The sequence below is a fragment of the Pleurodeles waltl genome, chromosome 8 (genome assembly GCF_031143425.1).
Source record: "Pleurodeles waltl isolate 20211129_DDA chromosome 8, aPleWal1.hap1.20221129, whole genome shotgun sequence".
Classification (NCBI taxonomy): Eukaryota; Metazoa; Chordata; class Amphibia; order Caudata; family Salamandridae; genus Pleurodeles; species Pleurodeles waltl.
Genome location: NC_090447.1, coordinates 38,061,422 through 38,133,510, shown reverse-complemented (window position 1 = coordinate 38,133,510; position 72,089 = coordinate 38,061,422). Strand labels below are relative to the sequence as shown.

The following is a 72,089-nucleotide window of genomic DNA, read 5'->3' as shown; positions in this document are numbered from 1 at the left end:
GTGTGCTCTCACCAAGAAGTGGTACCTGGCACAGTAGAGAAGAGTTCAGAGAATTGATCTAGGAGATTTATGCAATTATCTTTCTGCTCAGCAGTAAGACAATCAGCCAAAACTACACCTTCCACAAGAGCATCTTGTTCTGTGGAAGAGAAGAGATCAGGTAGAGGATCACTGTCTTCTTCCTGTCCCTCATCAGTTGCTATGAGCAGGGTGAGATCAGCCCTGTCATAGTAGGGTTTCAGGCGGTTGACATGGAGCACCCTAAGGGGACTCCTGGCAGTGCCTAAGTCAACTAAATAGGTGACTTCTCCCTTCTTTTCAACAATTGTGTGGGGACCACTCCATTTATCTTGGAGTGCTCTTGGGGCCACAGGCTCCAAGACCCACACTTTCTGCCCTGGTTGGTACTGAACCAAAACAGCCTTCTGATCATGCCATTGCTTCTGGAGCTCTTGGCTGGCCTGAAGGTTTTTACTGGCCTTTTTCATGTACTCAGCCATCCTTGATCTGAGGCCAAGTACATAATCCACAATATCCTGCTTAGAAGCTTTTAAAGGTTGTTCCCAACCCTCCTTTACAAGTGTGAGTGGACCCCTAACAGGGTGTCCAAAAAGAAGTTCAAAGGGGCTGAAGCCCACTCCTTTCTGGGGTACCTCCCTGTAGGCAAAAAGGAGGCATGGTAGAAGGATGTCCCATCTCCTGCGGAGTTTTTCAGGGAGACCCATAATCATGCCTTTGAGAGTTTTATTAAATCTCTCCACCAGTCCATTTGTTTGTGGATGATAGGGTGTTGTGAACTTGTACGTTACACCACACTCCTTCCACATGGCCTTTAAGTATGCAGACATGAAATTGCTTCCTCTGTCTGATACTACTTCCTTTGGGAAGCCCACCCTGGAAAATATTCCCAGGAGGGCCTTTGCCACTGCAGGTGCTGTAGTGGTCCTTAAAGGAATTGCTTCAGGATATCTTGTGGCATGGTCCACTACCACTAAGATAAACCTATTGCCTGAAGCAGTAGGAGGGTCAAGGGGGCCAACTATGTCAACCCCTACCCTTTCAAAGGGAACCCCAACCACAGGCAGTGGAATAAGGGGTGCCTTTGGGGTGCCACCTGTCTTGCCACTGGCTTGACAGGTTTCACAGGACTTACAAAATTCCTTTGTGTCCTCAGACATCCTAGGCCAATGAAACAGGGGAACAAGCCTGTCCCAAGTTTTCATTTGTCCTAGATGCCCAGCTAAGGGAATGTCATGTGCCAGTGTTAGGAGGAACTTTCTGTACTCCTGAGGAATCACTAATCTCCTGGCAGCTCCAGGTTTAGGATCCCTATGCTCAGTGTACAAGAGGTTGTCCTCCCAGTAAACTCTGTGAGAGTCACTGACATCCCCATTAGCCGGTTTGACAGCTTGCTGTCTGAGACCCTCTAATGTGGGACAGGTTTGCTGTGCCACACTCAGCTCCTCTCTGGCAGGCCCCCCTTCACCCAAAAGCTCAGCAGTGTCTGCTTCCAGCTCCTCTGGTGTAGGTTCTGCACAGGGAGGGAATTCTTCTTCCTCAGAAGTAGAATCCACTGTAGAGGGAGGGATAGTAGGAAGTGGTTTGCTTCTACTAGCCCTAGCTTTAGGGAGCACTTGGTCCATTCTTCCAGGATCCAAGCTTCCCTGTCCTTTTTGCTTTTTGGCCTGGGCCCTTGTCAAAGCAAAAATATGCCCTGGGATGCCCAGCATTGCTGCATGGGCCTCCAACTCCACATCTGACCAAGCTGATGTCTCCAAATCATTCCCTAATAGACAGTCTACAGGTAAATCTGAAGCTACCACAACTTTCTTTGGACCAGTAACCCCCCCCCAGTTGAGATTAACAACAGCCATGGGGTGGCTAAGTGTGTTGTTGTGAGCATCGGTTACTTGGTACTGGTGACCAAGTAGGTGTTGTTCAGGGTGGACCAGTTTCTCTATGACCATAGTCACACTGGCACCAGTGTCCCTGTAGGCCTGAACCTCAACACCATTTATTAGGGGTAGCTGCTTGTACTTATCCATATTAAGGGGACAAGCAACTAAGGTGGCTAAATCAATAGCCCCCTCAGAGACTAACACAGCCTCTGTGGCCTCCCTAACAAGGCCAACCCCAACTAAGTTACCAAAAGTGAGCCCAGCTACTCCCTTGGATTGGCTATTAGTAGGTTTACTCCCACCACCACTGCTATTAGTAGGGACACTAGGTGTAGCAGTAGGGGTTGTAGTGGTAGGAGGCTTGGTGCCTTTCTTTGGACAACTGGGATCTGCTGTCCAATGGCCTTTTATTTTACATAAATAGCACCATGGTTTCTTTTCCTTGTTCTGATTAAAAGAGGATTTGGGCCCACCACCCCCACCAGAGTGTTTTTGTGGGCCTGATGAAGATTCATTTTTAGATTTGTCCCCACCCTTGTCAGAAGACTTACCATCCTTCTTTTTGTTGCCATCTTTGTCACCCCCTGTATGAACTTTTCTGTTCACTCTTGTTCTGACCCATTTGTCTGCCTTCTTTCCCAATTCTTGGGGAGAGGTCAGATCAGAGTCCACCAAGTACTGGTGCAACAAATCAGACACACAATTATTAAGAATATGCTCTCTCAGGATCAAGTTATACAGGCTTTCAAAGTCAGTAACCTTACTGCCATGTAACCACCCCTCCAAGGCCTTCACTGAATGGTCAATGAAATCAACCCAGTCTCGTGAAGACTCCTTTTTGGTCTCTCTGAACTTTATCCTGTACTGTTCAGTGGTTAAGCCATAACCATCCAGGAGTGCATTCTTAAGAACTTGGAAATGATTAGCATCATTTTCTTTCACAGTAAGGAGCCTATCCCTACCTTTTCCACTAAATGATAGCCATAGGATAGCAGCCCACTGCCTTTGAGGGACATCCTGTACAACACAGGCCCTCTCAAGTGCAGCAAACCACTTGTTAATGTCATCCCCCTCCTTATAAGGGGGAACTATCTTGTGCAGATTCCTGGAATCATGCTCTTTTGCAGGATGACTATGGGGAATACTGCTGCTGCCACCATGGGTTTCTAAACCCAGTTTCTGTCTCTCCTTCTCTACTTCTAAAGTCTGTCTATCCAAATCCAGCTGTTGCTTCTTGAGCTTCAGTCTGGTTTGTTCCACTCTCAATCTATTGAGCTCCCTTTCTAACAATCTGTCATCAGGGTGGGTGGGAGGGACATGCCTTGAAACAGAAGTGTGGTGAGAATGGACAGAAGGAGACCTGTCCCTTACAGAAGCCACCCTAACAGCTTGGTTAACAGAAACATCACTACCAGTATGGTGAGAATAAATGCTTTTGCTATGATGTGAGACAACACTATTTATATGGTGTGGCTCCTCATCATTACCAACTATGCTAGACTGTCTAGTAATGGGCAGGCTAGGAAGTTTCTTTCCTGAATCTTTTCCTGGGGGAGTCCCTGGATCTGATTGAGAACCATTAGCTACTTTTTCTACAGATTGGGCACTTATGGCCTTATCCTGTACTCTAAGCATGTTAATTAACAGTTCTAAGGAAGGATTCTTCCCTACACTCAAACCTCTCTCTATGCAGAGATTCCTTGCTCCTTTCCAGCTAAGGTGATCATATGCAAGTTTGGTCAGATCAACATTTTGGCCTGTGCCAGACATTTTTTAGAGAGAGTTAAAGTGATAGTAAAAGATAAAAAGTTTGTCAGAGCTTTTAGAAAGACAGAGAAAAAAACTTTTTAAACTTTTTAGAACTTTTTAGAAAGTTAGAAGTACTTTTCAGCACTTAGAAAAGAGTGAAAAGAGGAAATGCAAAACTTTTTGGCTATGTGTATATACACTGACCTTGTTTTGTATATTTTTCTCTTATGAAAAGTACAATGACAAGAGTGGTAAGTAGTCTCAAAGCACTTATCCCACCGCTGCACAACCAATGTAGGAGGCTGGACTGGCTTGTAGTGAGTACCAAGGGGTACTTGCACCTTGCACCAGGCCCAGTTATCCCTTATTAGTGTATAGGGTGTCTAGCAGCTTAGGCTGATAGATAATGGTAGTTTAGCAGAGCAGCTTAGGCTGAACTAGGAGACGTGTGAAGCTACTACAGTACCACTTAGTGTCATATGCACAATATCATAAGAAAACACAATACACAGTTATACTAAAAATAAAGGTACTTTATTTTTATGACAATATGCCAAAGTATCTTAGAGTGTACCCTCAGTGAGAGGATAGGAAATATACACAAGATATATATACACAATAGCAAAAATATGCAGTATAGTCTTAGAAAACAGTGCAAACAATGTATAGTTACAATAGGATGCAATGGGGAAACATAGGGATAGGGGCAACACAAACCATATACTCCAAAAGTGGAATGCGAACCACGAATGGACCCCAAACCTATGTGACCTTGTAGAGGGTCGCTGGGACTATTAGAAAATAGTGAGAGTTAGAAAAATAACCCTCCCCAAGACCCTGAAAAGTGAGTGCAAAGTGCACTAAAGTGCCCCTAAGGACAAAGAAGTCGTGTTAGAGGAATAATGCAGGAAAGACACAAACCAGCAATGCAACAACTGTGGATTTCCAATCTAGGGTACCTGTGGAACAAGGGGACCAAGTCCAAAAGTCACAAGCATGTCGGAGATGGGCAGATGCCCAGGAAATGCCAGCTGCGGGTGCAAAGAAGCTTCTACTGGACAGAAGAAGCTGAGGTTTCTGCAGGAACAAAAAGGGCTAGAGACTTCCCCTTTGGTGGACGGATCCCGCTTGCCGTGGAGAGTCGTGCAGAAGTGTTTTCCCGCCGAAAGAATGCCAACAAGCCTTGCTAGCTGCAAATCGTGCGGTTAGTGTTTTTGGACGCTGCTGAGGCCCAGCAGGGACCAGGAGGTCGCAAATTGGGCCAGCAGAGAGAGGGGACGTCAAGCAAGACAAGGAGCCCTCTCTGAAGCCGGTAGCACCCGGGGAAGTGCCACAAACAGGCACTACAAGGATGCGTGAAACGGTGCTCGCCGAAGTTGCACAAAGGAGTCCCACGTCGCCGGAGACCAACTTAGAAAGTCGTGCAATGCAGGTTAGAGTGCCGTGGACCCAGGCTTGGCTGTGCACAAAGGATTTCCACCGAAAGTGCACAGGGGCCGGAGTAACTGCAAAGTCGCGGTTCCCAGCAATGCAGCCCAGCGAGGTGAGGCAAGGACTTACCTCCACCAAACTTGGACTGAAGAGTCACTGGACTGTGGGGGTCACTTGGACAGAGTCGCTGGATTCGAGGGACCTCGCTAGTCGTGCTGAGAGGAGACCCAAGGGACCGGTAATGCAGCTTTTTGGTGCCTGCGGTTGCAGGGGGAAGATTCCGTCGACCCACGGGAGATTTCTTCGGAGCTTCTGGTGCAGAGTGGAGGCAGGCTACCCCCACAGCATGCACAAGCAGGAAAACAGTTGAGAAGGCGGCAGGATCAGCGTTACAGAGTTGCAGTAGTCGTCTTTGCTACTATGTTGCAGGTTTGCAGGCTTCCAGCGCGGTCAGCAGTCGATTCCTTATCAGAAGGTGAAGAGAGAGATGCAGAGGAACTCGGATGAGCTCTTGCATTCGTTATCTAAAGTTTCCCCAGAGACAGAGACCCTAAATAGCCAGAAAAGAGGGTTTGGCTACCTAGGAGAGATGATAGGCTAGCAACACCTGAAGGAGCCTATCACAAGGAGTCTCTGACGTCACCTGGTGGCACTGGCCACTCAGAGCAGTCCAGTGTGCCAGCAGCACCTCTGTTTCCAAGATGGCAGAGGTCTGGAGCACACTGGAGGAGCTCTGGACACCTCCCAGGGGAGGTGCAGGTCAGGGGAGTGGTCACTCCCCTTTCCTTTGTCCAGTTTCGCGCCAGAGCAGGGGCTAAGGGGTCCCTGAACCGGTGTAGACTGGCTTATGCAGAATTGGGCACATCTGTGCCCAACAAAGCATTTCCAGAGGCTGGGGGAGGCTACTCCTCCCCTGCCTTCACACCATTTTCCAAAGGGAGAGGGTGTAACACCCTCTCTCAGAGGAAGTTCTTTGTTCTGCCATCCTGGGCCAGGCCTGGCTGGACCCCAGGAGGGCAGATGCCTGTCTGAGGGGTTGGCAGCAGCAGCAGCTGCAGTGAAACCCCAGGAAGGGCAGTTTGGCAGTACCAGGGTCTGTGCTACAGACCACTGGGATCATGGAATTGTACCAACAATGCCAGGATGGCATAGAGGGGGCAATTCCATGATCATAGACATGTTACATGGCCATATTCGGAGTTACCATTGTGAAGCTACATATAGGTAGTGACCTATATGTAGTGCACGCGTGTAATGGTGTCCCCGCACTCACAAAGTTCAGGGAATTGGCTCTGAACAATGTGGGGGCACCTTGGCTAGTGCCCGGGTGCCCTCACACTAAGTAACTTTGCACCTAACCTTTACCAGGTAAAGGTTAGACATATAGGTGACTTATAAGTTACTTAAGTGCAGTGTAAAATGGCTGTGAAATAACGTGGACGTTATTTCACTCAGGCTGCAGTGGCAGGCCTGTGTAAGAATTGTCAGAGCTCCCTATGGGTGGCAAAAGAAATGCTGTAGCCCATAGGGATCTCCTGGAACCCCAATACCCTGGGTACCTCAGTACCATATACTAGGGAATTATAAGGGTGTTCCAGTAAGCCAATGTAAATTGGTAAAAATGGTCACTAGCCTGTTAGTGACAATTTGGAAAGAAATGAGAGAGCATAACCACTGAGGTTCTGATTAGCAGAGCCTCAGTGAGACAGTTAGTCACTACACAGGTAACACATTCAGGCACACTTATGAGCACTGGGGCCCTGGGTTACCAGGGTCCCAGTGACACATACCACTAAAACAACATATATACAGTGAAAAATGGGGGTAACATGCCAGGCAAGATGGTACTTTCCTACAGAGAGGAGGCCAGAACCTGAATCGATCTCTGTTGGGCCGCCAATCCACTGTGGATGCCCTCCAGGAATTTACTGCATTGCTGCATCTGGGATGCCAGCCCCTGGATGGCATTCACAATGTTTGCTTGCCCTACAGAGATGGATCTCAGGAGGTCAACAGCCTCCTCACTCAGGGCAGAAGGGCTCACTCCTGCAGGGCCTGAGGTGCCTGGGGCGAAGGAGATGCCCTCCCTCCTGGGTGAGTGGGCACGGGCAACTCAGTGTGGGGCAACTGGGAGGGTGGTGCTGGTACGGGGGTGGCGGCTGTACCTGCAGCTGGGGTGGTCCCAGAGGTGTCCGCCACCACCAGGGAGCTCCTATCGGAGGAGGTATCTGAGTCTGTGTTTTCACCTCCTGTCTCTTCCGTGGTGCTCCCCTCGCCCTCCGTCCCACTGGTTCCCTCGGTGTCGGTGGACTCTGCCTCCAGGGTCCTGTGGAATGCAGCTCCCTTTGTCGCAGGTGCCCCTGCTCCTCCGCCAGATGATGCTAATGCACACCTGGGCAGGATGACAGAACAAAAAAGGGGGGGAGAGAGAAAAAGGAAACACTGGCACCAACACCACAGTTGGCATACACAGCACCGTCACACACAGGGATCAGGCTGAAGCACTACGCATTGCACTGCCAGTGATTTGGCTAAATGCTAAGGCAAGATGAGGGCCACACACTACCAACTGCACCTCTCATGGTACCCACAAAGCCCTGCCTGAAATGGAATGCTAACAAGCTAGGTTACCTGCATTTGCCATATACCCATTGCCCCATAGTTGACCCACGCTGCAATGTCTGGTCTGGCCTTTGGGGCACCCACTAACCTGCCTGCCATAGACCCCCGGGGTCCGCACAAACTTGTAATGTGCACCATAATCCTGTCTTTTGATGGGCGCTGACCTGCAGAGGCAATACAGATAGGAGAACACCGTTAAGCAAACAGTCCAGCCTGTCACACATATGGCTCACCATTCCCGTTTCCATCTCCATTGGTGCACACCTCTGAAGTGAAGGCAGGAGCCCTTTTCCCAGTCACGCGGGCCATGGTGGGTTCCAGACAAAGGTCACAGCAGTACACCCAGTGTAGGTGTTCTCCAGTTGAAGGTCAGAAAACAAGTGAGGAATCAGATAGAAAATAGAGGTCACGTCCACGGCAGTGTATACCGTCACCGCTGGCGCAGATCCCCATTGGCCACTGTACTCCATGGAGCCCCATACTGTCCAATGAGCAATTGAATGGTGGTGCAAGACCGCCTTCCGCCACGAAGCCCAACGTCGGCAGAATTACCTCACTGTCACCTGTCCCTACATACACGACAGGCGGTCGCCATTTCAGGGGAGGACAATGGTTATATTGACATTGACTGTGTCACAGCCTAGATTAGCACATACCTCGCCATTCCCACTGTCCTATAACATAAATGCACCATGTACATTGAAGTTGTGGTTCCATTGTTCAAATTGTGACAGCCTGCTCACTCTTGTGTCCCTTAGATATGGATGAATAGAAGGTGGAGACATACCCCCGTGTACAGACCCCTTGTGGACTTGGCTACACTGAAGGAGAGGCACATTATCCTCACCTATAGACAGGACAGGGCCACAATCAAAGAGCTGTGTGCCCAACTGGATCCTGACTTAACATCTGCTATCCGTCATCCAACTGGGATCCCCCCTCTTGTGCAAGTGCTATCAGTGCTCCATTTTTTGGCAACTGGTTCTTTCCAAGTGACAGTTGGTTTGGTAGCAGGAATGTCACAGCCAATGTTCTCAATCGAGTCTTGCCCTGGTAAAACACATGTGCAGCTGCATTTCATTCCCCCATGTAGAAGATTTGGCCGCTGGGAAGGCCGGATTCTATGCAATGGGACATATCCCCAATATTATTGGGGCGATTGATGGGACACATATTGCATTTGTCTCCTGCTCGCCAGAATGAACAGGTGTTCAGGAATCATAAGAGTTTCCAATAACTAAATGTGCAAATGTAAGTCTGGTGGACCAGTACATCTCCCATGTCAATGCTAAGTATCCTGGGTCGGTGCATGATGCCTTTGTTCTGAGGAATAGCAGCATCCCAAATGTGATGGCCCAACTACAGAGGCACAGGGTGTGGCTAATAGGTGAGCCTTGGTTCCCACCCACGGTATGCTAGTATATGCCTTCAGGTGTCATCCCCAAATCATTGTGTGAGGTTAAATGTGGTCCTTCAATACTTGCAGGTGACTCTGGCTACCCAAACCTATTGTGGCTGCTGACCCCTGTGAGGAATGCAGGACAGGGGCAGAGTAACGGTATAATGAGGCACATGGGTGAACCAGATGGATCATCGAGAGGACCTTCAGGCTGCTGAAGGCCAGGTTCAGGTGCCTCCATCTGACAGGTGGATCCCTGTGCTACTCACCGAGAAGGTCTGCCAGATAGTAGTGGCATGCTCTATGTTGCACAGCCTGGCCCTCCAACTGCATTTACCCTTTCTGCAGGAGGAGGAGACTAGAGATGCCCCTGTGGCAGCAGTAGACTCTGAGGACAGTGAGGATGAAGAGGTTGAGGATGAGGATGAGGACAACAGAACGTCAGTTATCCTTAAAATACCTCCAATGACACACAGGTGAGACAGAGCAACTGACCATTCATATGACTATTTGTGTATTCTGTGTGGATGTAGCATGATGGCATTAACGTCCTTTGCATCTCAACTCACTGTCACTTATGGTTTGTCATTTTACAGATGTTAGTGATATAACAACTGTGTACTGATGTGCTGACTACAGACAGCTACAGGTCCTTATTTCTGTGCTCTCATTGTGTTCAGATCATTTGCAATAGATGTGACTGTTTCTATAAACGCACATTTTCAAAACATAAATCACTAGTAGTCAAGTTGTGTTCAAGGGTGTTTATTGTAGTGCTATGAAATTGAGGGGAAAGTGCAATGGAATGAGGTGATGATGGAGGAAAGTCCAGGGTATTGTTCCAGTCTGTTTGTAGCACAGGTCCTGTGTCCAAGTGGCCATAGGAAAGGGAGCAAAGGTAGTTCAAAGATGACAAGGTGACTGTATGGGACACAAGGGGGACAGTCAGGAGAGTCTTATTTTCTGGCGGTGGTCTTAGCAAGTGTCTCTGGCTTCTGTCTGGGTCACAGGGGTGGGGCTGGTTCACCTTCTGCAGGGGGAGGGGTGCTGGTGGCTTATGGGTCCTGTGGCGGGCCTCCTGCCCACTAGCTGCAGCGGACGTGGATGGCTGGTCAATGGACTAGCTAGTGGTAGGGGCCTGCTGTTGTGCTGTTGCCTCCCTCATGATTTTGGCCATGTCTGCCAGCACCCCTGCTATGTAGATCAGGGTGGTGTTAATGGCCTGTAAGTGCTCCCTGATCCCCTGATACTGTCCTTCCTGCAGCTGCCTGTTCTTCTCCACGTTATCAACGATCTGGCCCATCGTGTCCTGGGAATGTTGGTAGGCTCCCAGGATCTCGGAGAGTGCCTCCTGGAGAGTCAGTTCCCTGGTCCAGTCCTCCCCCTGGCGCACAGCAGTTCTCCCAGTGTCCCTATAGCCTGTGCCTCTGTCCCCTGAACGGCGTGCCCACTGCCACTGATCCCAGGTCCCTGATTGTCTTGGGTATGAGGTGTGACCTGGAGTCCCTGTACCGTTGGGAACACTGCTGATTGAGGTGTCCTGGGGACAGAGGTGTGGGTGCGCTGGGTGGGTGCTGTGGTGTTGAATACTGATGGGGAGGCTCAGTGATGGACTGTGAGTGGTCTTGGGTGAACGGCTGTCACGTGGCGAGCTGGTGCCTTTTCTGTTATGGAATGTACCTTCCCCATAGGTCGTCCATCTCTGCCTGATGTTGTCCCTTGTTCTTGGGTGCTGTCCCACGGCGTTCTCCCTGTCCATGATTCTCTGGCATAGCGCCATCTTCCTTGCAATGGATATTGTGCTATACCTGTGCTTCAAACGGCTGTGGCTCTACCCTCAGTATTTCCTCCAAAATGACCCTTAACTCCTCAGCAGTGAAACAGGGGTGCCTTTGTGGGGATATGGGTGTTGTGTGGTGTGTGTTGGTGAGAGTGTGTTGAGTAATGTAGTGGGGTGTGTGTTGTGGGGTGTGTGAGGGATGTATGGGTGTAAGTGGTGTGTGTGTCTAGTTGTCGCAGTGATCTTGGTCTCAGTCTGGTGGCAATAATTTGTATTTGTAAAGGGTTGTGGGTAATGTGGGTGTGTGTTTTATAGTGCTGTGGGTGTGGTGTGTGTATGAGTTGTTTTTTATGTGGGTGTCCATTGTGAGCGTGGCGGTATCTACCGCCAATGGTTTACCGTCGTTGAATGTCCGCTGTGGTGATTCGTGGGTCATAATGTGATGGGTGTTGTTTTGTTGGCGTAACAGTATGGGTGTTGGGACTGCCACTTTAGCACTGACCTTGGGGCTGGCAGATTTGTGTATGTGGCTGTATTCTGTTGGATTGGTGTGTGTGTTTTTTTATGGCGAACGGATATTCGCCACTGCGGCGGTATGTTGGCGGCCGTCACCATGGCAGTAAGCGGGATTTACCGCCAATGTCATAATGAGGGCCTATGTTCCTTCCCCCTACTACTGGAAGAGTATTTCTGAGGAAGCTAACATTTTCTTCAATCAATTTATCACAGCCGCATAGCATTGTATATGTTTCTTTAGAGTGGAGTTGAAGATGTTAACAAGGGTGTTGACATCAGTTAAGGGCTGGAACTGTCTTATTTAGTTCTCCTTGGATGCCTTGGATTCACAATGGATGCCTTTGTAAGAGCAAAGGCAGCATTCTCCTTTGTCTGCTTCCCATCATGAGGGGAAGTGACATGCGTGATAAAAAGGCAATGAAAGATGATCTGTCCAGTCCAGGAATATGGGGTCAGGCAGTTGATGATGAGGATGGGGATGGGGAGAGGATGAGGTTCATTGTGATGGACATCAAGGGTTTCATTCGTAGTTTTAGTACTAGACTTGCAGGGAAGATTAAAGTCTTGAAGGAAGGAAGTGTGAAAGTGTTGGATGTAGATCTAAGTAATGAGGAGTCCCAATGAAGCACTTGTGGGTTGGAAAAGAGTGCATCACTATGTATTTGGATAGTATTTTGCAATGCCTTCCTCATCACTTGATTTAATTTGTGGCCACATTTTTTTTTCTCCTTCTAGGACCAGTCTGAGTTTCTCACAGCTACTTAAGTCTTCATTATCAATTGTTTCTCCAGATGCAGCTCTACCTAGTTTCTGGATAGTATAATATCTAGAGAATCTTCAGATCTGTCTTCTTTGTGACTCTAACTTTGGTGATTTTTGTTATGCCTTTGAGGCTTTTCTTCCACTTCCATTTGTGACTCAATCTTTCACACATGAGTTCACCAATGTGCTATTAGCATGTGTAGGAAGGTCTATTGTTTCAAGAGAGAGCCTCTCTTTACTCAGTCAATCTAGATTAGAGAAGAAGAAGAAGGAACTTGTACAACCAATTACTGACATAAACTATCTTGCCACTGGAATGTGTATGGATAATGTGTTTTCGTAGGTTTTGTGTAGTTGGGTACCTACACATACTCAATAACTCACTCTTTCAACATGTATCCACTCACACTACATGTTTGCCCAAAAACCTTACCTCTGCACTCGCACCAGCTGTCACATGACCCTTACTCTTGCTTTCTCATCATTAAGCTCAATCATTCTCTGTTTCACAGTGCACCCACTCACACTGACACTCCTGAAACTCACTGACAATTATCTGCTTTTGCTCCAACTTGCATTTTCTTGTATGTGGACTCTTTCAGTGTCTCATCAAGCACACTCAGAACTGCGCATAAAAGACTTTCACTCATGCAATAATTCACAGCAGGGCACATGCAATCTGCCTTTTTCCAACTCTAAAAAAATTAATGAAAGCCATTACAACAGACCATATGAATATCAAGTGAAAAAGCAAAGCTTTATCATGACGGATAAAGATAAGGTGGAGCAGCAAATATATGTACATGGATTAATACATTGCAAGAATGTATGTTTTCAATTTCATTTATTAACTTTGTTCTTTGTAGAGACTTGCATTTTTTACTGAGACTGATTTATTTCAAGCTGTTGGATTTATAGACTGCAGTGGTTATAGTAAAGCTTAAGAGAGATACACTCTCGTAGAGATTTTAAAAAAATGAATGCCTAGCTGACAGATGTTTCGTTCAATTTGGCATTTGTTCAAGTTTTCATGTGAAAGGTAGTAGTAAAGCTGAGGACTGACAAGGTTTAGTGAAAAACAAGATCTTGTTTAACCTGGTCAAGTGACTTCTCCATGATATCTTGTTCAGTTATTAGTTAATTTACTATCCCAAATATGTATGTTTGGTATGGTACCTTATTTTTATCTATTATGTGCACACGATTGAGGAGCTCATTTTTCATACTGCACCCTGCTCCTATAAACCTATAGAATTCCAAGGTGAGAGGAGTTTCTAGGATAGTACTCTCAGTACTTAAGCTATTAATGTCTTGTAATTTACTTAATGGAATGTGGAAAGAGTTATGCATGAGGTTAGATACAATATTGCCAAACACTTCTGTAATTCATGTATTTCTAATAGGGGACATGGCATATCTGACATTAATGCATTGCACTATTTTGGTACAGGATTGCTCAGTTAAAATCTTGGGGCATGTAATTTTGGGCAAACTGGAAGAATGCACTGAGGCTAACTCCGATTTTCTGGAAGTCCAATATGGGTTTTGTCCCGGTCTGAGCACTGTTGAACAGGCAAGGCCAAGAGAGGTGCCATACATATGGCTTTCCTGGACCTCTCCTGACTTAGTTGATAGGGGGAAAATATGGGAGTTGATTGAAGGAGTTAATATTGAACCTCCCTTACTTGACCTCCTGAGGCTCCTTCATGGGGGCACAACTATGAAGGTGCTTTATAGAATTCCAAGGTGAGAGGAGTTTCTAGGTTAGTACCCTGAGTACTTAAACTGTTAATTTCTTGTCATTTACTGGATGGAATATGGAAAGAGTTATGCACGAGGTTAGATGCAATATTGTTAGACACTTAAGTTAGATGCAATATTGTCATACACTTCTGTAATTCATGTCTTTTTATAGGGGACATGGCACATATGACAATAATGCATTGCACTATTTTGGTACAGGATTCCTCAGTTAAAATCTTGGTGTCATTGCCCTAGTCTGTGGCGTCCAAGTGATAGTCAACCTCATCCAGATGAGGACTGATCATCACCATGTCCTGTTGGATAGATTTTACCTCCGAGGTGAGATCAATCATTTTTGCATTCATCACCATTATACTGGACCCAATGGACAGTATCTCCTTAAGGAGCATGTTGGAAATGGCACTTGGGGTCACCAGCAAACGTTTTGTCTTTTATCCTCTACTTTTTGCAATATCTTTTTGTTTGGCCTTACTACTCTGAGCACTTCACCACTGCTTAACAGTGTATGTGCCTCTCTTCCAAACATGGTAACAGCGGCGTATAAAAAATTTGGTATATTTAATTTACATTTTAGTCCCTTGTAAAGTGGAATACTATGTACCTAGGACTTGTCAATTAACTGCTAATAGTGGGCATGCAGCACTGAATGTGCCACCCAGTTCAGTGTAAAAGCAAAGGGCAGGAACTGTACTTTTCAGTTTTACATGTCCTGGTAGTGAAAAACTCCTAATGTAAATTTTCACTACTGTGAGGCCTACTCGTCTTATAGGCCAGCATTGGGAATTCCTTAATATATGCTTAAGATGTGACTCCTAATGATAAAGGAGTAGCTACACCATGTATCATATCATTGGAATGGTAAAGATAAAGCCCCTTTACTGGTAAAGTAGGATTTAACATTACTATTTTAGAAATGGCACTATTAAAAAGTGGGCATTTCTCTGCTCTTACTGCTCTATGTGCCTTACAACCTGCCTCCAATACACGTTGGAGCACAACAACAGTTACATTTGTGCATTCCTCTAGACAGCCACAACACAGGAAGGGCAGGGTGTGACATGGGTTACACCTGCATTCACCTGCATACTTATAGACTTCCTCGGCAGGAAGAAGGAGAGGCAGACAGGACTGGGTTGAAAGGGATCCTTGTGCACTTCAGAGAACTCTTTTGAAATCACTCTCTACATAAAAAGCACTTTTGGCTATAAGTACTAGTGCTCTAGCCCTACTAAATCAGTACACTACTTGGACCTGGGATGAACCCTCTTGGAGAAAAGACTGCTGTGTTGTCGGGATTCCACTTTGCCATGACTGACTGTTCCAAGGAATGCTTCTTGCAGTTATAGTGCCCTGTTGCTTACTGATCTCTGCCCAACCAAAGGGAAGAAATGTACCCAACCCATCTGAACTCAGAAAGACTCCAAGGGCTTGTTGGTTTATAACCTGTTAAGTCTCAGGACTACAAAAGACTGCAACCTGAACTGAGTCTGGTAGTTGAAATTGAGAAGAATCAGTGCTTGCTCTGCCGATGAGATTAGGCACTTTTGATTTACTCAAAAACAGTGTGTGTTGCAGGAGATGAACACTCCATTCTAGGAAGAGCCTCCACGTTACATTCCGTGTGAGAGCTGACAACCACCCCCCCCCAGCCTGACATGTTGTCCGAGCAGCATCGACTGCATCGATGTCAGCTCTGCCCCAGCTTCTCCCAGCCTGATCAACGTAACTCCCCATTGCGACAGCTCAACATCAGCCCTGCTGTCTCACCCCTCAAAGGCACTGTAAATGATGGGATCCCTGTGGGCCCTGGAACTACACTCTCTTTCGCAGGCAGTTGGATCAACTGCCGTGCACGGTCTTGAGGGTCCGGTGGAGGACTCCCTCATTAGTGAATGTGGGGAACAGGGTCTCTCCTATGTGGTAATCGGAAACTTCCCCATTAAGACCCTGTTGGAGTCCAAGTGCTCCACTCCAACTGTGAGTTTTACCATTTTCCAATCCCCAACTGGAATCGTGGTAGTCACACTGAGATTACCTTAACATTTCTAGTAGAGGTGCATATACTTTTACTTGTATTTAAAAAACATTCATAACTTTAGAACCATATGTTGGATTTTTGTTGATTTGGTCTTGTTTTACTCAGATAAATATCCTTTATTTTTTAAAACCTGTATGGAGTATTTGTTCTGTTTTCATTGTTCTACTGTGTGTGTTGCTCAAATACTGTACACATTGCCTCCTGATTTAAGCCTGCCTGCTCTGTGCCAAGCTACCAGAGGGCGAGAACCGGTTCACTTAACGTGTGTATCTGACTTACCCTGACTAGAGTTGGTGGTCCCTACTTGGATAGGGTGCATACCTCTGCCAACCAGAGCCCCACTTTTAAGACAGCACCTCCATATCAAAGCCAGCTGGCTTATAAGGACCCAAGCAAGTTGTCTTCAGAGTTTACTGGGAGTGCCTCACAGCTGCGGAGAAGAGTAGGTGGTGAGCTGGTGATCAATGAGTCGACATGGGGATGGGAAGGAGTAGAGGCCTGATGTGTGAGCACAGGGTCCCGCTCACTAAGGGCCATATGTGAAAGGGACAAGCCACAACCAGGCACAGTGTTGTGGTCTCCAGTCAATGTTACTCAGGTCAGACAATGATCTCCTCTGAGATGCTTAATCCAAATGATGTGATAGCTGTCTCACTACAAGCCCTGCGCTTGGGAGGGCCAGGGAATATTTCACAACATGTCAGCAGGCAAGTGTCCTAGGAGGACAGGCCTAGCAGTTCCATCTGTCACAGGATTGCCCTCAGCTGTGGTGGGGGGAGGGTGTGGGAGCCCAGATAATGCAGGAGGGGAAACCTCCCTAACACAATCCAGTGCCATGACCCAGCAGAAGGTAAGGATAGGGTGACCTTTGTCCCAACATCCTCTGAAAAGAGACAGCAATCTAGCAGGCACACATCTTAGCATGGAGGGACCAGAGGCAAAGAAGACATAAGGAGGAGCAGCAGACAGTAGAGAAGCATTCTTCCCAGGCACAAGGCCAGGTATTGTAACAATGGGGCCTGAACAGCAGAGATAAGGACAGAGGGGAAGCCGTGGTTGTGACTCCTGTGGCGGGCTAGGGGTCCGTGATCTCTTCACAATGCTGCCAGTCCAGAAAGGAGGCAGCTCAACAGGGGTAAAGATGCAGGGATGATCGGGCGTCAGCCATGGCTCCAGTGGTGGGGATGAATTCCCGATCCTCTCACTCACTCATGGCAGCTGAGCAAGAGAGGTATGAGCAGGAGGTGTGGCAGTGATGGAGACCTGACGGAGACTGATGAGCAGTGGGCCGGTGGGTCACAGAGGGGTCCTAAGGTAGGAAGAGGTTGCCCTTGAAGAAGACAAGTGTAGGAAAGTACCCTCTTTTTGGCATGTTACCTCCAATTTCTGCCTGTTTGTCAGTGTTTTTGACTGTGTCACTGGGATCCTGCTAACCAGGAACCCAGTGCTTCTTCTCTTTATCCTCAAAATGTTGTCACTGCATACTGATGACCCAGTATTTCAGACAAAATTGGCACACTAGTCACCCTTATAAGTCCCTAGTATATTGTACCTAGATACCCAGGGCATTGGAGTTCCAGGGAATCCCTATGGGCTGCAGCATGTCTTTTGTTACCCATAGGGAGCTCATGCAAAGGCTTCTATAAGACTGCCATTGCAGCCTGTGTGAAATGGTGCATGCACCCTTTCACTGCCATTTATACTGCACCAGGTCACTTATAAGTCACCTATATGTCAGACCTTCAGCCCTAAATGGCTAGGTTCAAAGTACCTGTGTGTGAGGGCACCCCTGCACTATCAGAGGTGCCCCCATGTCATCCAGGACCATTTACCTGGACTGCATGAGTTCAGGGACTGTAGGAGGCTGGACTAGTTTGTAGTCGGTACCACAGGTACTTACACCTTATACCAGGTCAGTCTCTGAAGGGTCTCACACATCCAATCCTAGATAGGGAACTCAGAAAGCTGAGATTGGAAGAGGCTAGACTGAGGCTGAAACAGCAGCAGTTGGCCTTAGATAGGGAAACTTTAGCTGTAGAAAGGGAAAGACAGGGGTTAGTTCCCCATGGTGGCTGCAGTGTTGAAAGTTTCAGACGTTATGAGGTCAGGTAGGACAACATTAACTTCATAAACTTACATCAGATTGTTCCCCCATACAAGGTGGGGGATGATATCCAAAAGTGGTTTGCTGCACTTGCGAGGGCCTTTAAGGTTTAAAAGGTCTCTCAAAAGCAGTGGGCTGCTATACTTTGGTTGTCCTTCTCTAACAAAGGGAGGGGCAGTCACCTCACTGTTAGGGAGGAGGACTCAGACGATTACAACATTGTCAGAAATGCACTCATTGATGGTTTTTGGCTCACCACAGAGCAATACAGAATTAAGTTCAGGGAAATCAAGAAATAATCTTCACAAGATTGGGTTGACTTGGTGGACTGTTCTTTCAAGGCTTTAGAAGGTTGGTTACATGGCAGTAAAGTGTCTGATTACCTTTGTCTGTATAATCTGATTTTGAGAGAGCATATACTGAATAGTTGTGTGCCTGACTTGTTACACCAGTATCTTGTGGACCTCACCCCAAGAATTGGGAAATAAGGCAGGAAAATGGGTCAGAGCAAGGGTGAGCAGAAAAGCTCATACAGGGGGTGACAAAGAAAAGAGGAAAGATGGTGAAAAATCTCAGGACAATCATGGGGACAAGCATAAACATAAAGATCCTTCTTCAGGTCCACAACACTCCTCTTGGGGATACAAACATATCTTCTTCCTCTTTTGCACACACCAAAAGCCTTGGTGTTATGTGTGCAAAAATAAAGGCCATAGGCCAGAGGATAAGTCCTGTCCAGGTAAAGCCCCTGAGCATACCACCACTAATACATCCACTTCAAACTGCAATCCCCCTAGCAGTAGTAGTAATAGTGGTAGGGCTACTGGCGATAGTCAAACAAAAGGTCTAGTTGGGTTCATTTTTGGGTCCATCATAGAAACTGGGGTAGGTGTAGAAACCCCCAAGACAGTTTTTGTCACAACTGGTGGCACTGGCCTCGCCAACTTGGCCACTAAACATGGACAAGTACAAGCAGTCAATTCTAATAAATGATATTGAGGCCCAGGCCTACAGGGACACAGGTGCCAGTATCACTTTGGTGACTGAAAACCTGGTGTCACCTGCACAAAACCTTATTGGACAGAAGTACCAGGTTACTAATGTCAATAACTCTACTCAGTCTCTCCCCTTAGCTGTAGTGCAACTTAGTTGGGGTGGAGTTACTGGCCCAAAGCAGGTGGTGGTATCACCTAGTTTACCTGTAGATTGTCTCTTGTGTAATGACCTAGACGCCTCAGGTTGGGCTGAGGTAGAAGTTAGGACCCATGCATCAATGCTGGGTATCCCTAAGCAATTGCTTCCTCTCTTCTAGTGAAATGAAAAAACAAAGAAGAGAAGGAGCCCTGAAGCCTCAGGATTCTCCTCGCCCACTGGTAAAAAGGGTATCAAAGTATCCCTTCCTCACCCTGCCACTAAGGATACCATTCCTGTGGTGGAGAGACCTCTCCTTGGGTGGAACCTGTACCAAGGGAGCCCACAGCTGCCACAGCTGAACTCTCAGAGGTAAAAGTCCCTCTCTGTGGAACCACTGAAACAGATAAGCAAAACTGCACGGTTTTAGTAAATTTGGAGCAATCCTTCAGCCCTCCCAGAGAAACCTCAGTGCAGCACCTTATTTTTTAGTGGATTTTGTTGCTAGTGTATAGACTCTGAACGGTGGGGTGCTGTCGTCCAGCAACCAATGTATGTGCTGTGACCACTAGAAAGTTGTCAAATTGTTTAAAAGTCCTAATTAGCACATCTAACTTACCTATAAGTCTCTAGTATATGGTACCCAGTTTACCCAGGGCATGTAGGTAAATGTCACGAGTGGGCTACAGTACCTATTGTGCACCGTTATAAGGTAAAGCAAGTTTTCAGGCCTGTCCCTGCAGCCTGAGTAAGTGTTCTGTTTTAAAATTGTAAATTTGACCTGCCAAAATAAAAGTTTTGTCAGACCTAAACTTTTATTTCTAATACTTATAAGTAACCCCTAAGGTAGGCCGTAAATTCCCAGAGGGCAGTGCGCTTCATATTTCAAAAGTAGGACATGTATACCTGAGTTTTACATGTCCTGGCAGTGCAAAATATCCAAAGTCATTCTTTACTGCAGCAAGTCTAGCTCCCCAATAGAAAAGCACTGAAATACATTATAACACCTTATAATGTATAACTTTGCTTTGGGAACAGTTAAAACCATGATTCAAGAGTTCAAATTAATAGAAAAACTAAATCCAATCTAATGGTCAAGTCACATTTTGAAGTACTATTTTGAAAGTGACACTGTTAGGAATTTGACACTTGTTTGCCTAACGCCTCAGGTAGCCTTTTCAGAGTTAATGTCCGACTTTCCCCTGGTAGCCTGCTTGCTCTTTGCCAAAGAGTGTGAATGGCTCCTAGTAAAAGGAACAAAAGAGCTGAGGCAGGGAGGAGGTGTTAACTCTTCTTGACAGGATGGCCTGGGGGGCGTGCCCACCAAATGCATAAGCTTTTGAGGGCATCCCCCATTTCAGCCAGATGTAACCCATACACAGGCCTACCCCTACTATTGTCCAAGGGGACTGAATGGCACCAATAACACTGGGGAGAAAACATGCTTCAGCACTGGCTTCAAGGGAATTTCTCTATAAGTTATGCCTAGAGCTCTGCACAAGGGCAGAAAGTTTCTGCCTTATTGGTTTTTATAAAGAGAGAGGGACGATAAAGTTGTTTACAGTAAAATACAGAGGTGGTCTTGCAAAAGGTTATACAGGCACACTTGAGAATTGTACCCTATTGAGTAGGAAGTTGCCAGGAGTCTCCCCAACCCACTCTTCAGAACACCTCTCGACCTGTGAGAGACAAAAGAAAGATTGCACCTGCTGCTGAACCTGTAGAGAAATTACAAGGGCTATACCTCTCCCATCTTGTACCCAGGACAGAAAAGTAGACCTTAAGGGCCAGATGCATAGCCTCCTGTTCAGCTTCATGAACACAAAAGCTGTAAGAAGTCAAAATCTCTGCTGAGCCCATCTGACCAATTCCAACTGAACTTGCCCTGGACATTGCTGATGGCTTCTAGGAAATTGAGTCCTGCCTGCCCCCCACCACACAAGTGTTGCACAAAAGGTCCTGAATCCTTGACTGATGGTAGAGTGTATTCTTCCCCCCTTCACAGTTGCAAGACTGGACACTTACCTTCATGTTTCTGAACTTTTTGTAAAAAGAACCAGACTGCCTCTGGACCGTTACTGAGCAACAGCCCCAAGAGTCTGCTTGGATGCTTATGCCCATCAACATTGAGATCCAACTTCCCCCTGGAGCCAAGGCTCCCAACAAGGTCCTGCAGGCCATCGTCAATGATTCCCTTTTCAGACTGAGTCTAAACCCTATCCCACTGATGAGGATCTTTCTCATAAAAATGTTGGAAGGTAAATTTTCCACCAGGATGAGCCTGGTCCCTGTAGCTAACCTGTGCTGCATCATGGTTAGCCTTAACTTTTGACATTTACTCATTCTACTGTGATAACATACTCAGGGTTGGCATTTTGTGCTTCTTAGTGCTTGTAACATCCTAAACTTGGAAACAAAAACTGCTATTGTTGCTATAGTGTCTATTTGCTCAATTAAATTGTCTTTCATTTTATTAATTCAAATGGGATTTTTATTAGGTTGTGTTTTGTACATTTTAAATGTTTTGGTACTGATAAATGTTTCAAATATTTATCCTAAGTTAAGCCTGTCTGTACCGTGCTTCAGCTACCAAGGGTTGAACTCAGGTTGAAATTATTGAGGCTCAACTGGATCTAGTACGGAATGATTCCATTACTACATGAAAGGCACCACCATTCACTTCAACTAGTAATCAACTTTCTCACAGTGATGTAATCCGGAAGTAAGAATAATGAGCAGGTGGATAAATATGACCATTTGATCATTCTGATGAACTTTGTAAAACCTCTGAGGTAACTTGACTTCCAAAGCAAAGACACAAAAATACAGCTAAGAAAAAGAATGCTGGCAAAACCTATAAGTATTTAGCAGTGGCTAATGTGTTAATAAAAACATTCCAGTGCCCAAAGCTCTTGTTTGAAACATGTGGGTGCTGCATTTAAATGTGCGAGCATGGAAAATTGGGGTAGCATAATTCTAAAGCCATCTCTGGCCTCTTTATTCCATTTACAGCCACTCCCTGACCTTTCAGCTCACTCCTGCAGCTTTCTGCGTTCTCCCTTTTTGACCCTTTTCAGTCTTTGTTACTCTGTCTGTCCCATATGTGTGTTTTGCTCACAGTAATAATTGCCTGGTGCATGAAAATAAGTTCCGGCCCTCACAAATAAGTGACCGTGCTGTCCACGGGCAACCACCAGCTCAAATTAAGCACTGGTATTCACATTAGTGAAGCCACTAAAACAAAAGGTGACTTGCATTCAGAAAATATGCAGCCATGGGAAATGGAGGGAAAGTGACTAATGAAGTGGATACAGTATCTGTATGAATATTTGACTGGAACACATTAAACCAGAGTATAATAATTATTATTTACCTCCACTAAGAATTAGAAATGAACATAAGGTGACATATTTAGCTGCCAAGCTAAAATAGAGTTATTAGAAAGCTGATTGTTTAATTTATGTACTTGTGGAGGGCAACAGCTATATTATAGATTACTCTTTGTATTGTGTAAACCTTGTAGATCTTTGGTAGATTGACATAAAAAACCATAAGCATTCGGCACAATCCAAACAACCTTTTTCATTTCATGTGAAAAAACATTTTAAAAACTCACATATTTGCAAAGCCCCATCTGTCCTAAATGACAGGACATACTTTACAAATGGATGCTAGCAGGATCATGTTGATGTGTAGCTAATGCACCCTAAAAGCTTATGGTGGCTGGCATCAGATAGGACTTTGGCATAGGGGCTAGAGGAGAGGCTAGCCCGTTGAGATTGTGGCATTGACAGAGTAATTAATAGTCCTTTCCTAGGGTCCATCAAATCTGTTCCCAAAGAGCAATACGTGTGTGGCTTGAGAAATCACTTGGGAAAGGGGGAACTCTTCCAAAATTGTGAAAATGAAGATGAGCCTCAGCAGAAAGGCAAACATGGTAAGGATGGAACAAGTGATCATGAAGGTGTAGTGATCATGAAGGTGTGTATTTATAATGTACATGGACAATTCTGCCCCAATGTGCATGCAACACTTTACTTAAGATAGTTTGGTGGGTATTTGGACAAACTATTGAGGACTAATATTGTGTGGACAAAATATTAGTGTCAAGAATATTGAGGACAAAAATATTCTGAAAGCAAGTTTTTTACTATACTTAACTCCGTACTGTCAGAAATCGGGTCTCTAGTTGGCAGAGGTATGCACTCTGTCAAAGTAGGGACCATAATCCTAGTCAGGAGTACTTCTGAAAGACTGAAGTTGTAGGTCCAGAAGTGTTTGATTCGGTGGGGTCAGAGATCCTGTACTCATACCCAAAGTGCCTTTGAGGTGGGGGAGATTTCAAAGTAGCTCTATGAAGTGCAAAAGTATCCCTTGGAACCCAGTCCTGTCTGCCAGGCTATCAGTGGTGGGTAAGTATCTCTTTGTGTGTGGGAACAGGTGCTCCCTATTCAGGTGTTAGTGTCAGCTCCCCCTACTCCCTGACCAGGAAGAGGTATCAGAATGCAGATGAATGCAGATGACTTTCCTGTCACACCCAAACCTTCCTGTGTTTGTGGCTGCATAGTGGTAGTGGACAAAGTGTAGATAGAGACAGACTATAAGGAACGGAGAGCAGTAAGAGCAGTGAAGTGCCCACTTTCAAAAAGTGGCATTTCTAAAATAGTAATGTTGAATACAACTTCACCATTAAAGAGGATTCAACATTACCATTTAAAAGATATGACACACAAAGAAGGTTCTCCTTTCTAATCAGAAACTACAGCTTATAAGTGTACTACGGAATTTCAATGCTAGCCTATCAGAGGAGTAGGCCTCACAGTAGTAAAAAAAAGACTTGGGGAGTTTTTCACTAACAGGACATACACAACTTAAAAGTACACAGAAACCTCCCCTATGGACTACATAGTGCCTACCTTAGGGGTAACATATGAGTAATAAAACAGGGGTTTAAGGCTTGACAAAGGGTGTTAAATGCCAAGTCAATGCTAGGCTTGAGCCATGGTTAGTGGACTACTGGAAAGGGTGGTACAATGAGTGCTGCAGTCCCACTACTAGACTTGGGCATAAGTAGTACACTTTTTACTAAGGTAAATTAAATATGACAATTGGGTTTAAGACAATGTTACCATGTTTAGGAAGGAGAGCACAAATACTTTAGCACTAGTCAAGAGTCCTAAAGCCAGCAAAAACGAGGTCAGAAAAATGGAGGATGGCAGACAAAAAGTTGAGGTAAGATCACCCTAAGGATGTCAGGTCTAACACGTACCTTGACAATCCACAAATCATCAAGGTATGTAGATATGGAGTTAAAAATAGTAAATGTATTCTTACCTATTGCTTACCTTCTTGATATTTTGGTCCTCAATATTTTTGACATGATAATCTGTACATACAATATTGTTGCAATCAGTACTCTATCAGACATCTAGTTTGGTGCCATTGTTTTAAAAGAAAAATCCCATGCCCAAAGGAACATGCCCATATGTAAGGAGGAAGTTGATCAAAACCCAAGTATCAAGCTATTAGACTGTGGGGCCACACAGCACCACAACATAGTGTGAGACTGATGACCTGGTAAGTTTGCTCCTGTGTGAATTTAGTATTTACTTTCATTTGTAAACCATGCCATGTTTCTTCATACATCTGACAGGACAGTCTACAAATATCACATCTAACATAAAACATGCATTTGTCATCTTCAGCTACATTATGTATTTCATGTTATTCTATTACATTATCATTTGTGGACTATGCCTCAAGTATTTAAATGATTGCTTCAGACACCAAATACTTTGTCCTTTCAATAGTAATCCGTGATGAAAGAGCAAACACAATAGAGGCCACAGTCACCAATTGAGATTAACTTCCTTGACATAAATCCTTAATATTAATCCATAAACATGGGTGGAAATGTGAACTGCAAAGAGAAGACAGATTTACTTCTGTCCTTTTCAAATAGTAATTCTTACAAATCTGCCAGGCCTGCCTTTTTTCATATTAAGATTAACCTTTAAAAGAATCCTTAATGATTTCAATGATGTTACTGAATTTCCTACAACTGATTGAGGGTAATGTAAGTAGTATTTCATTGTTCTCAACTAAATAACAATGGCTGTAGCTTACTGCTCTTTTAAAAGGGTACAACACAACCTCTAATGCCAGCTTTCAAAAGTCTTCACATACGACACAAGATGCATTATGAAGCATGAAACGGTACAAATTTATCATGATTTTCATTAAGCATTAAGGGGGTATCTTATGGCTAGTATAGGGGCATTCACATTCCACACACTGTACATGGGCGTTCACAAGACCCTAAGCCATACCAATTAACAATAATTATAAGATAGTACACCAAAAGTGTACACCTCCTTGCAACAGGTGTAAAATAGGAGAAATTCAAGAGACAGGGTTCCTGTGGTCCAACCCTCTCTTCCTTCGGTGCCCATTCTGAACGAAATGTGGGTTATCGAATGGGGTATGGAACAGTTTGCCCCAATTTAATGTCTAGGAAATTGAGAAAAATTACGAAATCCACAGTATATCCAATTGTAAAATTCCAGGTTTATGGCATATAGTAGTATGAGATGAAGATTTATCACGTAAATCCACAATGTAAAGTTCAGAGTAGTTTATTGATGCTCTTGAACAACAGGTCATAGATGTTTGAACTGAGAGCCAAGTAAAGTAGGAGAAATGTTTTCTTTTCTCTGAACTTTGCCAAGTTTCCATTTGTGCTCCATGCTACAGTTAGTCTAAGTATGCACTACAGTGCAAAGGTGTGTGTGTTGCACTAGACAACCAGAATGTACAATTGAGCAGCAGTGTCAAACCTTATTAAAAATGGCATTGTCCTATTCTCTTCCTTTCATGCAACACAGTGCAGCAATTTTGGTTACTGCATGGTGTTGCGTGAAAAAAATGATAATTTTGGCATGCAGTGTTTAAGCGTCAATCTGAGCTGTAGCATATTCCAACACTACTACATATAACAATGTCTTGAAGTCAAATGACACAAATGTTACTTTCTGTAATGCTATATCTTTTCCCAAATTCCTCTAGTTCTGAATATCCTCCAGGAGCCAAACTGAATCCAGAATTGTTCACCCAGCAAAAACATTCATGCCACCAAATGGAATCATGGAACACCAGCTGCATTTTCTTCTACCCAGGATGTGAAAACATTGAGGCAGCCATGGCAAATTACCAATCACTAAATGCTTAGAAAGAAAGAAAATATTTTTTATCAAATGTGCACAATGTTGACCAAGAGACAGCATGACAGATGCCAATCAAAGGAATGCCTTTAGTGAGAGCATTGGAAACAGGTGTGCCCCCTCATACAGAAGGCAGAAATGGTTGCTGACTGAGCTTTGTGGCCAAGGCATAACTGATTTTAAACAGTAGCTTAAACCAATTTAGAACTATCTGCATAGTTGCCCCCTTGTCTCTCTCTGCTTCAGTAAGCCTCACAAAGAGTGCATCACTGAATCTATCTAACATTTGCGATTTCTTTAATAGAACACTAGGGATCAATCTATGAGGATCTTCTTCCTCCTTTTAGCTAATTGAGGAGGGACGAATGAAAGAAGAATGATGGACAGACCAGTATGAAATGCAGCTACGACTTTCAGTAGAAATGAAGGGTATAAACGAAAAGCCAGTTTTTCCATGTGGAATACTGTAAAGGGTAGACTGACTGAGAGGGCGTCTAGCTCCCTAGCCCCATGGACAGAAATTAGCCACAAGGAAAACAGTTTTCAGAGCTAGAAATTGAAAATGCACAACTGTGTATCAGCTCAAAAAGGGCTGCCACAGGGAACATCCACACAATATTTAAATCCCACTGTGGAATAATGAATGGCATGGGAAAGAACCTTTTAGAATATGTGCTCCTGCAGTTGACACAAGCGCAGAGGGCTGGTCAGGGGAGGCAAACGAAGGTAGCTGGATAATCTTTTTACCATAGCCATTCCCAGGTGTGCCTAGTAGGAGGCAGTGCAACAAATAGAATGTAGGAAAGGTAGGGCTAAAAGTGGGTAAGACCATCTGACTCGCACCTCAAACTTTTAACAGTGGACAGGATAACTGGATTTTGTGGTAGGTATCCTGGCAAACATGATGAAGTCTTGCTCTACCTAACTAAGTTTATTGAAAACATTCTCAAGATGCAGAATGCATTTTTTTAATATTCGCTTATCCAAATCTCAGCACACTATTCATTCCATTTTATTAACCACTGCTATGTACTTATTTGGAATACTTTGAGTCGAACATCACAGTGAAGTTCAAGTGGAACATACAATACCCCTTCTTATTTGGGATTCAGAAACATAAATCGTCTTGTTTAATTAAAGGGGAATCAACATCCCACCTCAAGAATCAAGTATTTCAATGTGTTCAATTACTGCAACCAGGCGAGACCATATACTGAAGTCAACCCATCATTTAAATATTCATGATAATATATTCACATAAATCTAAAGTCCTATATAATATTTACTTTCAGTTTTTTTTATTGATAACATTACCTCATTGTGAGACCTGACATTCTTGGAGTGGTGTTCCCCCAAAAGGTTTGCGTTCACCACTCCTGTTTGCTGAATTTATTTTTGTTGGCTTTAGGACTCGGTGCACTTTATCACCACTAACCAGTGCTAAAGTGCAGTGCTCTCTCCCTCAAGCATGGTACAGTGGGCCTACATCTAAATGGCATATTTAATTTACTAGTATACCCTTAGGAAATGGCAATGCCTGTACCAGGGCCTGTAAATTAAATGCTATTATTGAGCTGCAGGACTCTGAGTGCCACCCCCTAAATTGGCTTTTAAAACAGGTCTCAGGCCTGCCACTCCAGACTGTAGGGAAATAAACATTCTGCCAAGCCGAAACCTTCCTTTTTAATACTTAAAAGTCTCCTCTTATGTAGGCCCTAAAGGCTCATAGGGCAGGGTGCATTTTATATAAACAGAAGAACACATGCTTAGGTTTTATATGTCCTGTCAGTGAATAACCCTAAAGTCGTGTTTCACTGTCTCTGCCATTGACTATCACCAGGTTACCTTGTTACATTTAGTAAGTGCTAACTTTAGATAGTGAGCCTTTAGAGCTGTTTATATACAAAAAGAATATAATTTAAAATTACTTTTAATGATGTAGTCTGATTTTAAGTTACATTCTGAAAATGCCAATTTTGGAGAGTTGGCATTTAATTGTCCCAATTGACAGTGCCTTCTGCAAGAGACCTGGTCCACATGAATGTGAATAGCAGCAAAGGAAGGCTGTACGATTTTGGGTAAAATTTAAGATTTCATCTCAGTGAAAGGTAGCATCAAGTTTAATTCCAGTACCCTGGTTGCTTTACATAACCAACAAAGTGGAAAGCAGAGCCATCCTCTGAATAAGGTAGTGAGAGGAAAAGTATTGACCCTGTGGCGATTTATCAAGACCAGGTTGTCAGCCTATGAGTTATCATCTTCTGTGTGACCACAATCGTTATCAGGAATGGTAAGAGAATCATAATCAGATGAAAATAGTGCCTAATTCTAGGCAGATTTCTGTGCCCTAGGGACATGTTTTTGAAGTCGTTTCTGACTTTTTTGGATAATATCAGCCAACCTCAAAGATATAATTAACACTGAGATAGATTGAGGGCTCTTACTAACTATTAAAATGATGTCTAGTGTTAATTAAAAGTAAAACATATATGTTATTAAAAATTCATCTCACATTACTTATTTAAAAAAAGTTGATTAAGTTATCGAATATTTACATTTTAAATGCTTATATCTTTATAGATTTTTAGAATTAAATTATATTCATTTATATTTTTACTTTTTCAATCATTTTACTTTACTTTAACAATATTTCTGATTAGGTTTTTATTTTATGCCTATCACCATTATGTTTAATGGGAGACTGATGCAGTAACTGGCCATATGTGGTGCTGCACTTTGTACTTTTTTTTCAATAGTAAGTTACACTCATAATTTTGGCTTCACTAGGCCAAAAACTGCTTTTGAACTGAGGGGAGACTGGCACCAATCTGCCCTCTAGCCACCCAAGGTTCATCCCACCTGACTTCATGGCTGCAATCACTACATTCTTTTCCATAGACGCAAACCCTATTCAGCGGTCCTCTGCCAAAAGGGTAACAAAGCCCAAGGAACTGTCTTCGGCTACAGTCTTCTGTCTCATACCGCTGGAGGTGTTTTGACTTCCAAAAAAGACTAAGGGATTGATTTAGATCTCAGCGGATGGAATACTCCATCACAAAAGTGACTAGTATCCCGTTCGCTGTAATATACTTTCCATAGCTTATAATGGGATCATAATAAGGCACAAAGGACAGCCGTCATATCTGCAATGAAGCATGCCCCTCGACTAAGACCTAAATCTGAATGTAGAAATCTTCAATGCGGCTTGACCCAAAGCTCCTTAATGAAAATGCTCCCTCCTTGGACACAGTCTGCAGCCATGCCCCACTGAACTTTACCTCAGATTTTCTATTAAGTCTGAATATAAGCGACGACTGAGCCCAATCGACTTTTTGTATCCAACCCACTATGCTTTGTGATTGGCCATATTGTTTGCCTTTAACCCGATTTGTTCAACTAGATGTCCACGGTTGGTGCTTTAATGTTTGGGAGCTAGTTTTTACTTAACATTTGCAAACATTATAAAGTTTTATATCATATATAATTTGGTGTCAAATAATGTATTAAAATGCACTCTATTTCCCTAAAGTGCTGTGGGATTTTTCTTTTGTTGTTGTGTTTTCACTTTATTACTGTTTCTGTGCTGCATAAATACTTTGCACAATGAATCTAAGTTAAGCCTGATACATTTTTTAGCACAGCTACTCGGAGTTAAGTACAGGTTAATTTAGTGACTTTTTTAGGTTCATTCTGCAATGGATTGTGCCTGTTGCTTGAGCAGAGCTCACACCCCAGTCAACCAACATCCAATTTCCAAGTATTAAACAACAAAATGTTCTTTCTAGCTTTTATACCCAAAGTAGTCTCATAAAACTCTTTCTACAACTTATCTGCATTTTTGAGTACCTAAATAGCTAAAGAAAAATAGCTTCAAGATATCACATTGAAAGACAACAACAGTATTCATATTTCCTTCATGAATTGCCATTTATTACAAAGCAAGTATGAATGTGTCATCACCAGTTAACTTTCCTCTGAGCACCTTGGTGTAATTCCTGTGGGTATTTCTGCCCATTTTGACATGAAATCTCTGATGACATTGTCCTCGCTCGCTTGCTAATTATCCCTCCTCTAGATGCGATAAAAGAACAGCAAAATGTTCCATCCCTGCCAGAACCTGGCCTTTTTTTTGCTGATGAACCACAAGAAGGAATTTCTGAAGCTTCCTACTTCTGATAGAGTACGGTAAGTTGCCTGAGACTTCAGAAAGGTTGGAATGAGCATCCCATGCATCAAGTGTTTACTCCCTCTCTTCCCTCATCTCAGATATTTCTTTAGCGCTCGCTTTAATCACTCTGCTGTCTTTAAAAAAAATAAAAATTAAGCCAATGGGCAGAAGTAGAATATTATTCGATGCTATAATATGTTCCCTTCAGATTGCTGTGTGCTTTCTTCAGCAGCTGCTAATGATTTGTATCTGTAACTCTTTGATTCATATATATATATATATATATATATATATATATATATATATATATATATATGCATGAATATATATATATGTGTATACATGTATATATGTATAAATATATATGTATATATATATATATATATATATATATATATATATATATACACATACACACACATCTATTGATATTTATATTGCATATGAATGAACATATAGGTATACGTTCAGTTTTCTTCATGTGATTGTTGGGTGTTCTGTTTAATGTATATCATATGATTATAATTTTAAAGCCAATAGGTAGGCATAGTAAAATAAATGGGATTCTATAATCCCTGTGTAAACTGCAGTCTCTGACTTTTTTATAATTGGTGTCTTGTGACCACCCGGTCGCAGATTATGAATAATAGAGGTCAGAAGTCGACTAAGTTATTTCAGTTGAGTTCTGATGTCACAATGCCTGCTGCCAAAGGCGGAGTCACAGAGCATAAACGAAGAAGCTGTGTAAAGCAGTGAAAAGGACCATTGCTTTTCTTTCTTCTGCCCTGTTTTTTAGCTTACAATAATAAGCAGAGAGAAAATGCTTGTTGTTTGCACTCATTATAAAGTTAGAGAAAAGCTAGAATTTTTCTGCATATTTCTTCACATTTGGAGTTAGTGCAACTTTTGAAAAAAAATTACTTTTATTGAACTGTTTCCAATATCTGCTTGCAACAATCTGGTTTTTGGTGTATTTTATTTTGCACTGTATGTTTTTTTTTTACTCCTCATCTTTGCAACCCTGCTTGCTCTTTCATATGAAAGACCTATGAACCAAGGTTTAAAATGGTTTGTGGGAAAGGTGATGTGTGACCATGTATTATGTGGGATAAAGTATTCCCTGGCGTACACAATAAGGACATTGCAAATCACCTCCAATGTCCATAACCTTATGAACTTGGCCTTCATCCTCGTTCCTCCATATGGTTATGAAATTGCTCTGTGACTTGGAATGTCCTCATAATGTACAGCAGTGAACTTTATCCCTTATGTATTGTGCTAAAATATTTTTTACTTGCATAGTGTAAACATGAACATATAGGTAAACACTATAGATTTTGATTACATCTCTGAACATCTAAACTGAATAGAGAATTTTCAAAGACCCAAAAAGCTCAAGATGTACGTTTCAATTTACATAAAAGGAGAGGTACCAGATATCCTTATTTATTGAGCAAAAATAAGCAAATATTTTATGTTTTGGTCATCCATTAGAGGTTGTTTGTATGTGACATATGAATGTGAAAATCCATGTTGAAAGTTAATTTGTTAATTTAAAATAGAATATGTTGAGGTAGATAATCAAAACCATGAGTGTGCACCTTGAATAAAGACCCCAGAATATCGATGAGGCACAATATCGAATACAAAATATAAAAAAATACAGATAGGTAAGTGTCTATATTTTCTATACCTAACTACACCTATATGCATGTATATGGTACATGTATCTTCGAAGTATATCAATGTAGAGTTAGGAATAGTAAATCCATACTTCCTCATATGCACTAACTTTTCAAAATGTTGCCCCTCAATATTCTGTACCTCGATATTCTTGTGCGATGATATACTTGGAGGTCAATATTATGCAGTACAATCAAAATGTGATGGGTATGCAGTACTTGCTGCTTATTACACTCACACATGGGTTCGTGTCTTGCTGCTCCACGTGGTGTGCCTCAACAGTGAATGTGATGAGGCATGCCTTCTAACCTATAACTTCTGCTTCCAGCAGGAAGCTGATACCACTGCTGCCTATCTATACAACTCCTTCCCATGATGCAATAGTGGGACAGTAGGTTTTATGATATGGGAGGTATGCAGGGTTTGATATAGTATAAGGTGCAATGGAAGTGCTAGGAAAAAAGAACTGAAGGTACATGTTGCACAAACACAACAGTTAGATCACAGCCGCTTTCTCTCAAGCATGTAGTTAACAGGTATAATAAAAGCATTGTGGGCAGGATCATGATGGGCTGCGCTGGCTCAGTGCAGAGCCCAGCACTAATTTTCATGTACCTGGAGTGTTTAAAGTGAGTTAGTTTAGCCTACTACCCCAAGTTAGTGCATTATTCTACACAGCAAAACTCAGAAAGAGAAAGAGACAAACCCTACTCACTCTTTCTAAATAGCAAATGCTAACTCTGGTAATTGTTGGGTTAAATTTGTTAGGGCATCCTATGGAACCTCTGACGAACCTGGCAATCAGTGCTTAACTTGAGCTGATGCTTTTTGGTGCTCACCACCAGCATTTAATTTGTAACACCAGCACCTATAATAATCTGCCACATAGTTGGTGATGCTAATTTACAGATGAGCACAACAACCGTTGCTTATTAATTCCATATACATTATAAAATACAAATAAATGCCACCCGAGCCATTCTTATAGCTTTGGAGGCTTAGAACATTCTGAATTGTCTACCTTGTATGAGTGTGATGGTTTGTAGATGTGTTGCTACTGTCGTTTCCAGCAATGGCACAGGCATAGGGAGGGGTTAGGTGTAGTGGCTCCCGATGCAGGCCCTGCCACTTATTTTTTTTCATAAATTAAGTAGTGTTGGCAACCCTGTGTGCACTGGTAACAGAGGTGGCTGATAGGAAGCTGGGTCACCGGAATACAGAAAGGGTCTCACTAGATAGCCAACCTGCAGATTACAACATCCAGCCTCACCTTAAGCCTCTTTTTCTGGCATGCCCTAGACAGGTGAGGTGCTGAGGACTGGTTCATATCACCATCTGTGCAATGGGGTAGTGAGAGACTTGCAGCGGGACAGTGGACAGGTAATCCTGGATCGGGTGCATTGACATGCATTGAAGATACTGATGTAATGGGAAAGAAAGTAACAAGTACTACATCAGTTTGTGAAATGGTGGTCAGTGCAGGTAAGGAGACCGGTGGCACTGATGGCTGAAAGAGACTCCCAAGCTACTCAAAGGCCACTCTGGGTAGAGTACATGGGCTCTATTGAAAATATTAAGCTGTTTCTATCCAGACTTAAAAAAGAATGTGTGTACTCTATTTTGGGCATGGCTATTTGATGTAGAATGGAAACACACTGGTGTGTTCATAATGTGTACAGGTGATTAAATATTACAAAGGATAATTACGAAAGGCATACCTTATAAATCATTGCTGTGTAATATAAAAGGGATATATAACTAGTTTGAATGAAGGATGGACAGGTAGGCAGCAGGCATGCACAAACTGGGGCTGAGATCCTGGGGAAAGCAGTGAGAAAGACAGATAGGTAGGCAGCCGGCATGTGCAAACTGTGGCTGAGATCCCAGTTAAAGCAGGGAGATGGAGGGACAGGTAGGCAGCAGGCATGCACAAAACACAGCTGAGAGCATGGGGAATGCAGTAAGAAGGAGGCACAGGCAGGCAGCAGCCACACAAGCAAACTGGGGGTAAGAGCTCAGTTAAAGCAGTGAGAAGGAGGGATGGGTAGGCAGCAGGCCTCCACAAACCTGGGCTAAGAGCCCAGAGAAAGAGGCGAGAAGAGGGTCAGGAAAGCAGCAGGCATGAAAACGACAGGGCTTAGAGCTCACAGAAAGCAATGATATTGTCTTTGCCCTGGGGAGATGACGGTTCCTAGGAACCGGGAGGGTCTGGGTGGTCCCCTAACATTTTTGTTATTAACTTCAGCCACTGGGAGAGAGGACGGGGAAAGCGGTAAGAAGGCGGGACAGGCAGAAGGGATACACACAATGGGGCTGAGAGGCCATGGAACATGGGCCCAGATTTATACTCCGTTTGAGCTGAATTAGCGTATTTTTCTTATGCTAATTCAGTGCAAACTTAACTCCATATTTATATTTTGCCGCTAGACAGGTCTAGCAAAAGAATTGTTGCTAGGCTGGTTAGAGTCATCTTTTTTTACTCTAACCAGCCTAATGTAATTTTTTGGTGCAAAACACCATTCACCCCTACCGCCACCCCCACCAGGCTAACGTAATTTTCCATGACGTTAGCACACGCTTTGCGCAGGAATGCGCCATTCAAGAAATTTGGCGCCCGGCTGGTTTCCTGGCATGGAAATGCAGTATTGCATCAAAAAGTATAAATCTGGGCCATGGTGAGAAGGAGGAACAGGTAGCAGGCATGCATGCAATGGGGTTCAGAGCCCAGGGAAAGTGATGGGAAGTAGAGACAGGCAGGCAGCAGGCATTCACACAACAGAACTGAGATCCTGGGAAAAGCAGTGTGATGGAGGGTTTAAAGGAGACCTGATGACCAAATCTTGGGAGGTCAGGGTATTCCTACCTTACCCCCTTTTCTTTTAATTTGGCTTCCAATGTGTCCTGCTTAAAGTGTTGGCAGCCAGTCAGATATCAGCACGGGTACTCTTAGATCCAAGGAGGATCTACGTCCATAGATATCTATATTTTCTATATTTCTTTTTCTTTTAATATCCCTAAGACTACTAATTGGATTTTCATAAAATAAGTAAAAGCACAATCTGAGCACCATGCATACATTTGATGTCTAAGAGGTTGTTCGATGCCCACTGTAGGAAAGTTCCCTCTTTCTTGGCATGGTTACCCCCATTTTCTGCCTGATGTCAGTGTGCTTGACTGTGTCTACTAGAATCCTAATAATCAGGACCCTAGAAGTTATGCTCTCTCCTTCTAAATTTGGTTGTTGATTACTGTTAGAGCAGTATTTCACCCAGAATTGGCATACCAGTCCCCTTTATAAGTCCCTAGTATATGGTACCTAGGTACCCAGGGCATTGGGGTTCCAGGGGATCCCTATGGGTTGCAGCATATATTTTGTCACCCATAGGGAGCCCATACAAAGGCTTCGGTAGGACTTCCATTGCAGCCTGCGTGAAAAGGTGCAAGCATCCTTTCACTGTAATTTACACTGCACCAGGTCACTTATAAGTCACCCCTATAGCAGGCCCTCCAGCCCTGAGGGCAGGGTGCAAAGTACCTGTGTGTGAGGGAACCCCTGCACTAAAAGAGGTGCCCCCAAGACCTCCAGGACCATTTTCCCAGACTTTGTGAGTGCGGGGACGCCATTGTATGCATGTACTGGACATAGGTCACTACCTATGTCTAGCTACATAATGGTAACCCTGACCATAGGCATGTTGGTATCAAACATGTTGGAATCATACCCAAGGCTTTTGCAAGCCTTTGTTGTATGATTCCATGCACTGTGGGGGCTCCTTAGAGGACCCCCAGTATTGCCATTACAGCCTTCTGAGGGTTTCCAACCAGCCCAAGCTGCTGCCATCTCCAGACAGGTTTCTGCTCTCATGTTGCTTGAACAGCTCATTGCCAGGAAGTCAAAACAAAGGATTTCCTTTTGGGAGAGGGGTGTTACACTCTCTTCCTTTGGAAATAGGTGTAACATGCTTGGGAGAGGTAGCCTCCTAAGCCACTGGAAATGCTTTGAAGGGCACATTTGGTGCCCTCCTTGTATAATCCAGTCTATACCGGTTCAGGGACCCCCAGTCCCTGCTGTGGCACAAAACTGGATAAAGGAAAGGGGAGTGACCACTCCCCTGTCCATCACCATCCCAGGGGTGGTGCTCAGAGCTCCTCCAGAGGGTCTCTGAGTTCAGCCATCTTGTTTCTAAGGTTAGCAGGAAACTATGGGAGCATCTGAGTGGCCGGTGCCAGCAGGTGATGTCAGAACCCTCCCCTGATAGGTGCTTATCTGGTTAGCTGACCAATACCCATTTCAGTGCTGTTTACGGTCTCTCCTTTGGGTGGTTCCTCAGATTCAGATTGCAAAACTCCAGCAGGAATCCTCTGCATCCCCCACTTCGACTTCTCACCAAAGAAACTGCATCTGGACTCTCCAGGAACTCTACAACCTGCAACAAAGAGGCCCGACCCCTTCTGCAACATTGTATCTCGAGCTCCTGCCAGCAAGTGAAACTGTTTCCCAGTCGTGCATCCTCTGAGGACAGCCCGTCTTCAGCCTGCATCAGAAGAGTGAAGTAATCCCCCTAGGGGTGAAGGAGTCACTCCCCTGCTTCTGCAGCCACCATCTGCCACGACTTGTGGCATGGATCTTCTCTCCTACTGAGCTGCATGGATCCTACATCACAGGTGGTGGACTGAAGTGGTCCCGACGGTCCTCTCGTCCCACTGTCCAACTTTGGTGGAGGTAAGAGCTTGCCTCCCCACTCAAGACAGTACCCCCATGCACTGTGTGTTTTGCAGTTGCCAAGACTTGTTGGCATCCTTCCACGAAGTTCCTTCATGCATCTTGTAGCTTCAGCCCCAGCACTCTATCCTGTGATGCACAGCTTCCTGAGTGGATCCCCGGGGAAGTGGGAGCCTTTGTTATAGTCCTGCGGGGGCCTCTGTGTTGACCTCCTTTGTCCCAGTGCTGTGGGACTCTTGTGCCTGCTGCCTGGTCTTTTGTGGGCTCTCTGAGTTGCTGAGAGCCCCCTTTCGACTCCTCCTACTGGGTAGGGATCACCTAGTCCTTCCTGGTCCCTGGAAGCACCATTTTCCACTAACCACGAGCTTTGCGTTTGCCAAGGCTTGTTGGCAGAGTTCAGTGACGAAACCAGACTGAAATCTTCCATCAGGCGTGGGACATCACTTGTAGCAACCAGGAAGCCAACTCCGTGTTCTTGGGTGCAATCCTGACTGTTCTTCTTTACTGGTCGTTCTTCTTTTGCACCTTCATCTGGGTTAACAGGTGGTCATGTTCTTCCTGGACTCTTCTGTGCTTCTTGGACTTAGTCCCCTTTTCCACAGGTCCTCAGCTCTAGGAATCCACTGTTGGTGTCTTGCAGTCTCTTCTGGTTCCTGCATAATCCTTCTTTTTTCTTTCTCTGTGTGTTCTAGGAAAGTTCCTGTGATTTACTCCTGCTTTCCTGGTCATTGGGGTGGGTCCTAGTACTTACCTTTGCGGTTCATTCCCAGCTCCCATTTACACACTACACTTAGCTAGGTTGGGGACCGACTTAAGGATTCCAATTTTTTAGTATATGGTTTGTGCTCCCCCTAGGCCCATTTCTAACTAATGTGATTTTCACTAATTACACTGTCTTCTAACTGTTTTCATGCCTATTTCTGAATACTAGTGTATATAATTTGTGTATTACTTACCTCCTAAGTGAGAATAGTCTCTATGGTATTTTTGGTATTTGTGTCACCAAAATAAAATACCTGTATTTCCTTTCATGTGTGTGAGTACCATGTGACTGTAGTGATATTGCATGAGTTTTGTATGTCTCCTAGTTAGGCCTTGGCTGCTCATCCACACTACCCCTAGAGAGCCTGTCTTTTAGACACTGCCTACATTTCACTAATAAGGAATAACTGAACCTAGTATAAGGTGTAAGTACCATAGGTACGCACCACAAACCAGGCCAGCATCCTACATACACATGTATTGCACTAATTGATTTAGCAAGTTGGAGCCTGTACTGAATTGGCAATTTAAGCTACGGTCACTGTGTAGTCAGTCTGTACCAATAAACCCTATTCTAACACTAGATGAGCAAAGGATTGAATCCCTTTCAGAATGTCATGAGCTTTTTTTTCATTTAGAAAACATTTCCTTTTCTAAACTCCCCCAAAGACCATTAATAGTTTGACCCTTCAAAACTGCTGCCATATGTGGTCAAGCCTACTGGACTGGGGGTAGTGAAAAAAGATACACTGGGACAAATTTACAAGCCCCATGAGCCGCCTTTGCATCCCTTTTTGTGGCTCACTGGTGGCGCATGGTGCATTCCCACATCTGCAAGGCCAAGGAAAGCCACTTTGGCCCATATTTATACTTTTTTAGTGCCGCATTTGCGCTGTTTTTTTTTTTTTACGCAAAAGCGGCGCAAACTTACAAAATACAGTTGTATTTTGTAAGTTTGCACCACAAAATGACGCAAATGTGGTGCTAAAAAAGTATAAATATGGGCCTTTGTGTGGCTTTTCATGTCTTTGTAAAACTGTTGTAAGTCAACACACCACAGTCACTGTGTTGCCTTACACTGCATCAGGTAGGCGTACAATGGGAGTTGTGGTGGGTATTTCTATTCAGTACCCATGTGTTTTGACACATTCCTATATCTACAAGAGTCTATAAACCTGGCAACACATCAAAACTGAGCACTCCCCAACACAGGCGCAATGAAAAATATATTTTTTTTCTCATTGTTGTTTCCTGTTTCATTGTTGGGATTTTTTAGAAGGGCGAGGATTCACTATCCAAACTTAAAGTAAACAAAAATGCTGCACTCACAGTTTCAGTCCAGCCCTTTTTGAGAAAGTGCTCCTATATGCATGGTCACACCTATTTTTTTATGGATGGATGCTGTTGATTTTTTAACTCTGCCCACTGGAGCACTGCTCTCCAGGCCCAGTGTATGCGCTCTTATCACTAAAATATAACAGAATTGATTGACTCCTAATTGTCATATTTAACTTTCCAGTTAGATCTTGGTACATGGTGCAGACAATTCACTTCTGACATTACTGGACATCTCAGCTGCCGTCGACACAGTTAACAATCCTGCTCTCATATGAGCCCTGGTGTCTCAAATGGGATTCACTGGCAATGTTCACTGGTTTTCCACCTACCTTTTCAACTGACACCAGTGTGTTCACATGGGCATCTCAATGACACAAAATATCCCTATAACCTGTGGAGTCTCCCAAGGTTCCATACTGTTCTCTGTCATCTTCAACCTTTGCATGGTGGCACCTGATGCTCCATTCACAGAAAACAGCAGAGAATGATCCAAAATGCCATTGATGCACAACTCTTCTTGACAGTCTCCTCGGCTTCAGACATCCAGTTCCTCAAAGACTGCTTGCACATCATTCTGGCATAGATGTCCAGAACATATCTGAAGCCCAACCTAACCAAGACAAAATTCCTATTATTTGACCAGAACAAAAAGCAAGCTAAAGTACAAACCTGGTTTAATGACATGATCCTTGATGGCTTCAAATTCCAACTTTCACCAAATATCAGGTCAATTGAGTTCATCCAGAGCAGTAACCTCACCTTCAAGAAACACATTGCCAAAAACAAACCAGATCTCCTTTTTAAAGAATGTTAACTGTTTTCTTCCAGGAAACAACTGAAGAACTACTGTTAAAGCCTTACTACTCTTACATCTGGATGGTGTTAATGCCTTTCTCCATTGCCACCCATACTCCACACTTGGGCCCCTTAGGGGCATCCTACACACTGCAGTATGTCCTATTCAGGCCCTTAAGAAACATGATCACATCTCCCTTATCCTGATGGAACTCAATTTGCTCCCTTTGATAGCCAACATTATCTACAAAGCCAGCTGCATCATTTGAAAAGCCGTCAGGACCAGCACTCATAATTATCTTGTTGACAAGCTCATCATCTATGATGATTTTAGGCACCCCTGCAATTAGGACACCAGGAGACAGCAGACTAATGGCCTTATAACAGGTTTGGCAGTCCAACCACCATCGGCTTGGCAGTCAGACCACTGTTTTACGAGACAACTGGGTCTTTGGGGCAAAGACTGCCGTAGTCCTTCCGGCACCGCCATGCAGCAGAGGTCACCATGATGACGAGGCAGGACAGAGAGGCCGGTGGAGCCTGTGTTATCTCCAGACATATAAAAGTTTGCACACGACCATTATAACCATGGCAGTCAAACCACCATGACCCACCACGTGGAAACAGAGAGTATAAAGGGAGCACCTCACCTGCAGGCAGCCTTACACATGCTGTGCTGCCATGGAGCCCATCACACATGTCCTGCCACTGCTGCTTTTCATCGATGAAGTTCAAAATATTCACCACGGTGGACGCACCTGATGGTAGGTACACACCCCTATCTGTGTCAATGGGCTCCACAAAAGAACATTGTACAGTCATCCACATGATATGGAGATCGCACTACAGGCACCAAACACATCTGTCAGTGTGTCCACAGTCAGGGGAAGTCACAGTGGAGGATCCATTCACAGCCACAAAATGCCCCCTTTGGGCTGTTCACTCACACTGCATGGCAACACAAAACAAAGACACGTTTGCACATGTTATGCAAAAGGAACAGTAAAGTGCCCACAACATTGTGTCACACAGCACCAACAACACAGCAACATCAAATACAACAATTCAAATGAGACCCCCACATTGCACACATGCCATGGACTGATGTCATATTCAACTCACATATATATGGATGTGACATTTAATACAAACACCCCTCCCATTAAACTTCCCTGTAATGGAGTCACACATCACCCACATTGCAACACAATGGAAGGACAGTGGGATGCAGCTGTGTCAGTGGGATAGTCAGAGAGACAAATACCCAAAGCTCACTTTGTAAACAATATCTGCACAATAATGAATGGGGCATCAGGGACATTCAGAGAAAGATGCTGCACTAGGACACATATCACTTTGCAAATGGCCATAAAACAACATTTGCACAGGACCTGGCTCTATATGTAGCTCGGGGACAAACAATGCTAGAGCCAAGTGACTTGACTATCCGCACAATATGGAAGTGCATGTCAAAAAATCACATACACCACAACTGCATAGGGCATACATTTAGATGAAGTAGCTGCAAGCTACACAAATCAAAATGGATTTACACACAGTCAAATGCAAAGAAAGCTAGCACAATTGAGCACAATCCATGTCTGCACAAAGAAAACACAAGTTGCCACATCTGAGACCAATATACAATCGATATCAGGGGGACAATTCAACACCATACATGCTGGCATTGTACCGCACAAGATGAAATACTTACCATGCTAAACATAACACAATGCTATGACAGCCCTGTTAGAAATAGGGTCTCTGGTTGGCAGTCAGTTTGCGCTCTGTCCAAGCAAGCACCCTCACCCTAGTCAGGGCAGTGAAAATACACACTTAAGATAATCTCATCCCCTTGGTAGCTTGTCACAAGCAGTCAGGCTTCTCTCAAAGGCAATGTGTAAACTATTTGTACCAACACACACAGTAACACAGTGAAAATATTACAAAACGGAAACCACACAGATTTAGAAATATAGGGCCTGATTACCACTTTGGAGGAGGTGTTAATCCGTCCCAAAAGTGACGGTAAAGTGACGGATATACCACCAGCCGTATTACGAGTCCATTATATCCTATGGAACTCGTAATACAGCTGGTGGTATATCCGTCACATTTGGGACGGATTAACACCTCCTCCAAAGTTGTAATCAGGCCCATAGTAAATATTAATCTAAATAAAACAAGACTAACATGACACAAATCTGACATACACAAGTAAAGATATGAATTTTGCAAAATTAAACACAAAAATAGTGCCTAGAAGCACAAATTCTGCAATTTGATGTTATCACAACATTGTGATGGAGTCGGTTACCACAATGAAACACCAGCGGCACCAGTTACAGAGTCACACGGACCCCCAGAAACAGTACCTTAAGGAAAAGTGAAGAACCAGGCTGGTGCACGGAGTCGGGGAGCAAGGCATCACTGGATTTAATGCAGCATCAGTTCCGGTACTGTAGGGCAAAGGAGCAGAGGTGGCGGTGAGAGGCGGCGGGTCCTTGCTGCGAAGCGGTGAAGGTGAGGTGGCATCGGTGCAAGGTGTCAGTCCCTTACACCCCAGATTGATTGATGTCTGGCAGGGTCAAGAAGCTGTGGAGCAACCTCACAGGGTCATGAGCATGTCACAGCGATGGGACGGAGTTAGGTGTCATAAACGTGAGTGATACGACATTCCGATCTCACAAGTCCTCTGGACGTCACTGGCTGCAGCGATGAGGGGACTGCATTGTCAGGCAGGACGTCGTGCTTCAGCGAGGTCCATGAGTTTAGGTGCAGGTGACATGGGTTTCGTGCAATGGCGTCCTTGCAAAGCTGCTCAGAGTCGTCCAAAGTCACTTTCTGGGGCCCAGGATCTGGAATGACACCACCTGGCAAGCTAGAGCCCACAGCAAGTAAACTTAGAGACTGGTTGGTAAAGTCTATGCTGCCCTAAGACTTCAAAACAGGAGGCAAACTCAGGCCAAGCCCTTGGAAATACCTCTCAAGCAGGAATACACCACAAAGTCCAGTCTTTGTCCTCTTTCAGGCAGAAGCAGCAACTGCAGGCCAACGCAGCAAAGCATAGTCAAAGGCAAAGGGGAAGTACTCCTCCTACAGCTCTTCAGCTCTTCTCCTTGGCAGAGGTTCCACTTGAATCAAGAAGTAATCTAAACGTCTGGGGCTTAGGTTCTACTACTTATACCCCTTTCTGCCTTTGAAGTTGGTACACTTCAAAGGGAAGTCTCTGTTGTTGACAGTGTGACAAGATCCTGCCTTGTGTGAGGGCAGGCACAGTCTTTTCAGGTTTAAGTGACCACTTCTCTCTCCAGCGTAGCCCAAATGGCACAAGAAGGTATACAGGTTACACCCCAGTGTCACTGTCTAGAGGAGATGCACAAATAACTCAACTGTCAGTCTGACCCAGACAACAGGCAGAGTCACAGAATGGTTTAAGTCAGAAAATGCCCACTTTCTAAAAGCGGCATTTTCAAAATGACAATTTAAAAAACAAACTTCACTAAAATATGTATTTTTATATTGTGAGTTCAGAGACCCCAAACTCCAAATCTCAATCTGCTCTCAAAGGGTAACTGTACTTAAAAGTTATTTAAAGGCAACCCCCATGTTAACCTATGAGAGATCAGGCCTTGCAACAGTGAAACCTGAATTCGGCAGTATTTCACTGTTAAGACGGAAAGAAACCCTATCACATGTCCTACCTTTAACATACACTGCACCCTGCCCATTGGGCTACCTTGGGCCTACCTTAAGGTTGCCGTAAAAGTATGAAAAGAGAATGTTTGGGCCTCGCAAGTGGGTACACTTCCCAGGTCGAATTGGCAGTTTAAAAACTGTACACAAAGATGCTGCAGTGGCAGGTCTGAGCCATGTATATAGGGCTACTCATGTGGGTGGCACAACCTGTGGGTGGCACAAGCATTATTACAGGCCCACTAGTAGCATTTGATGTACATGTCCTATGCACCTCTAGTGCACTTTTCTAGGGACATACATTTAAATCAAATAAGCCAATAAAGGAAAAGCCAATTACACATACAATGACCACAGGGAGCAGTTGCACTTTAGCACTGGTCAGCAGTGGTAAAGTGCCCAGAGTACCCAAACCAGCAAAAACAAAGTGCAGCACACAGTCACAACATAGGAAACAGAGGTAAAAAAGACAGGGGAGACCACGCTGAGGATGCCAGGCCTAACAACCCCATTAGGAATAACACACACATATCCATAAAGTCAAAATCTACCTTTGTCTAGGAGACACTAGCACTACCTCCAAAGTCAGGTATTGCAAGCAACAACAAATATATCAGCAAGCAGGGTCAAATAGACACAACTGAATGCACATAACACAAGTTACTTAGAAACTACATAAAGATTGAAAAGGGATGGCAGGATAAATGTGTGCCCAACAAAACAAATTGGGTTTAATAATGAACAATTGCTCATGAGCAACTGCCATTAGCCAGTCCATTTTGTAGGTCCATGCACATTACTTTGCCCACAGCTGACTCCTATTACTGCCAGGGAACCTCTAATAAAAGGGGCATCAAGTGGCCAGGCAGGCACCCCAGGGATTATCCTGGGTGGGGTTAGGATTTGCGAGGGGTGGGTTTTGGAAGGGGTGGACTGTTTTGTACAAAATGTGGGGTTCTTCTTTGGGGGTATGGGTGCTTGCAGGGGGGCAGGCGTGACAGGGGAGGACTTGGAGGTGGAAGGGATGGGTTGGAATGTGGTTCAGGTCCTCTTGGGGTTGGAAGGGAACGGGGGAAGGACAATGCCTCATATATTGCAATGACAGGCACACAAGAAGAATACTGGTACACAGAGACACATATTATCCTTTGAGGAGGGGAACGATGGCATTGAACAGAATCAGTTGTGCCCATAAGAATCTTACCTACTCCTGTGGGGAGTCACAGAGCTGGTCATACAGGGGTAGGACCCTTTCAAAAATCCTTTTCAGGTCCTCTGAAGATGAGCCAATGGTCCTGTCACTTCCTAGATGTGGCATGATTGCTGCCAGAGGTGGCACACAGCAGCTCAGGTAGTGGAGCTGTTGCTGGCAAACGTGTCAGGGGTCAAGTGAGTGAATGTGCACAGGCATGGCGGTCATGTCTGCCACATACCCGGTCATTACCACCGGCAGACACAGCTATCATCCGCGACTGCCACAGGCAACAATATTAGCCTATGGCTGCGTCTGTCGCGGTTGGGACACCTACCGCCCTCATAACTTCTGCTGGCGGTTGCGGGTGGTTCATAATGTCCAGTGGAGTAGGTCAGGCATCCACCTTTTTGGCAGCATTAAATACTGTTTTTGGCTTTGTAAACTGTGTCAAACCTAAAATAAATGTGTTGTGGAATTGCAAACATCCTTATTCTGTCTTGTCATAAATGTCCTTCTACACAACCACCAGTATAGTGTGTTGCAGGGCAAAGATGGCAATTAACGATGGTGCACAGTCCATTTTTGCTGACAAACTATACAGACACATTTCTAGGGCCAATTACATAGCAGATAGTTACGTTTCTTACACATCTATGATGTGGACACATGTTTTGATAACCATGTAGGTCACAAATTACTCATGTGTAGTTGCCAGCTGTGCTGTGTATTGGGTGTCATACCTATCCAGTCAGAAATGCTTTGTCCCATGACGTTATTAATATGTATAATTTATGATGTTGTGGACACACTGACTAATGTTACAAATCATGTCTTGTCACATTGCTAGGTTAGGGAAGAGGCAACAACCTCCTATCTATTGTACCCTGCCAGACCTTTAAACCATGGAGCAACATCATATATTTATGTTCTACTGACTAGATAGGCAAACAATAGTGGACTTATGTCATCAGTTGGACCCAGATATAACGCCAGTGATTAGTTATTCAACCTGCATACCACCCACTGTACATATCATGTCAGTTTTGTACTTCTTGGCCGTGGGGTCCTTTCAACATACAGTGGCCCGTACTGCTGGTATGTAACAACCTACGTTCAGTCTGGCGTTGAAGGATTTCCTCTCAGCAATGATGAAACACATTGACAGGTATATCAAGATTCCTTGACGTGAGAATTTAGCCAATGTGAAGGCTAACATTTATGGTTTTTCCCGCCTCCCACCTGTGGTGGGGCCATTGGTGGCACACACGTTGGCTTGGTGCCACCGCAGGCCACTGAACAAGTCTATCGCAACAGAAAGAACTTCTATTCCATCAACATGTAGGTTGCCTGTTTTGGCAGATCTCTACATCTCACTTGTCTGTGCCCATTATCCAGGATCAGCCCATGACTCATTTATAATAGAGAACAGCACCATTCCCCAGCTGATGTCACAACTGTGACAAGAGAGCTCCTGGCTGGTTGGTAAATCATGCCTGTCCTGATTGTGTATGTGCAATGTCAGGTATGACAACCATGAAGTGAGTGACTCATTGTCGCACTTATGTCCCATCCTTTGACAGGAGACTCTGCATATTCAAACTGTCCTTGGTCGTTGACGCCAGTGAGTAATCCGACTATGCAAGAGAAAGTCTGCTTCAGTAAGGCCCATGGAAGAACACGGCGGCCAATTGAGTGGGCATTTGGGATCCTGAAGGCCAGATTCAGGTGCCTAGACATGACTGGTGGACCCTTCCTCTACTCACCTGGGAAAGTGTGTCAGATCACTGTGGAAGGCTACATGCTCCATAACCTCACCCTGCGGAGGAACATCCCATGCATCCCAGAGGAGGAGTCTGTAGTGCCACTGAGTGACAATCATGAATTGCCAAGTGAGGATGACAGTGGTGAAGAGGAAGGAGCTGAGTTGTGAGAAGATCTCATCAACAACTACTTTTCATTAGTGTAAGTATGTCATTTAATGTTTGACTGTGAATATACAATGAAATGCAGTTGAGAGAATTTGTGGAGTTGAGCATTTTGCAAACAGCTAGAAAGCTGATACTCAGAAATATTCTGCCTAAAGCTGCTTAATGATAAAGCTTTTGAGACTTTCCCAGATTGATCCTACTGCTTTTTGTGTCAGTTTCCTTGCAAAGTACTTTATTTTTCAGTTGCTTGCTATGTGACTTGTGGCATAGGTATAGTCTCAAGTCTATGCTCATTGTTTTGTTATTTGTACAGGTACTGTTACCCTGACATCTTCTTGTGGGCATTATAGAGTTGTGACGGGTATCTGATGCCAGTCGACATACGAAGTGGACGTGGGTTGTACCAGGTAATGTAGGTCACATAGTTTGTATATATGAGACTTGTACGAAGACAGTTTGCACAGTGTTTGGGTGGAGGTATAGGTGTGGCCATTGCACTTCCTTTGTATGTTGAGATGGCCCTGATGTATCATGTGTGTCATAATGTGGTCATAAAATGTGTAGTCCTAGATTTTGACCAATTAATTTTCCCTTCACATTGGCTAAACATTTTTTTTGTATTACCTGTATGTAGCTGTAGATGTGTTTCATTAATGTAGGCCACAGTGCCTGTGCCACAACACTACTTATGTTTGTGTCATTCCACTAGATGCATGGTCATTAGATTATGATGTCCCTGTATGTATGTATGTATGTAGATATATTTATAAAGCGCATTCCGGCTCACAAAGAACATCGAAGCGCTAACATAGGTAAAAAAGTCACTACACTCATAAAGAAAACCCAACCCATAGAAAAATAAAAAGAAAGGATTAGTTAGGAAAGAGCCAAGTTTTAATCAACTTCCTAAACTGTAAATAACATGTTTCAGTCCTAATATTGAGAGAGATGGAATTCCAGCACTTGGCAGCAGCCACAGTAAAGGCTTTATCACCCCACTTCGCTCTATAAGTGCGGGGAGCATGAATATAGCAGGCTGATAATGATCTAAGGTGCCTCTTTGGTTTATACCAGCCTAATTTAGCAGAGAGATATTTAGAGTCTTAGACAAGCAAAGGGATTTAAAAATAATCTGCTGAGCCACTGCAAGCCAGTGCAGTTGTCTGAGACTACTTCTCACAGAGGTCCAACGTGAAAGATTAAGAACTGCTCTGGCAGCTGAATTCTGAATCAGCTGTAGCCTATTAAGAAGGCCTTTGTCTAAATTGAGAAACAAAGCATTGCAGTAATCCATTTTAGATATTACCATGGCTAGAGTGGCGGCAACTCTCCATTTGTGCTGAAGAAAAGGAAAGACTTTCCTTAACATTTTAATCAGCCATAGACCAATTTTAGCCATGTGATTGACCTGATTTTTGAAGGACAGTTGATTGTCAAACATAACACCCAAATTTTTGGTAACATTAGAAGGGGTAAGAAGAGAACCACAGTCTGATGGCCACCAGCGTGGATTCCAATATTTAACACCAGAGTCAAAACAGAGAATTTCAGTCTTCGAAGCATTCAATTTCAACCAGTTAGATCCCATCCAGTTGCTAACTTCCTTCATACAGAGGTTAAAATGGTCCGCCACCTCCTCCCAGATTTTATTAACAGGGATAATAAGCTGTGTATCGTCTGCATATGAAGAGGGGATAAAGCCAAAAGAACGAACCAGGTTGGCTAGCGGGGCAACATAAATATTAAACAAAGTAGGGCTTAATGAGGAGCCCTGTGGAGTCCCACAAGGAGAAGGTAAGGTGTGGAATCAAAGTTACCACATCTTACCGTAGTCCATCTGTTAGTTAGAAAAGATTCTATTAATTTCAAGACCCCATCTCTAACACCTGCTTGATAGAGACGGGCTGTCAGAATCTGGGAAGAAATAGTATCAAAGGCTGCAGATAAATCTAACAGGACTAGAATGGCACCCTGTCCCTCATCCACAAGTCTACGAATAGAATCAGTGGAGGAGATAAGGGCAGTTTCTGTACTATGAGTTTTCCTGAAGCCATGCTGCGAAGGATCTAAAACTTCCACTTCCCCCAGAAAATCCACTAGTGCCTTATTCATGATTTTCTCTAAGATCTTGGCAAAGAAAGGAAGGAGCGCAAGTGGCCATAAATTATCAAGGTCCTGCACGTCTCCAAGTGGTTTCTTCTTTACAGGGACTACTATGGCCTCCTTCCATCTAGAAGGAAAACATCCAGATTTAAGAATTTCCTGAAAAATCGGAATGAGAATCCGAGCTATATAGTCAGGGATCATATGAATCACTGAAGGAGGACATGGATCTAAAGGAGAGCCAGACTTCATATTCAAAATTAGTTTGCTAAGATCGTCATGAGACGGGCAAGGAAAGTCAGACAGAGTTACTTCACTAGCTAACGAATCGGGAGAAATACAGGTAATTTACTCCCCACTGACATCAAGAGGGGCAAAGTTAGCATAAGAGCAAAGGATCTTGTTTACAAAATGCTTTGCTACCTTGTCACAGTACTCTTGTGTATTTACTAAATCAGGTGGCTTAGAAGGGGTGGATAATTCCTTGATCACCTTAAATAGCTCTCTCGGAACATTCAAAGCCTCCTGGACCTTAACCGTATAAAAGGCAGACTTGGCCTTAAAACGGGGCGCTCTATAAATTTTACATTTTGTGATCAGGGACTGTTGCACTGCCATCTGTCCATATCCTGGATTACGTGATGTTGGATTACTTTGGTGTGGTATGTGATAAGGCTCAAGCTGATGACATCAAACACGTCAATGGTTTCATATTCCACATGACGATGTCTGACAAATCCCTTCCTTCCATGGTCTGGGGGCCTGTACCAGTAAATGTCTAGATTTACTCAGCATGAGTTACACTTTCTTGATAGTCCAGGCATATTGAAAGCCTATGTGCTGGACAATGAATTAAACTTTTTGGTTTGACCATACACTTGGACTAATGTGTTGGTGTAATGGCTGTAATCCTGAGCTGTACACTGGTTACCTGTAACCTACCCCTGCTTGCACAAGAAGCCTGTATCTTTTTTCGTATGGTTCACATGGTCTTACGTCTCTACATAGCTAAATGAGAAATCAAAGCAAGCAGACAATGAGTTTATGATGGGTGAATTTATTTTGATGCTAAAATAGAAAATATACTTTGGATTGGAAGAAACAAAAATGAAAAGTGAAGGGGTAAGTCATGGTGAATGAAATCAGAGAAGTAGATGCCACACCATTGCGAGTCCAGAGTACTCCTTCCATTGGAACAGGTAGGTGGTTCATGATCAGTCCAAAAAGTGAATGTCTGGCACAAAAAAGGAGGTCCTTAAGTTAGAGGGTTATTATTGGCAGTGGTGGGTGTCTTGCCTTCCACACCTCCTAGATTTTTGGCTGGGCGTCTCCGCTTGTGTGGGGAAGTGGATGTGTTGCTACCTAGTCAGGGATGTTTATGGCTTGCTCCTCTGGCCGGGCCTCCCTTCTAGTGGCTTGCTCCGATGAAGAAGGCCCTGCTGCACCAAAGGAATGGAATAGAGTGCTGTTGTAGACCCTGTCCACAGTGGTGTTAATGTCCCTCAATACCCCTGTTAAAGAGGCCATGTTGGTATTGTGGGCGTCCCCCTGTTTATGCATATCTCTATGCATGTCCCACGGTAGCTGCTTCATTTCGCTGAGTTAGGTGAAGACCTGGCCCATCACACCTTGGGACTCCTTATAGACCCCCAAGAAGTGGCTGATTGTGTCCTGGCTAAGGGCAGCCCCGGTGGCCTCAACTCACTGGCCCACAGCATCCCTCCCAGATACCATACCCCCACTAACCTGCGCCCTTGCCACAGGTTGCCCTCTGTAACCAGGTCCTGGACCATTGTTGTTGGAAGTTTTGCGCTGGGGGACACAAGATGGTAGACACAGTGCTAGGTACACAGGTTGGGGGGTGAATGTTTGCCTGTGATGTCAAAGCGACCGGGGTGGGAGGTGACATAGTGGGCACAGTGAGACTCACTGTTGCCGTCTGACCAGATTGTTCGAAAGTGCTTGTACCATTCTCCACGTCCAGAAGTCCAGGAGTGTCTTCTTCATTGAGGGCTTGATTCAGGGGAGTAGTGGAAGTCAGTTCTGTGGTCTCTGCGTGCCTAGCGTCATTTCCACCTGTTCATGTGAATTAAACAGTGTTACTGGTTGTATTTTGATATCTATCTCCAGTGGTTTAGCTTTACAGTAAACAGAGACTGTAGGAGGCTGGCCCAGTTTATGGTGTACACCTATAGTGTGGCACCCTATACTGTGTCTAGACAACACTTAGTCATAGTGTTTATGTGTCCAGATAACCAAATCTATCTGTGTGTAGCTGTGGAGAGCAGCTAACCTTATCAGGGAGAAGTGCAAAGCAGTTACAATTCCACAATGGTCAGTCAGTGATGCTCACATAAGAAAGAACCACACTAAGGGCCAGATGTAGCAAAATCCGATTTTGCGACTTGCAAATTGCGAGTCTCAGCGACTCGCAATTTGCAAGTCGCAAAATCGGACACAGAATGGTGTCTCAGACACCTTCTGCGACTCGCTATGAGGTCGCAAAGACCCACCTCATCAATATTCATGAGGTGGGTCGCATTTTGCGACCCCATAGCGAGTCCATGCACTCACAGGGATGGTGACCTCCATGTCTGTGACTGCTTTTTAAATAAAGCAGTTTTTTTCTTAAAGGAAAACGAGTTGCAAAATGAAAAAAATACCAAAACCATTTGGTTTCGTTTTTTTGAGAGTAGGCAGTGGTCCATAGGACCACTGCCTGCTCTGATTTTTTTTTTTTTTTCGACATTCACAAAGGGGAAAGGGTCCCATGGGGACCCCTTCCCTTTTGCGAATGAGTTACCACCAGTGTGACACTGATACCAAATATGGTATTTGGTAGGAAGTATGCAACCAAGGGGAGTGTATTAGAATCCGAGGGGCTGGGGAAGTATGAAAATACCCAAGGTAAGTATTAGAAATTCTCCAGGTGCCTGTGTGCAGAGGTGCTATACAGGACCGTCACAGTTGGAATTTTAGGATTTAGGACCCTTCACAGAGGAACCTGAGGAAACCAGTTGTCACAAAGAAGAATCAATAGTGACTCCACTTGTGGATATCCCGGAAGATGGAGTACCTATAACAGGGAGCCCACGTGCATGGGGTTGAAGTGACATTGTAAACCTCCATTGAAGTATATGGGGGACCCGGTTGTCCAGCTGCTGTCGCAAACCGGGAACCAGGTCAGTGGAACCCAAGCGAAGATTCCAGACAAGAAGAACATGTAAATGAAGGGACAGAGTCCAGACCACTCAGAGATGTCCAGACAGTACAGGTAGTCAATGCCCACCCTTCTTGAGGTCAAGTTCCTGTGGGACAGGAATAGAAGAAGGGCAGTTCTAGGTTCCAGGTGATGCAAGAAGATCTTTGGAGTCATCCACAAGCTGTCTCCTGTTAGTTTTTGGATTGCAAAGGGGTCAGTGTTCAGCAGAACTACCAAAAAGCCTTGGCAATTGCAGGAAGGCGCTGCAGGGAGGTTTGCAGGATTTTGGGGACCAGCAAGGTCCAAACCACTTGACCACTGGGAGGGAGTCGGGCTGGCCCTCAACAAGCAGGAGAACCAGGAGGAATCATTGAAGCCCCTTGAGGACCCACTGAAAGTAGGCACAGGGAGTAGCAGGGAGGCCACAGCAGCACCCTAAAGAGGGAGGCCCCTGCCACAGGAGTTGCAGGGAGGATGCTGTTCTTGAAGTTGTAGAGTGTTGAAGCCTGGGGCTTCTTGGACCTCAAAGATCTACTGGATAAGAGTCACCAAGCCTTGGCAATGACAACAGATGGAGTGTACCCTGGTTCTGTCCCAGCAGCTACAGCGAAGATCCACCATCTCCCAAGTTGCACAGAAGACAAGTCAGGCCTGGAGAAAGCTGCAGAACCACAACCTGGGTTGGAGAGCCTTTTGGTGTCCGTGGGACAGCAGCATCCACCTGCCAGTTTTTGTTCTTAGAGGTACCTGTGGGTGCAGGGGAATGACTCCCTCACTCCAAGGGAAAATCCTTCTTGCTTCCTTATTGCAGTAAGGCTCCTTGTGACCCTAAGTGATGCACAGCCACAGATGTTGCAGACTTTTTGTAGGAAGTGGAGAAACATGTTGCAGCCCTGCTATTGAAGTCTGACTTGTTTCAGTTCCTAAAGCAGATCAGCAGTGGATCCGGAGACCAGGTTGCAGAAGTGTCTTGCAGAGCATCTTCTTGACAAGTCCACTTGATGAATCCAGGGCCTTACCCCCAGGGGAGCCCTTAAGTAACCCAGAGAGGGGTTGAACACTGTCTGCAGTGACCCATCTATCAGAGGGGGTCAGGGACATCACCCATCTGTCCTAACCAGTCAGATGCTCCAAGGGGCCTTTGCCCATCTTGTACTGGTGCAAACTGGTTTATTCAAGAAGGACACCAAAGGTTCCCTTCAAAGCAGTCTGGTGGCACTCAGAGGCCACCCCACTCCAGCCCAAGTCACCCATATCAAGTGGAGAGGTGGTCATTCCTCTTACCTACCGGAAATCCTTTGTTCTACCTTCCCCTTGTCGAGTTAGGCTCATCAGCAGGAGGGCAGAATAGTGACTAGAGTCAGCAGCAGCACGGGCTGGCATGCAGACCCTGCATATCTATTACAGGCAGACTTGGAGGATCCTCTAAGGAAGCCCCAAAGTACATGGGGCCAGATGTACCAAAATGTTTTACTCATTCTATATCTATGGGAAAATGCTTTAGTACATATGGCCCATGGTATCTTGCAATTGACACTGGGATAGATTCAGAGAAACCGTTATGTAGTTGGCCATCTCGTGTTGACTAGTGTCCACTACATACCTAAAAATGGTTTCTTTGAACTTACTTAGCCCAGAGAAGTGAGTCAGGTTTGTAGGGGTACCACTGCTCATGCAGAACAACCCTCACATTTAGGGGCATATTTATACTCTGTTTGCACTGAATTAGGGTAATTTTTTTTAACTCAAATTCAGCGCAAACTTAACTTCATATTTATATTTTGTTGCTCGACCCGTCTAGTGTCAAAATATTGGAGTTAACATCATTTTTTGGATGGATGCGTGAAACCACCTTCCGTCAATGAGATGCAAGGTAGGTGTTCCAACTCAAAGCCCCTAGCGCCTTATTTATCCTCCCATGCAAAAACGACACACAGGAAGGAGGTGGACCAAAATAATGGCGCTAAGCCTGCTAAGCGCCATTACTTGACGCCTGGGTCAGACCAGGCGTTAGGGGACCTGAGGACCCATTTCCATGGTCAAACACCAATGAAAGTGCCTACAGGTGCCCACCTCAAGCCCCAGGAACACCCCCACCCACACCAGAGTGACACCACAGGATGGGGGGGACCCCTTCCCAGGTAAGTAGGGTAAGTATAGGGAAGTATTAAAAAAAATATTTCAAATTGCCATTGGGGCCCTGAAATGGGCCCCTCTACATGGCACTGGGTGCAATGGCCATGTCCAGGAGACCCTGATCCCCTGTGCTGGCCATTGAGGTGGTGGGCATGTGTTTTATAACACAGGAGTCATGTGGTATGGATGGTTTTGCATCAGGAAATGACGCTGGGCTAGTTAGAGGCATTTCTTTTGCCTCTAACCAGCCCAGCACCATTTTCTAACTCAAAACCTCCTATTCCCATAGTGCCACCCCCTCCCGGCTAACGTCACTTTTTCTGACGCTAGCCCATCCATTACTCCGGCTTGCGGGATTCCATAAATTTGGCACCAGGCTGCCCCTCAGGAATGGCACAACCCGGCACTATACTTTTTGACACAAAACTGCGTTAGTGCAATTTTGCTTCAAAAACGTATAAATATGGCCTTAGGATCATGGACTCTGCCATTAGGCTGAAGGGCCTAGCATAGGGGTGACTTACAATGTCCAAGTGCAGTGACCGCAAAATAAGGCAAGGCTTATATCTAAAGTGAAAGGTGCATGAACCTTTTCATGCAGGCTGCAATGGCAGGGCTGCTGACACAGTTTGCATGGGCTCCCGTGGGTGGCATAATACATGCTGTAGTGCATGGGAGACCACTGGTGTACCAATGCCCTGGGTTCCTAAGTACCATTTACCAGGGACTTATGGGGTACACCAGTATGCCAATTGTAGGGTAAAGACTTACCAAGTGAATTTAGGTGAGAAAACACCAACACTGGGGTCCTGGTTAGCAGGATCCCAGTGTACTACAGTCAAAACACCCTGACATCAGGTAAAAAGTGGGGTAACCATGTCAGAAAGATCCTACTTTACTACAGAGCCTGTGTACAAAGTTAAGTTGTAGTTAATCCAATTGTGTCACGTGACCACAGTATTGAGTGTTTTGACTTGACATGTGTGAAGTTTGTCATATCGTTTTGACCCAAGCAGCTGATGAGATGTGCAGATTATTTTCACTTTGGAGCATGGCCTGAAAATGACATCTTGCCACCACTACAGGCAAGACAGTGGCTAGGCAAGATTTAGATTTGCCTATTTGAGGCCTATTTGAGTGTGATGCAGGCGAACCTAGGACTTTGTTGTATATAAGTGACTGGAGTCAAGGTATGCATAGTGCTGTCTGAATATGTCTGCTGACAATAACAATGTGGTGAGGCATCTTGAGGCCTTATGAATAATTGTTATTCACACTGGCTATGGTGTCATTTCTGTCCTCAAATATTTAATCTTGGGCTTGCAATTCAAAATGGAGCTATGTTGACAGACACACTCTGATTTGTGCATAATGTGTGCTTGATCACTCCCAGGTGAATATAATTCATTTGAGCTTTAACAAGCAAGAGTATTTGGACAAGTGTCACTGTGCTGGTGGTTGGTGTTAACGCAACAGGGCCCATTGGGCTTTGAAATCTGGTCACTCCCTCTACTTTGCAAAACCTAGCAAATGGAGTCCTCCCAGGTGAGTACACTTCTCTTGAAGGTTGAGAAACAGGGGTTGTAGACAAGTGACCATTGCTCTGGCGTTTGCAGTTGGTGAGACAGAGCCTCCTGGGTGCTGTAGTCCAGTCAGTACATCTCCTCCACACAGTCTACCACTACTATCACACCAAGTGAGTTTACTTCAATTTGGAGTTGACAAACAGGGGTATCTGAACAAGTGACCACTGGTCTGGGGTTTGTAGTTGGAGAGACAGGGCCTCCTGGAAGCTGTAGTCCAATCAGTCCCTCTCCTTTACACACTTTACCAATGTTCTCCCCCAGGTGAGTAAACTTTACTTGTGAGCCTGGTCTGGCGTTTGGAGTTTCAGAAACAGGGCCTACTGGGAGCTGTAGTCAGATTAGTCCCTTTACTTCACTCAGTAGACAAATGGTATCCCCCCAGGTAAGGAAACTTCATTTGTGAGTTGACATAGAGGTGTATTTGGTCATAGGCATACGGGTCTGGTGTTTGAGGTTACAGAAACGGGGCCTATTGAGAGTTGAAGTGAGGTCACTCCCTCTACTTCACACAATAGACAAATGGTACCCCCCAGCTGAATAAACTTCATTTGTGATTTGATACACAGGTATATTTATTCTCAGGCATACTGGTCTGGTGTTTGTAGTTGGTGAGACAGGACCTCCTGGAAGCTGTGGTCAAGTCAGGCCCTCTACTCCACACAATCTACCACGTAACCCCCCCCCCCCCCGGGTGAGTTTATTTCTATTTGGAGTTGACAAACAGGGGTATCTGGACAAGGGAGGACTGGTCTGGTATTTGTAGATGGTGAGGCAGGGCCTTGTGGGAGCATTATTTGTGAGTCCCTCTCCTACTCACTCTGTAACAATGTCCCCCCGGTGAGTAAACTTCATTTGTGAGTTGATACACAGGTGTATTTGGTCACACACTGGTCAGGTGTTTGGAGTTACAGAAATAGTGCCTGATGGGAGTTGCAGTTAGGTCACTCTCTCTACTGCACACTAAATTTAAGGTTTGGGCATACATTTGCCTGTTGAGACATACCATGAGTCCTGGAATTGTTGTTGTATATTGTAAAACTTAAATTAAAGGCCCACCTTGTACCAATGACATGGGATGGACCTTAGTAGCTGTGATGTTGGGTGCAACAATACAGATTGACAGTGTGAAAACCCAGATACTCTGGATATTGAATTTTGGTGTGGTACTTCAAAAAGTTAGTGCAAAAGGTATGCTATGATCAAAGATGACATGGCATATTTGTGACATCTTTTGTGTTGTGACTCGACTTCCCCAGGGATTCAGGATGCAGGATCGCCAAGACCTTCTCCACCCAGAGAAAGAGATGTAATGGGTGTAGGAGGCCGGCCTGGTTGGAGGTGGGTACCTATGGTATTTACATCTTATACCAGGTCCAGTTATCCCTTATTAGTGAAATGATGGCAGTGTCTAGAAGCCAGGCTCTCTAGGGGTACAGTGGATGAGCAGCCAAGGCCTAACTAGGAGACATGCAAAGCTCATGCAATATCACTATAGTCACACAGTACTCACAAACATGAAAGAAAATATTCAGTGTCACAAAAATAAAGGTATTTTATACCATAGATACTTTACTCCCTTAGGAGGTAAGTAATACATAAATTCGATACACTAGTATGGAAAAATAGACATGAGAACAGTTAGAAAACAGTTAGAAAACAGTGCAATCATTAGAAATCATTAGAAATGGGCCTAGGGGGAGCACAAACCATATTCTAAAAAAGTGGAATGTGAATGTCGTCCCCTACCCAGGTAAGTGTAGTGTGTAGAGGGGAGCTGGGAGTACTAGAGAACCGCAAAGGTAAGTACTAGAACCCACCCCAGTGACCAGGAAAGCAGTAGTAAATCACAAGAACTTTCCCAGAACACACAGAGAAACAATAAGAAGGATTATGCAAGAACCAGAAGAGACTGCAAGACACCAACAGTGGATTCCTGGATCTGAGGACCTGTGGAAGAAGGTCCTGCTGGAGTCTTGCAATCTGAATCTGAGGAACCACCCAAAGGAAAGACCCTATATAGCCCTGAAAGGGGGATTGGACACCCAACCAGTTAAGCACCTATCAGGGGAGGGTTCTGACATCACCTGCTGGCACTGGCCACTCAGATGCACCCAGAGTTCCCTGCCACCCTTGGAAACAAGGTAGCAGAACCCAAGGACCCTCTGGGAGAGTTCTGAGCACCAACCCTGGGGTGGTGATGGACAGGGGAGTGGTCACTCCCCTTTCCTCTGTCCAGTTTCGTGCCAGAGCAGGGACTGGGGGTCCCTGAACCAGTGTAGACTGAATTATGCAAGGAGGGCACCATCTGTGCCCTTCATAGCATTTCCAGTGGCTTAGGGAGACTACCCCTATCGAGCCTGTAACACCTATTTCCAAAGGGAGGGGGTGTAACACAACTCTCCCAAAGGAAGTCCTTTGTTCTGCCTTCCTGGGCTCAAGCTTTTCAAGGAACAGGAGTGCAGAAACCTGTCTTGGAGGTGGCAGCAGCTTGGGCTGCCTGGAAACCCTCAGAAGGTTGTAATGGCAATACTATACTAGGGGTCCTCTAAGGAGCCCCCAGAGTGCATGGAAGCATACAACCAATGCTTGCAAAAGCCTTGGGGTATGACTCCAACATGTTTGATACCAAACATGCCTGTGTTCGGGGTTACCATTATGTAGCTAGAACAAGGCAGTGACCTATGTCTAGTACACGCATAAAATGGTGTCCCCGCACCCACAAGGTCTGGGAAAATGGTCCTCGAGGTCGTGTTGGCACCTCAACTAGAGCTGGGGTTCCCTCACACACAGGTACTTTGCACCCTACCCTCAGGGCTGGAGGGCCTGCTATATGGGTGACGTATAAGAGACCTGGTGCAGTGTAAATGGCAGTGAAAGGGTGATTGCACCCTTTCTCACTGTCAGGATACTTCAATTTGATTTCCTCAGAAGATAACTCCTCAGTCCCGACCCGAGCTACTCACAACGAATATTAATCCTTCGTGCTGGGTACCCCGGAGGGGGAAAGGGGAATGGGATGGTAAGAGACTGCCACAGAGATGATGAACGCCAGTACTCAGTCTGCCTCTTCACATCTAAGATTGGATACAGCACCTGCAAGAGTCACAGTCGCAATTACTAGGGACATACAACATCAGTTTTTCACTTTCTACTCTCAACACTTAATTCTCTTTAATTCTATTATTTCTTCACTCACCCTGAGTTCTCTGTAGCCTTGCTTCTCTCTATAAATGATAGCTCTTCTTAAAAAAATGCGTATTACTGATTCTGGAAGAACTTCTGAACCTTTGTTAGAGATTGGTTTTATGTTGCTATATATATATATATATATATAGTTGGTGATAATGCGTTCTTCAAATCAGCTGATGTTATTTAATTTCTCCTGTCTTATTGTGACTTCTGTCAATACTTGTATTTGTAAATGCTTGTTTATTAAAGTTCGTTTCTCCTTTCTTACTTTGACATTTGTTGATAACTTGTATTTGTAAATGCTTGTTTATTACAGTTCGTTTCTCCTTCCTTACTTCGACATCTGTCGATAACTTGTAGTTGTAAATGCTTGTTTATTTAAGTTTGTTTCTCTTTTAAACTCTATTTTGGTTTATTACCATTGAATTTGTAAATGCTTATTTGTTAACAGTTCGTTTCTCCTTTAAACTTGGCCTTTGTTTATAACCTTGACATTTGTAGATACTTGCTCTTTTAAAGTTATTTTTTTCTTTGACTTTAATATCTTAAACAAGAACCTTGTAAACATAAGGTTAATTCATACATTAACTCTGTAGCCTTGCCGACTTCCACGGGAACGGTCTACTATCAAACTCTTTGAATAAACCTTGACAATATTTATCCGTTTTCTGTAATATAATCTTCAAATGTAATTTTACCTCACAGGAGTTTCTGTTCTGAAGCGCGCTCTCTCTCCACACAGCTGATTCCTGTCAGACCTCAGTTGAAGTGCAAGGCTTCCAGCTGGAGAGCTCGTAACCTAGCAACCAACCGATTGCAAGACTAGAACTGTAACTAACCTTCAGGACTCACAGCGGCCATCTTGGATCTTCTCTTCTTGATTCTTCCTTTGAAATAAGCGCAAGATTACTCTGCAAACCTTCTTCCAGTTTGGGCTTTGCTGTCTCCACTGAGGATATCTCTTTGCTTTTCTCATGCACTTCTTTGATTTGACTTGGCAAGTTTGTGTGGTCATGACACTCACAGTCTGCAATGACTTTCCTGCAGAGGTCTTTGCATGGACTAGCTATGGGTGGCAAATTATATGCTGCACCCCAATGCCCTGGGTACCTAGGTACCATATACTAGGGACTTATAAGGGGGCACCAATGCCAATTGTGGGTGAAATACTGTCTTCACAGTATGTACCAACCAAATTTAAGGGAGTGAGCATAACTACTGGGGTCCTGATTAGCAAGATCCCAGTAGACACAGTGAAAGACAATGAAAAACAGTCTGAAAGTGGGGATAACCAAGCTAGAAAGAGGCTACTTTCCTACAGAACCCCCACCCAAATGAAGGACAATAAGGCTAACCTTGGCCAGTTGAGACTTCATTGTCTAAGTGGTGATAAGTGGAGAGTTACTCCCTTTATCATCCACTATGTGGTCCCTTCCCTGTGGGGAGGTGAACCACCCGTTTGGTTACTTTTAGCTAAAGAACAGTGAAACTGCGAACTTTGAGATTCCCTATGTTTGAGGTCTGGAAAAAGTTTTAAAGTGGGGTAGTATGACTGTCATTGGAATCCTTTGTTAGGACAGGGTTGCTGTCCTAAGGGTTGTAATGTCAGACAGGGATGCTGTCTTAGCAAGGCTAGATCAGGGCAAAAAGTTTGTCCCATGGCTCTAAAAGAGGACAGGGTTGCTGTCCTTCTTGGGGTAGAACAGGACATGGTTGCTGTCCCAAAGGCTCTACAGAAGGACATGTTTGCTGTCCTATGGTTTTAGAGGAAGTGCAGGGGTGCTGCACCAAAGTTTCTTTGGGAGGGCTGGAGGTTTGCTCAAAATTTTCTAAGACAGGGTGGGGGTGCTGTTTTGTCTTAGGTTTCCCACTGAGAGGTACTTTTAACTCTGGGAGTTCAGCTGTGCTATTTTTTGACTCCCTTGATTCAGGCCCCACCCTAGAGGTGGTATCTCCCCTCACAGGAATGATATCCTTAGTGGTAGGGTAGGCAGGGGATACTTTGATATCCTGCATGCCTGTGTTTTTAGGAATATCCTGGTCCATTATTGCAGGCTCTGGGGCTCCTTCCCTTCTATTCTTTTTAATCTCCCATGAGATTAAAGGAAACAGTTCTTGGGGAATACCCAGGATGGATGCATGGGTATGACACTCTACTTCAGCCCAACCTGAGGCATCTAGGTAATTTCCTAGAAGACAGTCTACATGTAAGCTAGGTGTTACTACCACCTGCTTAGGGCCAGTAACTCCTTCCCAACTAACTTGCACCACAGCTAAGGGGAGAGACTGAGTGGAGTTGTTAACATCTGTGAATTGGTACTTTTGAACAAGTAGTTGTTGTGAAAGTGACACTCAGTTTTCAGTGACTAAAGTGATACTGGCACCTGTGTCCCTGTAGGCCTGGGCCTCAACACCATTTATCTGAATGTGCTGCTTTTACTTACCCATATTAAGGGTACAAGCAGCTAAGGTGGCAAGGCCAGTGCCACCTGGTGAGACAGAAACTGTCTTGGGGTTTTCTACACCTACCCAAGGTTCTATTTTGGACCCAAATGTGAACCCAACTACACCTTTGCTTTGGCCATTGCCAGTAGTCCCACTACTACTACTACTACTACAACTACTGCTACTACTACTAAACTACTACTACTACTACTAGGGGCACTAGAAGTGGATGTGGAGTTAGTAGTGGTGGTAGGTTCAGGGGCTTTACCTGGACAGGATTTGTTCCCTGGCCTATGGCCTTTATTTCTGCACACATAGCACCAAGGCTTTTTACTGTGTGCAGAAGATGAAGAAGACGTTTTATTCCCACCCCCAGAGGAGTTTTGTGGCCCTGATGAGGAGTCTTTACTTTTGTCTTTGTCATCACCCTTGTCCTGAGGCTTGCCACCTTTTTTCTTCTTGTCCTTGTGGCCCCCTGTATCACCTTTTCTGCTCACCCGTGTTCTGACCCATTTGTCTGCCTTCTTTTCCAATTCTTGATGAGAGGTCAGTTCTGAGTGTACCAAGTATTGGTGCAACAAGTCAGACTCACAGTTATTCAAAATATGATCTCTCAGTAATAAATTATACAAGCCCTATAGTCAGACACTTTGCTGCCATGTAACCAGCCTTCTAAAGCTTTAACAGAGCAGTCCACAAAGTCTACCCAATCCTGTGAGGCCTCTTTTCTGGTCTCGCTGAACTTGATCCTATAGTATTCAGTGGTGAGACCAAAACCATCTAAGAGTGCTGTCTTAAGGATACTGTAATTGTCTGAATCCTCCTCTCTGACAGTGAGAAGCCTATACCTCCCCTTGTCAGAGAAGGACAACCAGAGAATCGCAGCCCACTGCCTTTGAGGGGCTCTCTGAACTTCACAGGCCGTCTCAAGTGCAGCAAAACACTTGTAGATATCATTCCCCACCTTGTATGGGGGAACACTTTTGTGCAGATTTCTGAAATCAATGGAGTCCTTCCTGACTCTATAATCCCTGAAACTACTGTTGCTGCTGCCACCATGGGGTGCTAACCCCTGCCTTTCCCTCTCCACTGCCAAGGCCTCCCTATCTAGGGCTAGCTGCTGCTGCTGCAGCATCAGTCTGGCCTCCTCCAGTCTCAGCTTTCTGAGTTCTCTATATATAGAGTCCTCCCCTGGGGTTGTGCAGTGTGATCCCTCAGACACTGAGGTGATATGGGAATGGGCAGTGTTGGATCTTTCCCTAGCTTTTGTGACCCTAGGGACCTGTCCTCTGAGTGTAAAGGGAGCCCTCCCTGAGTGACTACCCTTCCAACTACCAGCTACACTAGTGGGTCTGCTAGGTGCAAGATCCTAGTAAGAACCCTCCCCTGAACTTGGAAGATTGTTATCTAGTTCACTTGGTGCAGAATCTTCCTCCTCCGGGCTACCGGCATGCTCCTGGTCACCCTAAAGAAGGAGCCTCTTCGGGGATTTTGCAGCAGCCAACCAAGTCTGCAAAGAACAACTGCTGGATTATTGGACATGAAGACCTGCAAAGGAAGGGGACCAAGTCCAGAAGTCGAAAGAAGTTCCAGGAAGGACAGGAGCCCCTGCCAACCCAGAAGAGGGTGCAAAAGAAGAGTCTCTGGGTAGTCAAAGACTGCAGAAATGCACCCTAGGAAGATGCCAGTGGGTTCCTGCCTAATGCAAAAGATGTCCCACAGTGTGAAGATCGTTCCAGATGAGACTTCGTGTTGGAAGGTGCCAACAAGCCTTGGCTACGACAAAAGTGCGTTTTTCATGTAAATGGCACTGGATGGACCCAGGAGGGACCGGCGGGCCTCACCTCTGTGTACATGAAATTTGAATTTTCATGTTAGTAGATGTTTCATCCAACCAATGAGTTCAGCAGGAGTTCACCCAACGGCTATTGAGAGGACTTCACTGGATACAGCCTGAAACGTTACCTTGGTGGAATATTTTGAGTTTCCATTCAGAGATTAAGGGCCTGATATAATACTTTGTGGGAGGCCCGTTTCCCAACCAGTGAGACAGAGTAAATTACTCATTCACCTTGATGGAGTTGCTGACTGCCAAATTTAGAAATGTCAACTTGCCCAAGAGATATTTCTAGTATTGGCAGGAACCGCCGTCACAATGGTTCCTGTCAATGTATTGTAAGTTTGATGGACAACTCCATCAACATGACCAGGGGTATGGTAAACTTACAATATTTTTATGAAAAAAAATGCATTCAAGAAATCCCAAAGCCTCCCAAGGTGAGGGTGGCATTGAGTAATTTCCAATGCTTCAAACCGCCAGGTTTTCCTAGCGGTGACAGGCATTTAAAATCTGCTAACTTAGGTGGGTGGACATACAGCGAAACCTCCAATAGACCTTACTCCATCAGGACATTGAAGGGTATTGACCACGGTGAATACGGAGTAGTCTCCACCATAGGCAAACCTGTAGTTTGCCCGATTTTAAATCAGACGGGCAGGCCATAATATTGACCGAGAGGGAACACCATTGTGATGGAGTTCCCTTTCGGCCAACATTTGAATCAGGGCCTAAGTCAGGAATTAAAAGCTTTGAACACAACAACCCTCTTGGGGTATCCAGCCTTTGCTCCATTTTGGTCAGCCTGAAATCATAAATTGGTTCAGGTCAATCACAAACATTAACATTTGATTGGTGCTTCACTTTTTCTTGTCAATTTTTGCATACATTCCAGGTTCTCACTGGATGATTTTATACATTTTGATGTAATTTCTCTTATTACTTTCACTCTATTTTTAGAAAATGGTTATGAACTTTTAATTGTTTTCTGTTTTGTTAACTGCAAATACTTTACTGATTTTTCTGAAATTAAGCCTGTAAGCTCTGCTCCATGGCCACAATTGGTTGAGCCCAGTTTTATCTAGTGAACCTTTGCATTGGCACTGACACGTCCTCCTCAGCTAGCAATCCCTTTTTCTTGCACACTCCATGCATAGCAAAGCAGAGTGCAAGTCGCTGCTGTGTTATGAACTTGCACCCTTAAGAAATGTGGGCATTGTTTCAGCATTCTGTGATATCAATAGGTTTCCATCTCTACAACTGCCTGACTACTTAGGAGTACATTGCCATACTTGCATTGAACGTTATCTACATGTCAATGATTTTATTTACACTGTCCCCTCCAAGGTAGGTGTGTGAAGACATTTCTGAATACTATTGCTTCTACATTTCTTGAGCAGTGGAGTTTGGATTCTGTGATGAAGAAAGGTAGCCTTTCAATCCACAATCTTCTGCATCTTTCTGCAATTCATAATTATTGCAGGGAAATGGGGATTAACCAAGCACAGGTCCTAGTACATGGTTCTGTGCATGAGGATGCAGTCATATTAGTCCATGCCACACATACTGCCATGCCCTCAAGACGAAGTTTGTGTAAGCATGAGAAGTTTATGCAAGTCCCATTGCACAGACACATTCCATTTTTCTATGATTAGCACATGTGCAAAATTAATTTTTGCTGACTTGTACATGATCTAGAACAACATATGCATGATCTGGCCCTCGTGGTTGACAATCTGCTTTCAAATTATTTATGCATTAGGATTCTGGTTTTGTTCTGCAAATAAATATTGTTCTGTGAATAAGTGTGTGTGTATGTGTGCGCATGTGTTTGTGGGCATATATAGCCCACTCTATGAGGACCATTTCGGTCCCCATAGCGTGATTTCAGACTAACACTATCCCTGTAGTGTGTTTAGGTCCTCATAATTGTAGGTATGTCATGTTGTGCATGAGTGTGTATGTATATGGATTTGTGTACCTGTGAAGCTATGTAAGAAAATAGCTCTTCAGAATTTTGTAACCACAAATATACATTTTTACTCTCAATATGTATCTTACTAGGTAGGCAATGACTTTCCCTTGTAAAATTCTGCACTTAGAAATCGGATGCTGGTGACAGAGAGCCTCATGGGGTAAATACATCTTGATCCCTCTGTCTGAATTGTCCTTCATCATGTTGTTATGCCTGATGTTTGACATCCTTATCTATATCACAGAATATTTATCTCCATTCATGGCCAGTCCAAAATAAGTGCTTTACATACTTCATGTGCAAGAAAACATGACATAAAGGCTGGAATCCTTTTTATATTTAATAGGTCATTCTCACTTTCCAAATTTAGATAAGATAGCCAATGTATTTAAGTGTTCTAATATTTTATGTTCCTTTTTCATTCCAGGCTTGTATTACCACACTGGTGGTCAAGCATGAAGATGACCTTCAACTCCAGCTCAATGCAGGGCAAAGAGTTCATCCTGATTGGTATTCCTGGGATGCAGAGTGGGCAGCAATGGCTTTCAATTCCCCTGGTACTTCTTCTCTCTGTGGCTGTTTTGGCCAACGTTACGCTTCTGACCACAATTTACCGGGAAGACGGTCTTCATGCGCCCATGTACTACTTTCTTGCTTCTCTGTCTTTGGTTGATCTTCTCCTGAGTATGGTCACTACACCAAAGGTCATTGGAGTCCTGGGGTTTAGTGATAGAGCCATCAGTCCTACAGCATGTTTTTCCCAGATGTTCTTTGTTCATTATTTTCTTGGGCTTGAGTCTGGTATTTTCCTGGCTATGGCCTTTGATCGGTATATTGCTATCTGCTATCCTCTGAGGTATGCTTTGATTATCACTGATGGGCTTGTTGTGAAACTCACAGTACTGATATTTGTGAGATCAGCCTCCCTAACCATTCCAGTGCCAGTCTTTGCTGCTCAACTGCACTACTGCAGGAGCCATATTGTTGAACACTGTTTTTGTGCAAACCTGGCTGTAGCTAAACTGGCATGCAGCAATATTAGGCTCAATAGTATATACCAACTAGTTGTTGCTGGTGCTGGCCTGGGTATGGATCTGGTTTTGATCTCCCTGTCCTACTGCCTCATTATCTATGCAGTGGCAAAGCTTCAGTCAGAAGGGGCAGCATCAAAAGCCTTCAGCACTTGCACATCTCATTTCATCCTTATTATGTTTTTCTATTCTACCTTGATGGTGCTAGCAATTACAAACAAGTCAGAAGAGCACGTGTCGCCTGACTTTGCTATCCTGCTTAACGTTCTGCACCTGATTGTCCCATCTGCCTTGAACCCCTTAGTGTATGGTGTGAGGACTAAAGAGATTAACCACGGCATCCGAAAGATGTACATGTGGTGCTTCATCACCATGGAATAGAGGGCAGAGACATGGCAGCTTACAACAGAGTTTGTATCTGGGCAGCATTAAGTTGACTAGGGTGACAGCCTTTAGAAAGTTTAGGGATGTGTTTATGAGCTCTTTAGAGCCAAAAAAGTTTAAATCAGCTTCACTATAGCTCTACAAAAAGGGCTTTTGGTCCATCTATCAGATTCTGCTGTTTTAATACATAACATTAATTACTAGAATAACAGCAATAATCCACCTGCAGCATGTATCCTTGTGTGTATTTGAATCTCGGTGTACACTGCACATGGAGGAAAGTTGGGAAGTTCATCACTCTTCTAAGATGCAGTATCAAAAGGTTTTTTGAACTTCCTGAGGATTATTTAGATAGCTTTCTCAGTAAAAATCCTGAGGGATAGTATTAAATAGAAAGAGAAATAGGTTAGTTTGTAAAGTTAATGTATTAAAAACAAAATAATTAAATAATCTATTTTTAATATCTTGTTATGATTCAGCATGTTGCAGCATTTGAAGAATTAAGCATTTCCTGGATTTTGTGCAAAACCCCAAGTGAACTGACCTTGATACTTACAATGTCAAGTACAAAAGATGTGGAGCAGTACTACAATGCCATGCGACAAGACCACCAGAAGACCCTGCTTGATGAGAGATAAAGCAAAGGAGAGTCTGTCATTAGCTCTAAATTGCTGCAGATGCCTTTTTGGTCATATCACTTGATAATAAATGGTAAAGAGGATGAGGCAGCTATCACTTTGTTGGCTTCTTCCTTCTTTTCTGCAAGCTGAAGGCAAATGTTGGTTAGAGTCTGTGACTGATTGATTGCAGATTTGACAGAGTACCCAATTACGCCAAAAAGGGTAACCTGGTGCTTAGTGAAGGCTGAAACATTGTACGGTCACCAGTTAGAAGTGGTCAGTTCATGTGTTTTTAATAATTTGCAGAATCTGGTTAATCTTTTTTCTTCTGAAACTTTCAAGGCCAGGACCTTCCAAGCTTTAGCACTTTAAAAATGCTACATCTGAGAACCAGCAACCAATGAAGCTGAATCTGATGAGAAGAAACATGAGAGTCTTTAACAAGATCCAGTACCAAACGAGATGAAGCATTCTGCACTGACTGCAGTCTGTAAGTCAATTCAGAAGTGAGGCTAACAAAAAGAGAATTGCAGTAATCTAGTCTAGAAGTTTTTAAAGCCTGTAAATTGGGCAAATAAGCCAAACTCTTTTAATGATGTTCAGCAGGAAAAAGTAAGCGCACATCAAATAGTTGATGTGGGTTTAAAAAAAGAGTTGGTTGTCAAAGATAATCCATAAATGATGGTCCTGTTGAGCAGCAATAAGAGAGGGATGAGAATGTCAGGCCACCAATCTGAGGTCCAATAAGACAGGTTTCCAAAAATGAAGAGCTCTGTTTCATCCACATTCAGAAATTTATGAAGGCAAGTTTTAAATCATTATTGTAAGGATCTTATATCACACTCTGTGGATGATTTGGGTGCTGCTAGGATATGCAAAGAAAAGGAACTAAAACAATATGATTTGCTATGATGAGACCATAGAAATTGAATGCAGTTGGACTTGAGACTAAACCACTCTGTAACCCCTGCCATTATGGATTTTAATCAGAAACTGGCAAATGACACTGTGTGTGCAGTTGACAAAAAATGAAGAAAAACAGTTCTAAGCTGTGCCCTCAACACCAAAGACCTCCAGACGCTTTATCAAAATATCATGAGGCACAGGTTAAAGGGAGGACATACATTGAATATAATCAGAGCTGCAGCACCTCCTGTACCTGGAATAATTCAATTATTATATGATGCTTCACAAGAACTATTTAGTACCGACAATTTTTATCAGAAACTGGATTAAAAAGAGTGCAAGCAAAAATGATCTTCATATGTAAGTAATCAGGACAAGCTTATAATATGCTTGGCGACTTTAGAAACAAACAAAAAGTAGGGACTTGAGACCCATAATTTTAAAAGTGTATTGTGTTCATTTAGTAGATGTTGGGTTTTCATGCTACATCTAATTGCTACCTAGAACATTTCTTAATTTTCTACTTGTTGGGAGGCTGACATTAATTAATAGGCTTTTTAGGGGCACATTTGGGAAATGGAGGCAAATGTTATGGCTTTGACTGCTGTTAGGTGACTGGGAGGACCCAACACATCCTACTCCATGCTCTAATGCAAAGATAAAGGAAGATCATCTTTTGAGCTGCAAGTTACTCTAGGCTTGCTTTAATTTCTGGTTCAAAAGGATTGGGTGAATCCATTCTAAGGATGGCATAAGTTGTTCCAGAGTCATAATCAAATACAAGGCACAACTTGGCAGCAAATAGGGCTTCCTTCTCTCTTCTTGGACATTTTGAAACAAGTCCTTGGAATCAGCGAGTGTCTGAAATATGTGGATATAAATGATCCCAAACCTGGATACGTGTTCCTTTTGAATATGCTTCAACTTCACCTAGGCAGAATATAGCTGATATTCTAAAACAGCTATAAAAGACGTTTGAATTCAGCTTCATCACTGGACAATAACTTTGGTTTTCAAAGCACTATCTATCAGACGTTAAATATTTTGTCACACTGTGAGAGCTTCTTCTAAGAAAACCTGTAATCTAAGATTATGTTCTATCATGTATGACTATGAGGGTCACATACATGCTTCACTCCTACTCCCCATCCCATAATTGTAATCAGTGAAACTGCGCAGGTGTGATGTACCAGGGAATTTCCTCATCAGAGAGACTTGTAGGCAACTTTAGAATTAAAAAGGATATCCTTTAAGAAGAAACACATATGCCTGTTCGCTCTTAAGAGGCTGAAACCATTATAGATTCTGAAACACCAGATGGCCATAGCACAAAAAAGGATCTATAAATGAGGGAACATTGTAAAAGAAGTTTGTTTTACTGATACATTCACCTACCCAGATAATAATAGTAGAACCACACAACATAGCCCTAAATTGCTCACAAAGGCCCAGCACACATTTTCCAAAAGACCCCAAAACACCTTGCAACAATAAATGTACCAAATATGAATACTGTGGTCCTTCAAAGTAGAGATGAAGAACATAGAAAACGTAACCTTTTGTTTAGTTTGGATAATGGAGAGGAGGGTAGATAGGAGGGGGAAAATTGGAGGTAGAGGGAAAAGCAAACATGACAGGGAAATGAGCATATGAAAGAGTAGGCACAGCTATTGAATGGCTGAAAAGGAGGGAAGGGGTCAACACAGTGAACAGCCATTATGATGAACAAAGAGAAATAGGGAAAATAATTGTCAAAATAAAGGGCTATAAAAAATAGGCTATGTTGATGGAGGCAGTCCATGAGAAGAGAGCGAGAGTGAGGAGGACAATAGAACTAGAGAACTGTGAATAAGGTAGAACATTTAGCCACAAGACATAGGGGAGAGAGTAGAACAAATTACTTGGGGGCACATTTACCACTGAGTTACATCACTTTTGTGCCAAGCAAGGGGGCACAAGGGTGATGCAGCTGCAGAGTGACATTTATCAAGCTACACAAGTCTGTTTTGTATGGCTCTGAGTGGCCTGATATATCTAGAGTAACGTAACACAATACAGATCACTGTGCTGCATTACTTTGCCTCATGGAGGAATTCCGTGGGTGGAGCATGAGTGATCCCATGCATCGCCCCTTGGATTTTGGGGCATTTAGATATTTACCATTGCTGGTAGACCTGGGAGTGCATCACATAGAAACACCTCCCCAGTTGAAGTGTAATGGGGAGAGATATCTTTATTTCTCCTCATAATTTTCTCTTTCTATTAAGGCTACATTCTGTTTAAATGTTTAAGTGGTCTGCGCACTCAGACTCACATGTTTAAGCAATCATCCCTTTCTGCAGAACACAACTCAATCTTTTTACTTTCTACAGTCTTTCTTTCCTAAAACCTTGTTTGAAAAATTTACTTTAAACTGCATGTTTTGATTTCTTAGGTTTTTTTTTTTTAATTTAAAGTAAGATATTATTACCAGACCTAGTTATGACATCTCTTTAACCTTGGTTATTTTCAGTACTTTTCTGAGTGTTTTTAAATGCAAACTAACAAATATAAAGTGCTGTCTTTTTAGGAAAAGCTGACCTACTGGCTTTGTCAAAGAATCAGAGCACCAAAATATAAAAGGCCTGCCTACTGGCCTCACCAAGGACTTAGAACATCTATCTATATAAAGTAGACCTATTGAATTTGTCAAAAAGTTGCCACAATCATTTATCAATAACAATATTCCAAATTAATCCATACAAATGCAAATATGACAATGCATATTAATTATTGCCCCATAATATTTTAAATAATGTATTTTTATTCCAAACAGCTCTAAGTATGTGCTTAAATCTTTCTTTTACATTCTTCAGGCCCACATGCAGCTATAGAACCAACCACATAAGGTCTCCATACTCCAGCTGAAAATTATACGACTACATTAGCAGCAGTATAAATAGTAAGCTTTCCTGTGGTCATGCATTCAATGACCCAGGGGACTGCACTTTTATTTAACTTTAATGGGCCTAAGGGGGCAGCAAGATTCACAGCAGCTCCCCCTGGAGTAGTGAATGTGAGATGAGTGGCTACTGCAGTGATTGACATTCCTCCTTTCAATGTATTTATATATTTTCTTAGTTAGCAAGGAGGTGTGTGAGCCATTGCCTGCGCCATTTATTGGCCTAAGGGACCCCATCCATCAGGGCTAATACCTTTTTAATGGGAAATGGGGAGAGAGGTATGCAACCCCATCCCGAGCCTTTTGAAGGTACTGGGAAAACCATCCCCTGGGGCCAATGTCTATTTTCTTTAGGAAGTGGTGTATGATGCCCCTTTCCAAGCCTTTTCAAGGCCTTGAAGACCCCATCAACAAGGGCAGATATCTCTTTTTAATGTGGAGGGTGGCATGCAATGCCCATCCCCCAGGGCCTATAAATATATATTTTTTGAACAAGGCCTAGGAGCACCCTTCAGAAACCATAATGTGGCCCTGGGGGCCCTGTCCCCCTTTGCCTGATAGCACCAGATTCCCATGGTCTCAATTTCCTGGCTGGAAGAGCACAGACAGGGGAACAGATTTCTGACTACTTGCTTGCATTCTCCCAGAAAGAAAAGTTGCTCCTGCCAGGCAGAAGCAAACAAATGCAACCAGCTCCTGCCACACCTGTGATAGATGCAGCAGTGGAGCTGGCAGGGCCGAAGGTGCTACGGGGGGAGCTCCAGGCCCTACTGCTGGTGTCTTAGAGAAGACGGGGCCCCTACAGCACTGTTCATTTGTTTAAGACTTGGAGGGAAGGGCCCATGGGGAAATGTAAATGCTTCAGGAGGGAAATCGTACACCATTCCATTTTTGTAACATGATGAGGCCCAGAGGATGAAGTCTTCGGGTCCATGTACTGGCCCAGTGAGAGGGACCACATGCAACTTTTCTAAATTAATAAAGACGCAACCCCCTCTCCATCTCTGGTCCACTTAGGAGGGATTAAAGGCC

The 72,089-nt window shown here is 44.1% G+C and overlaps 1 protein-coding gene across 1 annotated transcript; it reads left to right on the top strand.

Annotated features, from left to right (window-relative positions):
- Nucleotides 1-46,410: 46,410 nt before the first annotated feature.
- On the top strand, nucleotides 46,411-66,587 carry LOC138249369 (olfactory receptor 56A4-like). Its single transcript, XM_069203328.1, has 2 exons — nucleotides 46,411-46,700; nucleotides 65,603-66,587. Exons 1-2 carry the CDS (start codon nucleotides 46,411-46,413, stop codon nucleotides 66,585-66,587), a joined length of 1,275 nt encoding a protein of 424 aa, XP_069059429.1.
- The last annotated feature ends 5,502 nt before the right edge of the window (nucleotides 66,588-72,089 follow it).

Excerpts from the sequence above, each read along its gene's own strand:
- LOC138249369 (XM_069203328.1), top strand. The coding sequence starts at position 46,411 with ATGCAAGAGAAAGTCTGCTTCAGTAAGGCCCATGGAAGAACACGGCGG. Across the intron at positions 46,701-65,602 it reads GAAGAGGAAGGAGCTGAGTT|GCTTGTATTACCACACTGGT; the intron begins GTGAGAAGATCT and ends TTTTCATTCCAG.